Below are 72,089 nucleotides of genomic sequence, written 5' to 3' on the forward strand. Positions count from 1 at the left end.
ATGGACTGTAATCCACCATGTTCCTCTGTCCATGGAATTCTCCAGGCAAGAATACTGAAGTAGGGAGCCATTCCTTTCTCCAGGGGATCTTCCCAACCCAGAGTTTGAACCCAGTTCTCTTGCATTACGGGCAGATTCTTTACCATCTGAGCCACCAGGGAAGTCTAAAGGCTTACATGAAACATCTAATGGATAAACCATCCATTTTATGCTGATAGCACCTTAAATTTGATTGTATATGAAAGTTCTACCCTTTTACTTTATCCTTTTAATGTATTTGTTATCACAGTTTACCTCTTTGTGTTGTGTATTCATTAAGAAATTATTATGGCTATAGTTATTTTCCAATTTGGATTCCTTTTATTTCTTTTTCTGCTCTGATTGCTGTGGCCCAAACTTCCAAAACTATGTTGAATAGTAATGGTGAAAGTGGGCAGCCTTGTCTTGTTCCTGACTTTAGAGGAAATGCTTTCAATTTTTCACCATTGAGGATACTGTTTGCTGTGGGTTTGTCATATATAGCTTTTATTATGTTGAGGTATGTTCCTTCTATTCCTGCTTTCTGGAGAGTTCTTATCATAAATGGATGTTGAATTTTGTCAAAGGCTTTCTCTGCATCTATTGAGATAATCATATGGTTTTGGTTTTTCAATTTGTTAATGTGGTGTATTACATTGATTGATTTGCAGATATTGAAGAACCCTTGCATCCCTGGGATAAAGCCCACTTGGTCATGGTGTATGATCTTTTTAATGTGTTGTTGGATTCTGATTGCTAGAATTTTGTTAAGGATTTTTGCATCTATGTTCATTAGTGATATTGGCCTGTAGTTTTCTTTTTTTGTGGGATCTTTGTCAGGTTTTGGTATTAGGGTGATGGTGGCCTCATAGAATGAGTTTGGAAGTTTACCTTCCTCTGCAATTTTTTGGAAGAGTTTATTATACAGAGTGAAGTAAGCCAGAAAGAAAAACACCAATACAGTATACTAACGCATATATATGGAATTTAGAAAAATGGTAACAATAACCCTGTGTACGAGACTGCAAAAGAGACACCGATGTATAGATCAGTCTTATGGACTCTGTGGGAGAGAGAGAGGGTGGGGAGATTTGGGAGAATAGCATTGAAACATGTATAATATCATGTATGAAACGAGTCACCAGTCCAGGTTCGATGCACGGTACTGGATGCTTGGGGCTGGTGCACTGGGACGACCCAGAGGGAGGGTAGGGGAGGGAGGAGGGAGGAGGGTTCAGGATGGGGAACGTGGGTATACCTGTGGTGGATTCATTTCGATATTTGGCAAAACTAATACAATATTGTAAAGTTTAAAAATAAAATAAAATTAAAAAAAAGAAATTATTATGGCTATAGTTATTTTTAATACTGTTTTCCACCAACCTTTATACAATAATTATTTGGCTAATCCATCTTTATGTTACAGAATTAGAGTTTTCTAAATATGACTGTATATTTACTTTTACAGTTTTTGTATTTTTTTTTCTTTTTATATATTTTCATGATGCTGCTTAGCATCCTTTCATTTCTGCATGAGGGATACCTTTCAGGTTTTCTTGTAAAGCAGCTTTACTGGTGATAAACTGACTCAGTTTTTGTTTGTTTGGAAAGCCTTTCTTTCTTCTATATAAGTGAAGAATAACTTTGTAGAGTATTCTTGTTGAGCAGTTTTTTTTTTTTTCCCCAACACTTTAAATATGTCATTCTACTTTTTCCTGGCCCGTAGTGTTTCTGCTGAGAAATTTGCTCATAAACTAATGAGGATTCCTTTGTAGGTTACCACATTTTTTTCTTTTGCTGCTTTTAGAATTACATATTTGTCTTTGATTTTTAATACATTCATTCTAAGTGTCTTGGAGAAGGTCTTTCCTTTGAGATAATGTGTCGATTTGCATTGTAAGCTTGGATGTCCTAGAGTCTCCTCAGATTTGGTGCATTCTCAGCTATTAATTCTTTAAACTTTCTTCCTTCTCCAGCAACCCTTCTCCTTTCAGAATCACAATTAATCTGATATTTGCACATTTGATGATGTCCCCTGGATCATATAGAATGCACTCTTTTTCATTCTTTTTTTTATTCATCACTGACTGAGTTATTTCAAAGTATCTATTTATTCTCTGACCATTGATTCCATCTTCTATTTGGTCTAATCTGCCATAGTTGCACTGTACTGCATTTTTCATTTTGTTTACTGAATTCTTCAGATTCAGAATTCTTGTTGGTTCTTTTTAAAGATTTGTATCTCTTTATTAAGTTTTTCATTTTGTTCAGTTGTCCTTATTTCACTGAACTGTGTTTACTTCGTGCTCATTGAGTTTCTTCAGAAGAGCTATTTTGAATTCTTTATTAGCTATACTGCACTGTGTGCTTTTGAATTCAGTTATAGAGGATTATTATATTTTTGTGGGTGTGTTTACTTGACACTTTAGGTTCCCTGAAGCTTTGCATTGCTGTTTCCACATATGAACCAGCACCTGCTCAAATCTTTGTCATTTTCTGATGGGACATAATCTTCTTTGGTTCTACTTAAATCTAGGGCTTTCTCCAACCTTGTATGGATGCACTTGCTTTATCTTTTTACTTCTTTTTGTATCAGAATTCTTAATCTTTTATATCTTCTCTGGTTGTTACAAGTCACCAGTCTACTACTGGAAACCTCTTCCTCCCTCCCCAGAAGACGGTGCTGCAGCTAATGGTTATAGTTTATCTCTTGCCCATAATTCCCAGCCATTTTGGTTTTTTTTTTTTTTTGAGGGAACTTTCTGTTTACTGGACCTTGCTGTTGCAGCTGTGCTCTGAATTAAACATCAGGAGCCAGGTGCAAAGTGTGGGGAAGTTTGAGTTTGGCCCTTGGAGCATTGGGGATACCTATGCGGGAGGTGAGGTTCTCCCAGTGGCTCATGGGTGAGATTTCTACTGGAGTCATAAAAACAGTCAGCAGGAACTTCATGCATCAAATACCCTTTGATATATACATCTGCCTCCATTCTGATCTTTCTCCAGTCCTAGAGGTCCTGCCTAAGGTGCTGACATCACTCCCTAAATAAATTAAATAGGTGCTCTGTGTGAGTGTGTATGCATCTTCATATTGTAAGTTGTGCTAACTGTTATGATAGTGTTAATTGCTCAGTCGCTTCTGACTGAGTCCACCAGTCTTCAGGCAAGAATACTGCCATTTCCTTCTCCAGGAGATCTTCCCAATGCAGGGATCGAACCCAGGTCTCCTACACTGCAGGCAGATTCTTTACCATCTGAGCCACCAGGGAAGCCCTAGCATATTATTCAACAAGGTAATATTAGGCAAATTTTATATTCCTTTGGTTAAACCTGGAACAGGCAGACACACACATGTAAAAACTAAATATATACAAAACATTATGCATGTATCTGCATTTATTTTTACTATATGTATTAAATAATACATTGTTGTTGTTTTTCAGTCTCTCAGTTGTATTTGATGCTTTGCAGCCCCATGGACTGAAGCACGCCAAGCTTTCCTGTCCATCACAATCTCCCAGAGTTTGCTCAAATTCATGGCCATTGAATTGGTGATGCTATCCAACCATCTCATCCTCTGCCATCCCTTCTCCTCCTGCCTTCAGTCTTTCCCAGCATCAAGGTCTTTTCCAATGAGTCGGATCTTCGTATCAACTGGCCAAAGTGTTGGAGCTTCAGCATCAGTCCTTCCAGCAAATATTCAGGGTTTATTTTCTTTAGGATTGACTGGTTTGATCTCCTTGCAGTCCAAGGGACTCTCAAGAGTCTTCTCCAACACCACAATTTAAAAGCATCAGTGCCTTGGCACTTAGCATTCTTTACGGTCCAACTCTCACATCCATTCATGACTGCTTGGAAGAACCATAGCTTTGACTAAGACAGACCTTTGTTGGCAAAGTAATGTCTCTGCTTTTCAATATGCTATCTAGGTTGGTCATAACTTTTCTTCCAAGGAGTAAGCGTCTTTTAATTTCATGGCTGCAGTCACCATCCATAGTGACTTTGGAGCCCAATAAAATAAAGTCTGTCACTGTTTCCATTGTTTCTCCATCTATTTGCCATGACGTGATGGGTCCAGAAGTGATGATCTTAGTTTTTTGAAAGTTGAATTTTAAGCCAGCTTTTTCACTTTCTTCTTCACCTCAATCAAGAGGCTCTTTAGTTCCTCTGCAGTTTCTGCCATTAGAGTGGTCATCTGCATATCTGAGGTTATTGATATTTCTCCCTGAAATCTTGAGTCCAGCTTGTACTTCATCCAACCTGGCAATTCACATGAGGTACCCTGCTTATAAGTTAAATAAGCAGGGTGACAGTATACACCCTTGACATACTCCTTTCCCAATTTTGAACCAATTCATTGTTCCCATGTCCAGTTCTAGATGTTACTTCTTGACCTGCATACAGGTTTCTCAGGAGGTACATAATGTGGCCTGTTATTTCCATCTCTTTAAAAATTTTCCACAATTTTTTGTGATCCACATAGTTAAAGTCTTTAGCATCATCAAAGAAGCAGAAGTAGATGTTTTTCTGGAATTCTATTGTTTTTTCTATGATCTAATGGATGTTGGCAATTTGATCTCTGATTCTTCTTCCATTTCTAAATCCGGCTTGTACTTCTGGAAGTTCTCGGTTCATGTAATGTTGATGCCTAGATTGAAGGGTTTTGAGCATTGCCTTGTAATCATGTGAAATTAGTGCAATTCTGCAGGAGTTTGAGCATTCTTTGGCATTGTCCTTCTTTGGAATTGGAATGAAATCTGACCTTTTCCAGTCCCGTGGCCACTGGTGACTTTTCCAAATTTGCTGACATATTGAGTGAAGCATTTTAGCAGCAGCATCTTTTAGGATATGAAATAGCTCAGCTGAAATTCCATCACCTCCACTAGCTTTGTTTGTAGTAATGCTTCCTAAGGCCCACTGACTTCATACTCCAGGATATGTGGCTCTAGGTGAGTGATCATACCATTGTGGTTATCCAGGTCACTAAGATCTTTTTTGTATAGTTCTGTGTATTCTCGCCACCTCTTCTTAGTATCTTCTGCTTCTGTTAGTTCCATACATTTTCTGTCCTTTATTGTGCCCACTGTTGCATGAAATATTCCCTTGGTATTTCTGATTTTCTTGAAGCGGTCTCTAGTCTTCCCAATTCCATTGTTTTCCTCTGTTTCTTTGCATTGTTCACATAAGAAGGGTTTCATATCTCTCCTTGCTTTTCTTTGGAACTCTGCATTCTGATGGGTATATCTTTCCTTTTCTCCTTTGTTTCTCACTTCTCTTTTTTTCTCCACTGTTTTTAAGGCCTCCTCAGACAACCATTTTGCCTTTTTGCATTTCTTTTTCATGGGGCTGGTTCTATAATATATAATAAAATAATGTATGATAAAATGAATTCAATATCATATATGTCTATATATACACACACTTCTAGGAATTTCATTGAAAGTATCAAAACATTCATTGATTATCTTGTAAAAGGAAAGCTGGATCTACTTCACATATGGAGAAATTTGAGTCAACGTGCTCATCTTATTTCTGAATAAAATGATATTAGCTATGCTTTTTTTTAAATTTGGCTGTGCTAGGTCTCATTGTGCCCAGGTTTTCTCTAGTTTCAGTGAGTGTGGACTACTCTCGAGTTGCTCTTCATGAGCTTCTCATTGTAGTGGCTGGTTTTCTGGAGCACAGGCTCTAGTTGTAGCACGCGGGCCTAGTTGTTCCAGGGTATGTGGGGTTTTCCAGATCAGGGATCAAACCCATGTCTCCTGCACTGGCAGGCAAAGATTCTTTACCACTGAGCCACCAGGAAAGCCCCTCAATTATAGTTATAACTGGCTAAATTCCTTTCCAAAAAAGAAAATAGTGAATCATATATTTTTAAGGCTCTCTTCATGACACATTCTTCACTTTCCCATGAAATGAAACTTTTTGAGATTTCTCTGTCATTGCTCAGTCTTAAGAGGAGAACCCCAGACCTGACTATTATTACCTGTTGTTGTTGAGTGCTGAGATTAAAAAAAAAAAATATTGTTGCCATTTTATTACATGTTATTATAGAACTGGGCACAGCAAAATCACCATATTTTATGACATATCAAGTGACAAATCCTACTCTCTGAAAGTCAGAAAAAACCACTCTGAGATGGTTTTTTTCCCCATTTACTGAAAGAAAATTCAAAGGATGAGATAAAATATCCTAGTGACGGGCACAAATACGTGGGTTTGTTTGATAGCCTTAATTAGTGATCTTGTAATTGAGTATCATGTCAGTTGTCGTGTAGCTGGCAGCGCTCACTGAGAACACGTCTAAATCCCTATTTTTTTCACTGCTTCCCAAACATTGTCATTCATTTGGGTGACAATTCATGCATAATATAATAGCCCTAGGGTGCAATTAATTTTAGCAGTTGCACAACTTAGTAAGGAAAAAAAAAATTCCTGGTATCACGTGTTCTTTGAAGGTCAGATGACGCCACAATTTGCACCTTTGTTGTGAGACATGAAAATTAGCAATTAACATAAATATATTGATTAACATATGTATAGTTTAGTCTGACATATTAATGAAACTAATCATATTTTATTTACCAGATGTAAGCATTTTCTTTCTTCTACAATGAAACATCATTTTTTTTTTAAAGTTGAGATTAATTTGGGGTTAATCATAGTTGTTTTCTGAGGAATATGCTAGAGAAAATTAAGACAGATCCATGCTCTAGTAAGTTTAAACAAAAGACCTTGACAGAGTTTAATTTATTTTGTACCATATATGTTATATTAGCTATCTATTTATATCAGTTTCCATCTTCTTCACATGTCATATGTCTCTCCCATCCTTTATATAATAGCTATGCCTATATTTGGAGAAGGCAATGGCAACCCACTCCAGTGTTCTTGCCTGGAGAATCCCAGGGACGGGGGAGCCTGGTGGGCTGCCGTCTATGGGGTCGCACAGAGTCGGACACGACTGAAGTGACTTAGCAGCAGCAGCAGCAGCCTATATTTAGATCTTGAACACCTTTCCTTTTGACTCTTGGCATAATCCTGTGTTTGGATTGATTTCAGTTTTGTGTTCAAATATTGCCAGAGGGATCTTTCTGAGCCATACATTTGATTCTTAACTCTTGGTCACACCTTTAGGATACAGACACAAAGCCTGGCTCTTGGTTAGGTGATACATACATACATGCCGTCACTCAGTCGTGTCAACTCTTTGCGACCCTACTGACTGTAGCCCGCCAGGCCCCTCTGTCCATAGGGATTCTCAAGTCAATACTGGAGTGGGTTGCCATGCCCTCCTCCAGGGGATCTTCCCAACCCAGGGATTGAACCTATGTCTCCTGTATTTCAGGCATATTCTTTACTGTCTGAGCTACGAGGGAAGCCCAGATACTATTTAAATTATTGATATACACCAGTGGTTTGATAAGTTACTCTTATCATCCAGGGATATTTCTGTGATGAGTAGAGTGCATGAAGTTTGTACAGTGCTATTATTAAAAGTATTAAAACATTTCTAGAGTATTTATTGTATCCCAGCTATTCTTTAAAGAATGCTACATGAATTATCTTATTTAATCCTCTCAAAAATTATCTGTAATTGCCTTTTCCATTTTATGGATGAAGAATTTCAGGTTCAGAGAAATTAACTATCCGAAGAGTAAGCGAGTGTTAAGTAATAGAGCTGGGATTTGTGTTTATATGAATTGAATCAAAGCTTATACTTTTTCCACTCAGTATGAGGGAAGGGCGTGCAAGCAATAGAAGAATTTACACATTGCCGTTTGACATCTTGTTCTCTATAGACTTATGAAGTGTTGGACATTTGTGGACTAACTCTTGCTTCGGTGTTTGGCTAATTTGGAAAATTTAGGTTTCCCTTATTTATGAGAATGCGCTTATTTTTTGGGTATTAGTTGAAACTGAAGGGTGTTATTTGATATAAACTAACGTGAATTAGTATAGGTTACTTTGCAGTCAAAGTGAAAGGCAGCTGTAATTTAAAGGCTGATGTCAGTCACTGTTGGGTACTGTGCAAAGAAATGTTGTGCTCGTGCCCAGTTGTGTCCAGCTTTTTGCAACTGCATGGACTGTAGCCCACCAGGTTCCTCTGTCCATGGGATTCTCCAAGCAAGAACACTGGAGTGGGTTACCCTTTTCTCCTCCAGGGGATCTTCCTGACCCAGGGATTGAACCTGCATCTCCTGTATGTCCTACATTGGCAGGCAGACTCTTTAGCACTGAGCCACTGGGGAAGCCCAAAGAGATGTAATGTGCATCATTTCACTTCTCTGAGCAAAGAGTTACCACAGCTAGTTTTTATGTTTTTCAGGGTTCTCAGTAAGAATAGTATCTCTGACAATAAAGCGTGAGCTAAAATGGGTAGATTTGGAAAGCATTTGTTTTAAAAAATGGATTGTGAAATAAGATTCAGTAGTTAGCCATTTCTTTATAAGTTAGCACTACTTTCCTAATTGAAAGTCACATGATGTTCCCTAGGCCATGAATTTGGACCAAATTTATTGTTTTCAGTTGATCTGTCCAGTGGTGATGCAAGATAAAACATCTGGCTATTTAGAGGAGAGCTCATTGGAAGAGATTAAAATTGCATAACTTCTGTTGACGAGGCACAACTGCCAGGGTTGATCTGTTTCAAGGGAAATAAGACAATGTCCCAGGTATTAGCCTGTATACTTTTGTTACTTTTCTGGAAAGGAAGACCAGGGGAAGAATTGGGGACATGACAGGGAAAAGAGAATAGTAAAAGTGGAATAAAATTGTTGATTATGAGTAGAAAGTGGAGAAGTCATGATGTTGTTGTCAACTGAGCATTGTAAGTTCTATATAGTCCTCAGATCACACAGTTAGTTAAGACTGAAGCAAGAATTTAGTCTCAACAGTGAAAGCCAAGGCTTAAGGTTTTCACTGCAATGCCCCATCCAACAATTTCTAGGGTATGTTCTGGGTGTTTAACATGTTTGATTTCATTTAAGACTTATACTTGCCCTTCAGTTTTACTACCATTGTGTATATGAGAAAACTAAACATTTTTAAAAATACTGAGGATTTAAAAAATTAGATAAGTTGTCCGATTTGTTAGAACTGTGTATTTTCAAAGTTTAAAAAAAAAAACAAATACAATTTCAAAGGTTTATCAAAGTCATGTTGTTAAAACTACCATCAGCAATAATGCTCTTAGAGATGTTTATTTTAGAGAATCTTTTCTGTAGAAATCCTATCTTCAGTATGGGAATCCCTATTTCCAGGATGGGAATCACATCAACTCCTATATTCTAGGTAGTTCAACTCTGGCAATTGTTTTTGGTTAGTTGCTCAGTCATGTCTGACTCTTTGCGACCCCATGGACTGTAGCATGCCAGGCCTCCCTGTCACTCACCATCTCTCAGAGTTTGCCCAACTGGCAATTATCTTTCATAATAAATCTTTTAATGTCACCTATGTATTGCTTTGTCTCTCGATTACTAGGAAGTTTAGAAACAAAACACTGCAAAGAAAAAGGCCAACAACCAACACCTCTTATATAGCTTGGAACTATTCAGAAATTTTAGTTTGGTCATGGAGTAAGTAGCCAACCCAAATATTGGTGACAAAAACATATTATCTTTGTACTTTATTTCAGAAATAGTGGTGAATTTTATCACCTGATTGCAAACAGAAATATTTGCTCTCTTTGCTTTATTGAAAAAAACATTTCTAATGGCTTGATTGCTTCTGTCAGGAAACACAATCAGTCATATTCATTTAACCGTGTTGTAAATAGTAAGCATGTTTTATTTTAGCCTTATAGTATATATCAACAGCCAAAAGCCCCATATAGGACTTTGGTTACCTGCACTCAATGAACTGTCACTGAACCCCAGTGTCTCTGGTCTTTTTCCCACCAGCATACATGGGCCTTTGATGCTTCGGAAACAATATGCACATTGGAAGGCATTTTAAGTTACATGGAATATATATTTTTTCTAACTATCACTAGAAGTACTCAAGCAATAAATGTGCCCCAATAAAGAACACTAAAGGTGAAATATTAACAGGGGAGATTATAATTATGGAATCAAATACTTAAGTAAACACTGAGGACATTATGTGCCCACTAAAGCATTTGAATCGCATCTTTCACAGTGGTGCCTGTGGCCGTTGCTTTACAGTGATGCTGGATAAGCACAAACAGTGGGGGAATTAAAAAAATATAATATTGGTTCTGAATCAAAACTAGTTTCACCATCTCTATTTTTAGAATGTGTTCTCTCTCACTTTGAATGGGGGGCTTCCCTGATTGCTCAGTTGGTAAAGAATCCACCTGCAGTGCAGGAGACCCTGGTTCGATTCCTGGGTTGGGAAGATCCCCTGGAGGAGGGCATGGCAACCTACCCCAGTATTCTTGCCTGAAGAATCCCCATGGACAGAGGAGCCTGGCAGGCTGCAGTCCATGGGGTCGCAAAGAATCGGACATGACTGAGTGACTAAGCATAGCTCACACACTTTGAATGTGGGTGTAACTTTTGTTGTATATTTCTGTAAATGTCTTTAATAATATATTAGGGAACATGGAGTAAAATGATAATTAATGTGTTTAACTCTGGAGTCACAATGTCAGTGATGAATCTTGGTACCAGAGTAAATTCATAATAGATACGTACTCTTGGGCAGTTTATTTTGCTTTAGCGCCTCAGTTTGTGGCCCAGTCTGTAGATTAGAATAATAGTAGTTACCTAACAGGGTTGTTGTAAGGATTGCTTTAGTGTTTATAAAACATATATTGCCTTCTCTATGAACTTTAGTAATGACGATGATGACTACATAGCATAAAAAATGATGTGTTCTACTTTTCTGAGCAGTGTGGAGCCAAGAGAATAAAAACGGGGTCAAATCTGAACATTAAATATTATAAAAATATCTTGTATTCAACTTCTTAATCATACTTAATAGGAAATGCATTGTAGTTTTTGTTGTTTAGTTGCTAAGTTGTTTCTGGCTCTTTGCAACCCCACGGACTGCATCCGGCCAGCCTCCTCTGTCCACGGAATTCTCCAGGCAAGAATACTGGGGTGGGGTGCCATTGCTTTATCCAGAGGATCTTTCCTGACCCAGGGATTGAACCTGGGTCTCCTACATTTTTACCATCTGGGCCACCAGGGAAAGCACCTCAAAAGCCCAGAAAATACATTAAATATAATTTAAAATCATAAGAGCTTTCCCCATGGCACTAGTGGTAAAGAACCTGCTGGCAATGCAAGAGACCTAAGAGATGCAGGTTTGATCCCTAGGATCCCCTGGAGGAGCGCATGGCAACCTACTCCAGTATTCTTGCCTGGAGGATCCCATGGACAGAGGAGCCTAGTGGGCTATGGTGCATGGGTTGCAAAGAGTTGGACATGACTGAAGTGACTTAGCATGCAGGCAAATCATAGGAAGTTAGCATAAAGAGGGCAAAGATGGAGAGAAGGAGGAGGAAGAACAGGAACTGAGTGCCTCTATAAGTCTTGTATTAATGTTTCTCTTGTTTCTAGATCATGAAAGTATTTGCTAACCTACAAATTGCTCTGGGTGGGGGAAAATTATGTTGATCCTGGGCCAGTGATAAAATCATGCTTTTAACTACCTGCTTGGGGATCTATAGCGTAATGTCTTACACTGTATTAGGCACAGAAAAATGAAATGGTGAAACATGTCTCACAATGTATGTGTGTTTTGGGTATGGCAGGGGACGACTAAATTGATTATGACCAAATGGACACAGTTTGAAATATATGTATATCTTGAGCACTTGTAGGGTTACCTAGAAAACACATTGAAAGAAAAAGGAAATATTAACACTTGAAATTAGAAGACATAGGGTTAGTTAAATTAACATCTGTAGTTGCTATTATATTGTTTGGGTACTAGTGAAAACAATATATATCTTTTGTATGTTAATAAAAACACGCTAGATCCACAAAGATTTATGTGGATTGAGAGAATCTATGTAACTTTAAACCTAATGCTCTGTGTTATCAGGTAGCATTCTGTTTTTCTATTTGCTATGATATTAGTGTGAAAATGAAATAGTAATTTGGCATATTGCTGTTTTTCAAATCTAAATTTTTCTCTTTACTAATAAGCTTATTACTAAGGCATCACTTCATTTCAGCCAGTTAACTTAGTCCTTCCTTTCTCTGTATGGCTTCCACACTAGAATCCCCTGCCCCCCAGTTTCTCCTCTCCTGAGGGCAGAGTGCAGTCATGGGCTCCAGGCTTCATTTTTAGGCAGCCTGGATTTGAATACACTCTTCTCTACTTGCTATTTTAATAATCTTTCATGGGTTGTGTTGCTTCCCTGGTCTCAGTCAGTAAAGAATCTGCCAGCAATGCAAGAGACCCAGATTCAATCCCTGGGTCAAGAAGTTCCCCTGGAGAAGGAAATGGCAACCCATTCCAGTAGTCTTGCCTGGAAAATCCCATGGACAGAGGAGCCTGGAGGGCTATAGTCCATGGGGTCGCAAGTTGGACATAACTTAGCAACTAAATCACTCCCACCACCTCAGGTTGTGTTACTTTCTGGGATTCAGTTTCTTCAACTTCATATGGAGCTAACACTTGATCTTGCTTCACAGGTTGTCAAGGTTATGTGAGTAAATCCATGTACAGTATATAAAAGTATGCCTAGAACAGCCCAGTTAAGTGCTTAGTATGATATTTAATATATTGTTTTGTCAAACACATGTTTCTGATGCCCAGCAAAAACAATGATCCAGAGGTTTATATTGCAACCTACAGTTCCTGAACTTAGAGAATCTGAATTGTCTGCTTTTGTAGAGCTATATGCTTCTATTTGTTTGGAGAATGAATGACTTGCCCAAAAGTTTTTGGCACATAATAAAGCCTCAATAGCACTGGTGATCCCTAGTAACTGTTGTTGTAACTCCGAAGAAAGTGCCAGAAACTCTGTAAAAATCTATTCCCACCCCCCCCACCGCCCGCCCCCCGCAAGACACTTTGCCTACATCTTTGTTAGTCTTTATTTTTCTTTTCAATGTCTCTTAGATTTATGTGTCGGGAAAACTTCGGTGGTCATTTCTGTGCTTTCCATTGCCATGATCCTTCCATATGAAGCATGAATTTACAGTTGTTTACTTGACTTTGGGATTTTTAAGCTTCTGAAGGGAGAGGCAACTGTTTTAGGGATATATTACTTTTCTTCTGTAGCACTTGGGAGAGGGCTGAGTGCATACTTGGAGTTCAAGAAAGATTGGCTATCTGCACAAACACAAATCAAAATGTATATACACATCACTAAAATGTGTTCTCCCTAATAGCACTTTAGATATTCTAATTTGAACAGGAACATATCTGTTTGTACTTTTAACGTTTAATTAACATTGTCTGTTTTCTCTTACTATTCGATTTTAAAGCAAAAATCAGCTGACTTTAAAAATTAATGGTGATAACTGATTTCATGTTGAACAACATAAAAATTAATAGATGCACCTGATAGACCATTTTTGGCCTTCTCACAGCTTTATGTAAATATTGTCTACTTGTTTATTCTTCAATATGAGCATGCAACAGCAATAAAATCTTTGGAGAAAAGCCTAGGGTTTATTTATTTTTTTTTTTAGTCTTATCTAAAATTTTATTTTATTTCAGTCTGAGTATTGCCACTTGTTCAAATAGCTCACATAAACCCATTCCATCCAAAAAGGAAATATAAAATGCTTCTAACAGCATAAGCACAGTTGGCATGGCCTATCCAAAGGTCTTCCAATAGTGTCCGCACGCAAAAAAAAAAATCTAAATGGAGTTAAGCCATAAACTGGATGTTCTTATTATCTGTGCCGTAAGAAATATTCAACATCAGTTTGTTTTTAAAAACCCATCAAATATCAGTCATGGCAAGGAAGACCACTGAGCTGACTTCTGATAACTAAGTTATGTTATCACTGAACGTAACGTATCCTACATGATTGCTGCCATACGGAAGACCTTGGGGTAGGGGCTTTTCATAAGTAACACAAGCACCACTTGCACAGGAATGGCCGGGCATTCCCAGAGCAGCCGTGTGCTCCTGACTTCCTCCACTGCTTCTTCCTCACCATGGTACTCAAGCCTCCAAAGCTGAGAGGGCAATGCTTAAACTCACTGAAGGCTTTTACAAAGAAGACTAATGAAGGAGATGTTGTGAGGTACAGCTAAATACTAAAAGTGATGATGATGATGAGATCTTGAGTACTTGAGCCTATTTATATTGCCTTGGATTCACTGATTTTGCATGTTAGTCTGCTTTCTATCTCACAGGACACTGTGGAGGATTAAGTGAGATAAAGTATGTGACAGTCTAGTTTGTGTCTGCATAACCAGTATATAATATTCCCATCCTCCTCCCCATCCCCAAAGAGGCTAGTCCTTGAACTTTCAGAGTACTCTGTAAAGAAAAAATTAGTATTTCTATCTGCATCCGTGTCAGCATGATTCTAAATTTCTCCCGAGAGTCACTTCTCTTTTGTAAAATAAACTTTATACTATTTGAAATATACGTGAAGCTTCATTTTTGTTCAGGGTTTTTAACTTCTCATTGTGAAAAGTTACTTCTGAGGAACTGAAACCCCAGAAGGTAACCATAACAAAAACATGTTCAGTGTTTTTTTATATTTTAAATGATGGTTCAAAGGCAGACTTGTAGACTTGTATCTCTTCAGGAGATGGAAGGCAAATGCAGCCTCTGAAGGGAACTGTTCTAATTATTGCCTAAAAAAGTAAAATTATACAACTATATTCAAGGACATAAAACAAGGCACTACATTAAAACTAGGATGACTGAACAACAGTTAGGGGGAAACAGCTGAAAGAGTAAAGGGAGAGAGATTTAAGAATAATCTGAGTTGGGACAAGGATCCATCAGTCCTGGATGCTTCTGTTATCTGAATATCTTGAATCACATGATTTCCTGTTTTACCTTCTACAATGTCTCCACTGATATTTCAAATCAGCATTTTCACAGAACTAAATAATAGTTATCATTGTGTTGGGATTCAAAATTTCAATCCAGTAACCATCAGGATCTTGAATAAATGCCAGGCCTTTCATTTTACCATCATCAGGTTTCTTCACAAATTTGACTCCCAGTTCTTCAAATCTTTTACAAGCACCATGAACATCGGGAACAGCAATTCCAATGTGACCAAATCCTCGAGGGTCTGAATTGCCACTGTGGTAACTCTGGGTCTCATCATCTTCTGTGCCCCAATTGTGTGTCAGTTCAAGTGTAGCTTTTCTGAAGAATACCCACGCTACTTTTTCATCTTTATCTTTTGGGATGTCATTTTTATCCTCATAAGCCAAGAAATAGAGTGAAAATTTCATAGTGGGGAAATCAAGTTTCTGGGGTAGTGTCATTCCAAGAATTCTCGTATAAAAATCCAGTGACTTCTTAGGATCCTTAATTTGCAACATGGTCTGCTGCAAGAGAAAATCCTTGGTGCTGGGGTCCGGGTCGGAGCAACAGCTGAGGGCAGCCTCGTCGGTGAGGCCGGACGCGACGCTGGCTGTGGTTCTGCCATGGCCGCACTGCTGTATCACGGACGACTGTCCCGGGAATTCAAGACGTACCCCAAAGCCTAGGGTTTAGTTGATAGTTCAGTTCAGTTCAGTTCAGTGTCTCAGTCGTGTCCGACTCTTTGCGACTCCATGAATCACAGCACGCCAGGCCTCCCTGTCCATCACCAACTCCCGGAGTTCACTCAAACTCACGTCCATTGAGTCGGTGATGCCATCCAGCCATCTCATCCTCTGTCGTCCCCTTCTCCTCCTGCCCCCAATCCCTCCCAGCATCAGAGTCTTTTCCAATGAGTCAACTCTTCGCATGAGCTGGCCAGAGTACTGGATAGTGGTGTCCTAATAATGCCAATGCAGGAGACCTGGGTTTGATCCCTGTGTCAGGAAGATCCCTGGAGAAGGAAATGGCAACACACTCTCATATTCTTGCCTGGGAATTCCCATGGAACGAGGAACCTGACAAGCTTTAGTCAATGGGATCTCAAAGAGTGGAACACAACAGAATACTGCATTCTTAGTTTTGATGAATAAACCATGATGATGTAGAGTGATAACATTAAAAGAAATGGAAAGATGTGATGAGTATATGGGAGCTTTCTGTACTATCCTTGTAACTTTTCTAAAAATCTAAAATTATTCCCAAATAAATTTATAAATTATTCCTAAACATATTTACAAAGTATTAAAAATAATTTATAAATAATTTAAAAGTGAATAATTGGAAACAAGCTAAATGTTAAAAATGAGAAAAAATGATTATTATATTTCCAATGACATATTCACTTAATGGCATGTAATACACTCATTAAAAAGTTTCATTGTAAAAAATGAACTAAATACAAAATGCTTCTGGTATTAAGTAGAAAAAATGTCAAGAATACTATTTGTTCAGTCTAAGTACAACAATAAAAATAAATTAATAAAAGTAAACATATAAAAATTATCATCCTAGGACCAGGAGATTCTGACTCTTTCTTTTTGTTACAGTTTTCTAAATTTCTATAGCTTTGCAAATTTCTATAGCTTTACTCCGAATAATCATTGATGGTAAAAGATCAGCTCTAAAGAACTAAATTTACTTATCAGGGATGTGAATTAAAGCATGTTAAAAAAGGAAAAAAAAACAACAACAGTATATTTGACCATGACTTCCCCAATTTTAATTAAAAAGTTTTTATCAAACCATTTTGAAAAATTTGATTTTGGGAACTGGTCAAAATAGATGAAGACAGTCAGACAGTAGAAAATTCCAATTATAAAATAAGTCCTGAAGATGTAATGCACAGCATGGTGACTATAATTAACAATACCATATTGCATATTTGAAACTTGCTAAGAGAGTATATCCTTAAAGTTCTCATTTCAAGAAAAACAATATATTACTGTGTAGTAATGAGTGTTAACTAGTCTTATTATGGTGGTTACTTTGCTATATATACACACACACATACACAAGCATACATACATATTATCATTATCTGAAACTAGTATGATATACATTCCTTTGTATCTTAATAAAAAATCTAGTTTTAGCAAGCATTTTATCTTAAGGCTATAACTTAAGATTTATTTTGGATACTTTTCAATTGCAAACACTTTCAGCTTTCAAAGGTCAGCTCTTACAGAACTGACCTGTCATTTTACCATTTTACCTGTACACAGCTGAATACTTTAAAATCCCTCTTCAAAATTTGTTACTTGGATATGTTCACGTAGGAAGAGGTGGAGCCAGGAGTAACTGGTAGGAATTCAAAGTGCCACTGTAGTTCAAGAACCCAAAGTACATATTGCTACCAATAAAGCACAATCAAATCAAAAAGCACGCTGTGGTTCTGCAAGTGACCTTGAGAGAATATCCATAGCTTTGCTCTCTTCTTTAGCCTTCACATTCTGGCATTATTAACAGTCACACTTTGGGGTCCATCTGGAGTCTGACTTCTGTCTCCACACTTGTAAATTTCCACTTCGCTCATCCAGAGATTCCATTCCACGTTCAACTTATTACTTTGGGAGCTCAGGTATCCCCTACTTTTTGAAGTTTGCCTTATGCCACTTAACATTTACAAAATAGCTACATTAGTACCTGTTTGCATTAACTGAAAGAAATCCAAAGAGGACTCTCACTTTTACAAAAATAGGCAAAGAAAGAAAATAGTGGTCAGCATTTGCTTTGAAACACAGTATGTTTCTTGAGCAGGTAGAGTGGCGCCGCCAAGCTCCCTCCATGGGAACTACACTCAGCTTCTCAGCATCAAGCCCCCATAGCTTTTACTGGATCTGTGAGCTCCTGTGCGTTATTGTGCATCCATTAACAAGATGTGTCCTCAGATAAATGCTGTTTTACTTTACATCATTTTGGCTTAGGAAAGGTTTCATAGAAATGCTCTGTTTTTGGATATTGGGGAACCCTGTATATTATTTGATTAATTGGTGATGGACAGGGAGGCCTGGCATGCTGCAATTCATGGGGTGGCAAAGAGTCGGACACGACTGAGCGACTGAACTGAACTGAATTTCATTTAGAATAGGAAGAAATATGTAAAAACTGTTAGAAGCAAACATAAAATATATTTCATGGATTGTTGTGAATGTTCTGCTATATATAGTGAAATGCTATATTTTACCCTGTATTTTAAAATGCTTGAGAGTATTAGAAACATAAATGGTATTTCAAAAGGAAAACTATATGATTGGAATTACTTTGCAGTTAAAACTTTTTCACAACTTTAAGGCTCTTAATTGAAAATATTTCAGTAGCAAAAAGGAGATATGTCTGTAATATATGTGTATGGGAAGATTCTTGATTGAAAGAGACCTTGGAATACTTTCATTCCTTGGGGCTGAAGGAAGATATATATTTAGAAGCAAAGACAGAACCAACTGGAAAATTTCCACCACCAAATGATAGGCAGGATGTGTCCTTGGAAATCATGGTGATAGGCTCCTTCTCCCTTGGAGGTACTCCATCCTTAAAAATCAAATAGGGTATATTGAATCCTTTATCACTGCTTGGATAGAACTTGGACAAGGTTCAGAAAATGGAAATCATTCCAAAATCCTCTCTCAACTCTTTGAATGGAGGAAATCTTTGATAGGAACTCACTACTTAAAAAGGGTGTGTGTGAAGGGATCCTTGGAAGATGTTCAACTTTTGATGAGATGGCTCCTTGGATGGTTTTCAAGACCTGGAGGGGTCCATAGTGAAGAATCACGCTGCTTCATTACTGTATTTTTCCTCTTCGTGTTTGCAGACAAGGCTGAGAATCTGTCCAATTTCTTCCTTGGCTAAGGTAGTCTTTATTTTAATAGAAAGGCTAGTCAACTTGGCACATTTGCAGATGAGAAGAGCAAATGAAAGCAAGTAACATTTAGATAATTCTCTTGGCCGATGGAAGATAACTTTGTGTTTGATTGAGCTGCCCTTTTTTTTTCTCTCCACAGTAGTTTACCAATTTGGGAAATGAAAAAATCATCTCCTGTTTTATACCTGTTAACCCCCAGGTGATTTTTATTGTTTGCGTTGTGAAAAAATTTAGTTGGGGTGTTTGCATTTAAATGTAGAGTTATGCCTTTATCTAGTTCATATAACTTAATATGACACTTTTCATAGTTATGTAATTACTTTGAATTTGATAATTACTTTGAATTACTTTATAATTTGGTATATGAGTGGGTATTATTAATAGTTTTGGGAGTTTCACCAGTAATCATTGTTTTGCTTTTAATTTAAAAACCAGAGACTCTTTGTGTATCTTAATATCTATTTCATTTTCTCTTGAACTTATATAATACTTAGTAATACAACATGCACCAAGTATGTTTGCTAATAACTATTTCATTAGTTAGGGCGCTATAATACTTAACTGCAATTTGATGAGTGTTTTACCTAAACTCTGTTGTTTTATTTTGAATGAGGAACATTTTTACTCATTAACAACAATAACAATTTAAAAAATCTGTAGAAGTTGAATTAAAAAAAATCACAAATGCAAAATGTCACATTTAAGATTATGTGACTTATGATGACTGATATAGATTATAATATTTCTTGATATTCTGTGATCCCATGTGTGAAAAAGGCTTTAATTTAATTTTATTCTAAATGCTTAAATAAAAATATGTATCTTAATGACAGTGATAAGGAAATATTAGGTTGGTGAAAAAGTTCATTTGGGTTTTTCCATGTTACAAAAAACCTGAACAAACCTATGGCCAACCCACTATGTTAATTAATGACCTCTTAAAACAATTTATTGAAAATAGTTGCTTTTCATACCTAGTCAAATTTAGTACATTAGTATAGATAAATGGCATAACTTGGCTAGTAGGGAAAGCAGATACAGATATGAGAAGTGCAAATTTTAAGATAAAATTGTTTTTAAGCCTAATTTTTAAAAAGTCTGTCTGCAATGGATATTGACGCCAATCTTCCATTATCACTTTAGCTTTAGCAGCATGAGGAGAATTAAAACTCATTACACATGAATGATTTACTGATATCTATCAATGTACAAATTCTAGGGTTAGAGTTTGTTAAATAGAAGCCCATCTATCTTTGATAGGTATTACAAAGTCATAAACTCAAGAGAGATTTGTTGGTATTGTTGTTTAGTTGCTCTGACTCTTTGTGACCCCATGGATTATAGCCCTCCAGGCTCCTCTGTCCATGGAATTCTCCAGGCAAGAAAAATGGAGTAATCTGCCATTTCCTTCTCCAGGGGATCTTCCTGACCCATGGATTGAACCTGCCTCTCCTGCAATGGGAGGTGGGTTCTTTACCACTAGGAAAGCCCCAAGAGAGATAAAGTACATAGAATACAAAGGCTCAAAATTTCCATTCTTTCAGGGAACATCTCTCTTATACTCTAGTTAAAGCCAGACAATCTGTGAAGAGCCTCGTTAATACTACAGTTGGTGAACATCCTTGAACTAGGGATGAGTCTGTGCAGTGTGTTCAGTTATGGCTGTGGCTAAGACTCTGCTCAGCAGGGCAGTTCTAGAGAAACTTTTCATTCTTGATTTAAGATGGGTCTTTATAGGTTCCAAGGAGGGGAAAAAAGTACTTCTGAATAATTAAGTCAGAAAGATCTGTGGGGTTCTATTTAACAAAAAAAACGAAATACATGCTGGCTTCTACAAAATGATTTTTGTGTTTAAGTGAGCCATTCAGTTGAAAAGTGAAATGGGCCACTAACAGCATTTTTGTTGTTTGAAATTTTCATTACAATGGCTCCTGTCCTACTTTTCCCAGTGGAATGTGAATTCTTACACTGTAAAGCCAAAAACAGAAAAGAAAACAAAATACACACACACAAACTGTTTTGTGGCTTTAGAAGTTATTATTTTAAGTGATCTGGCTCTGAGGTGGGGCTGAAATGGAATATTCCTTTAGCCAGTGGCACAGACGGGCATTTCTGGATGAGATTCTGCCCCCTTGTAGTGGAACGTGATGTACATTTTGATTCCCTGGCATGCCTACACTATCACCCATCTGTTAAGATGGCATTGATCCTAACAAAAAAAAAAAAAACTGTGGTTTGCCAGGTTCCAGAAGTCCTAGGTGTCTGGCATATGTATACATTTCTAAAGGTATTTTCCAGAATTAAAAAAAAAAAAAAAAAAAAAAAAGAAGAGTTTAGCTTAGGGTGTTTTCTTCTAGAGAATAGTTCATTGGTAGGTCACTACAGGCAATTCTGACAGTAGTATATATTCATATAATTTTGTACTTATGTTTCATATACTTATATTTCATATACTTATACTTATGTTTCATATTGGGGAATTTGCATGTGGAAAAAATGTCATTGAGACTTAGAGCAATTAATCCATCTTCTACATAAACAGCCCTTATTCATTGCAGCTGATCTCTTTAATGGATACCTGTATCCGTGATTCATGTTATTTCTATCAGTTCTACCAAGTATTCCATAAGACGGTGTGTTAAAGAGTGAACCTCTGAGAGGACAGTTGTGACCAATTTTGAGGTGGAAATCCATACCCCATAAGCTTAACAAGATAGTATTGATTGCCTGAAGTTGAAAAAGTCCAGAAACGGCTTAACTTAAAGACAGGTGGTGGAAATCCTAGAGAGCGCTGCAGCTCTCAGGGGGCCATGGGATAATTTGGTTACCAAAGAGAAGACATCCTGTTGTTGCTTAGCTACAGGACTCTGGGTGGCAGCTCTTTTCCCTATCACATTTCCTGGTGTTTTGTTTTTGTAAATGTAGCTCCTTGCAAATGAGGGACGTTCATGCAGATGTCCACATTGCAGTTGTTTTGTTTTGTAAAATGAAACAGTATTAGAGGGAAAAAAAACCCTGGGAGATATAAAGTTTTGAGAGGAAGTTTCTCTTTGTGTTTCACTGTTTTAGAAGATTAAATCAAGTAATATAAAATAACATAGACACAGTTTTGATATACATTTTACAAGATTTAGCATTAAGTTTTAGCACTAGAAAAAAATCTTTTCTGTTTTTAAGAATAATGGCTATGTATTGAAAACATAAGTACCTGTTGCATATACATGTATTGAAAATCATTGATATTCAGTGTACTAAATGGATGGTTTTAAAAAAATCAATTCCAGATACTTTATTTTTGTTCATGTACATATTTGTGAATTTCCATTTTTGATGATATTTGAGTTAAAGTCTTTATTATTTTTTAGCTTTGTGTACTGTTGTTGTTGTCTTTTAGTTGCTAAGCCACGTCCAACTCTTTGACCCATGGACTGTAGCCCAGAACTCTTCTCTGTCCATGGGATTTCCCTGGTAAGAATACTGGAGTGGGTTGCCGTTTCCTTCTCCAGGGGATCTTCCCAACCCAGGGATTGAACCTGAGTTTCCTGCATTGGCAGGCAGATTCTTTTCCATTGAGCCACCGGAGAAGCCAGTGTGTACGCTAATTCCTATATTAAATTCTGAAGTACTAAAGTATAATACAACTTCCAAATAATATATTTTATAATTATCAGATCCTATTCCATAAACATCATGGCCATCTTACCTACATTTGATAATGTATTTGTTTTGCAGTGTTGAAAGGTTATTGAATTATTGGGATAAGCTAACAAGGGATTTTTAGTGTAGTTCCATGGAAAAGATAGTTATACTTAGAGACTCATTGAGAAGAAAAAGTCATTTTATCACAGATTTATAAGAGTTAAGAATAAAAGCAAAAAAAAAAAAAAAAGAATAAAAGCAAACACAATAAGGGTAGGCATGGGTCTATTTTCACCCTGCTCTTTCACAAAACAAATTAAGAGGTTTTAATCAATATGGAAAAGTTCTTTCCAAATCCAAACAGCTTGTCTGAATAATTTATTCCCATTTTAATTTAAATAATATTTCATTTTTTCCTCATGTATTGTTTCTATTCTAAAAACTAAACGCCATCTCTAGATTGAGAAACATGAACCTGATTTCCCTGGAGCATCAGGTGAAATAAGTACATATTTGTATGTTGTAAATGAGAAGATATTAAATATTATTAAACTGAAGAGTAAAATTAAGTGTCTATAGAGAATCCCAACTTCCCAGGTGGCTCAATGGTAAAGAATCTGCCTTCAATACAGGAGACAAGAGTTCCATCCCTGGGTTGGGAAGATCTCCTGCAGAAGGAAATGGCAACCCACTGTGGTATTCTTGCCTGGAAAAGTCCCATGGACAGAGGAACTTGGCGGGCTACTGTCCATGGGGTTGCAAAAGAGTTGGATACGACTTAGTGACTAACTAACAAGAGAATCCCAACAGGACTGGACTATTCAGAACACACACAGTCAAAGGACTGACTGCTGGTTTTGTGCATGTTTCAGCTCCAGGCTTTACATTTTTACTTTTCAATTTTTTTCAATAGGTCATGGTCAATGAGCAAAAAGTAGAAGACTCAGTGACACAAAGATACATGCTTTATGCTGTTTGCTCAGAAAAAAAAAAAAGTATGTAGCTATTTCCATGACAATTTAGGAAAGACTGGGATAACATGTTGAATGTAGCTGTCTGAGCATCTGTTGGTTTTCAGTCTCTGTTTGAGTAGAGTAAGAGTCTATGTTATGATAGACAAGCTACTCAAGTGAATCATTCTGCCTCCCTCATGATTACTTCAAGTGGATCATTCATTCTTTACTTTCCATTTGAAAACATTGATGTGGAGATAGACAGGCAAAGAATAGAACCAAGACTGCTTTTTAAAGAACTCAGGACTCTTTCTGTATATACAACATGGGCAGAATGGAGTAAGATCCTTTTTTTGTTGTTTGTTTGTTTTTTTTTTAATTTTTAAGGTGGATACACCAGTATAGAGTCATTTGCACTTCCAGAGCATTAGCATCCTTGCAGGAATAAGTGTAGACCTTCCTGGAGCTGATTTTGAAGGCTGTCACTCATGAAATGCTGATGAAAATATTCTCATATCTGATTTTTCTACCCTCCCCCACTACTGCCCCAAGTTTTGTTAATGTTAAAGCTAGAATGTAGCAGGGTGTACAGTCTAGCCAAGAGATAACAGAGGATCATGGTGGTATCGAACATAGACTTTAAATTAAAAGATCTTGATTTGAATCTAGGATCTAACACTTATCAGCTATGGGCTCTTGGTTGTGTTAGTTACCTTCTCTAGACCTCAGTTTCCTCTTCAATGAAATGGGATAACATCAGTACCTACTATCAGATCAGATCAGATCAGTCGCTCAGTCGTGTCCGACTCTTTGCGACCCCATGAATCGCAGCACGCCAGGCCTCCCTGTCCATCACCAACTCCGTCAAACAAAATAACAAATACGAATTGCTTAACCTTTTACCTGGCATAGAATAAACACTTAAGACATCTTATTTTACCAAGATATTTTCTGGAGGAATGCAACTTCAACTCCCACAAGGACTTTTGATATACACCTTCATAAGTAGCTTTCCCCCCAGTTTAAGATGCAAACTTATGCTGTGCTGCTCTAGACTATAAAAAATGTAATATCTTTCTTTTTTAGTCTTTCTCTCTCTGTATGTTTAGATACAAAGGCCATACACACTTGTACATATATTTAAGTATAGGCTGTGTGTATATTATGGATTTTTTGATTGCTAGAGGAAATTCTATGACTTCACACAGCTCGAATTTATGAGACTGTTAAAGGAAACATAGGAACAATCCTGGGATGATGAGAGAAAAAAAAGAATTGGTCAAAAATCAACTCCTCAATGGAGTACACTAATGAAATTTGTATATGAAACTTGTTATTCTGTCTTCTTCCTGGAAAGCCTTACTTTTTCACCAAGGAAAATATTCTTCCTGCGTCTCCCTTATTAATGTAGTCCCTTGTTGCACACATAGAGGTACAATAGTTTAATAAAACAAAGAGTGACTTGATGTTGGCCGCACGCGGTTGTTTGTGTTCACCTGTGACATTTACAAGTGAAGACGTACAGAGCCTTCTTTTGTTTCCTGGATAATCACTCAGGTGTTAAATAAGAAGTTGATTCAGTTTTAAATGGCATGATTTTCTCAAGCCTTGGAAAAGTAATTGATGGATTTTCTTCTTCTTTTTTCCATAGCTCAAATATACACACTGCAAAGTCATGTCTAACTGTTTAATTTTACAAGACTGAAAATATTGGATTTAAAGCTTAGGTTTTAGTTGAGGTTTATTCTTGGTGTCCAGCCCTGTCTAAACTTTCACAGGCAAATCGGAAATGAAACACAATTGAAACTAAACCAACCTTTTCTGCCTGCAAAGGGGCCTTAATATTTCATTTTGTGTTTTTCAGACAGAATCTAATGAAAACGTGATTTTTATGTATTTTCCTTGTGTCAATTATTCCCTGTACCCCTTCTAAACTCATCTGTGCATTCAACGTGAAGCTTCATTAAGGATCAAGCCAAGTAGTCTTTAAAAAGTACAGGGTTTTGGTGATAGACAGATGGTGGCTTTCATGATGTCAGGAAGTGTCAGATATTATGGTTGGCTGCGGAATGGTGGCTACTATCCAAACAGATTGGGAAACAGACAGAAAGAGCAAGAACACCATTTGTTTTATTTAGATACATTGTGAACAGAAGGAAGCAAGACAGAGCATACTTTTACACATCTTTTTTCCACTCCCTGTGAAAACAGTTTAAGATTTGTTATGTTATATTAGCCCTTTCATTATGCAAAAACATGTGAAAGCCAGAGATGCTGGTTAGAGAATTTGTCTCATTGTTATTTTCTATGAAGTTTGTTTATTTTTATTTTTATGGAATGTGATTCTTTGACAAAAATTCCCTCTCTTTGGGAATATCAAGTGCTTGAAATAGAGAATTGAGATGAAGTCCTTTAAAAGTGCTCTACTGTCAGGATAGTATGAAGAGAGAATTGACTTCCTGACTCTGATAAGGAACTCTCAGAAAATACTGTCAAAAATTTTTAGTTCCTAAACTGAAGCTGCTTCTCCATGAAGAACTCTAGATCTAGTTCTATAAGGATTTAATTCAAATTGGCAGCCAGAGGGCAGTATTGACTCCAAATATGTTGGGTCTAGTTACAAGGATTAATAAATTCAGGACAAGACACCATTAATGTATCTATCAGTGGGGGTCATCTTGATCTTAATATAAAAGAATATGCAAATTTTCTAGCTTATTCTAGCTTATTTGCTTATAAAGAGCAAATCCTTTAAACTTCCTTTCTTGCTATTTACCTATATCCGTTTATTAGTGTTAGGTGGTTAGAATAGGAAAAAGGAGTCCAAAATGGCAGTGGCTAAAAGAAAAAGAAAGGAAAACATCCGCAAAAATGGAAAAACAAGAAAATCTGAGAACCAGAGTGAGAATCTCAGGTTGAAAAAAAAAAAAAAACAGCCCTCTTGGCTAGCCCAATTTACATAGGGCAGGCAAGAGGGGTAGGAGACAAATGTATAAAAGGAGGAAGCCAAGATGGATTGAGGCCTCTCCTTTGGGGTCAGCCAGCCCTCACACCTCAGTTCAGTTCAGTCACTCAGTCCTGTCTGACTCTTTGTGACCGCATGGACTGGAGCATGTCAGGCTTCCCTGTCCATCACCAACTTCTGGACCTGGCTCAAACTCATGTCCAGTGAGTCGGTGATGCCATCCAACCATCTCATCCTCTGTTGTCCCCTTCTCCTCCTGCCTTCAATCGTTCCTAGCAGCAAAGTCTTTTCCAGTGAGTCAGTTCATCCCATCAGGTGGCCAAAGTATTGGAGTTTCAGCTTCAGCATCAGTCCTTCCAATGAATATTCAGGACTGATTTTCTTTAGGATGGACTGGTTGGATCTCCTTGCAGTCCAAGGGACTATCAAGAGTCTTTTCCAACACCACAGTTCAAAAGCATCAATTCATTGGTGCTCAGCATTCTTTATAGTCCAACTCTCACATCCATACATGACTACTGGAAAAACCATAGCTTTGACTAGATGGACGTTTGTTGGCAAAGTAATGTCTCTGCTTTTTAATATGCTGTCTAGATTGGTCATAGCTTTTCTTCCAAGGAGCAAGCATCTTTCTATTTCATGGCTCCAGTCACCATCTGCAGTGATTTTGGAGCCCAAGAAAATAAAGTCTGTCACTGTTTCCATTGTTTCCACATCTATTTGCCATGAAGTGATGGGACTGGATGCCATGATCTTAGTTTTTTGAATGTTGAGGTTTTTAAGCCAGCTTTTTCACTCTCCTCCTTCACTTTCATCAAGAGGCTCTTTAGTTCCTCTTCACTTCCTGCCTTAAGGGTGGTGCCATATGCATATCTGGCATATGAAATTAATATTTCTCCTGGCAATCTTGATTCCAGCTTATGCTTCATCCAGCCTGGCATTTTTGCATGATGTACTCTGCATGTAAGTTAAATAAGCAGGATGACAATATACAGCCTTGATGTACTCCTTTCCCAAATTTGAGCCAGTCCATTGTTCCATGTCCAGTTCTGTTGCTTCTTGACCTGCAAGAAGGTCATCTGGTATTCCCATCTCTTGGGAATCTGGTATTCTCATTTGGTATTCCTATCTCTTGAAGAATTTTCCACAGTTTGTTGTGATCCACACAGTCAAAAGCTTTGGCATAATCAATAAAAGCAGAAATAGATGCTATCCTTCTACTTCTAGAAGTAGAAGCAAGTACTATCCTTTGCTTGCTGAATAAAACTGAACCATAACAGAGCTGTAACACTGGTCTGCTGTTTCAAATTTTTGCTATGATGAGATAGAACCGAGGGAATTACACACTCCCCCAACATCTCTGGTGCCATTTCTCAGATTTAATCTGGCTGAAACAACCTCAGCTCAGCCCCTGCGAGGCAGAGGCCAAGCAAAGCAGAAGCCCAACTCAGCAAAAGCTCCTGCGGTGGAAGCTGAACGTGAAGAAAACCCAGTGCAGTGGAAATGATAAGAAGCTGCATGCTAGAAACTGGGACAGAAAAAATAAACTTAGCAGAAAGCTCACGTGGCCAAGTCTCAGATTCCAGAAGACCTCCAGTTGGGACTTCCTATCCAGAAGTCCCAACTGGAAGTCTATGGGAAGGACCTATGGCTGGAAGGACATATGGCTAACACAATCTTAATTCCTTTACAATCTCTTGTTTCTTGTTTCCTCAAACCCCCTGCAAACAGGTGAGCAGCAGTGGGTAAAATTGAGGGACTCTGGCAGGGGCTTCTCCTCAGTGTGTCCTGCAGTCTCCACTATGTACTGTGCCCTAGTAGCTGTTGCCCAAGCGGGTGAGGGTTTTTCTGTCCTCAATTTCCTTTGTGCCAAGGATCAGGCCAATGAAAACTATGAGTACAGGTCAGGTATTTAGCAGATTTTCCGGCAGGTTATGAAGGGGATTCCTTGGCACATTTTTCCCACTGCTTTTTCCTCCTGTCCTTCAGCTCCTCTCTCCATCTATGCCACCACTTACAAAGTATTGGGCAGGCCATAATCTTTCCATTTCTAAAAGCTGTATTTATAACTGTTCACCTAAAATTGGGTTTCAGGACCTAATGAAGCTCGGGTTCGTGATGCCCTTTTGCAAAAAATTCAGTGAGAGACACGGCAATAGTTAAGAGGGTTAAGATTTGTTTGGGTGAAGAAAGAAGCACACTTCAAGAGTGTGGGCCATCACAGAGGGTGAGTGCAGAGGCCATGGAAAGTGGTGTGGTTAGTTTTTGCGAGCTGGGTGATTTCATATGCTAATGAGTGGGAGGATCATTCCAACAATTGGGGAACCACCCCCTCCTTGGTCTTTTGATAGTGTCTTGGAACTGTCATGGCACCTCTGATTGTGTCTTTAGCTTGCAGATTGAGGATCAAGGTTTAGTTGAATTTGACTTGTCTGCCATCTTGGACCCATTTGATTTTAATTTTTTTGTGTTATGCTGCTGCTGCTAAGTCTCGTCAGTTGTGTCCGACTCTGTGTGACCCCATAGACAGCAGCTCACCTGGCTTCCCTGTCCCTGGGATTCTCCAGGCAAGAACACTGGAGTGGGTTGCCATTTCCTTCTCCAATGCATGAAAGTGAAAAGTTAAAGTGAAGTTGCTCAGTCGTGTCCTACTCCTAGCGACCCCATGGACTGCGGCCTACCAGGCTCCTCCACCATGGGATTTTCCGGGCAAGAGTGGTTTATGTTATGCCCTTGGGCTATGTCATTCTTTCAAAAGCTATGCCCTGCCACCTCAGCTCCTGTTTCATGCTCTTTTCTTGAGCCTTGTCCGGGCCTGCAATGTTGCCTTTACAATCTTCTGATGGGACAACCAGAAAATAGCTGGCCCTTGGGAGGGAAATACTGTATAATATCCAATCCCTCTAGATATTCAGGCCTTCATCTTCCATGTTTTCCACAACATGTGTGACAACAGCATCTCTCAGTGAACCAACTAGCGTGTGTGACAGGCACACAATGCCGGCTAGAAGTCCACCTGCTGGTGGCATCCCTTCAAGGGCATTTGGGCTTCCAGGGATAATGTTTGCCACTTTGGGAGTTAGTCCTGCAGGCCGTTTGGGCCCAAACCCTTACCACCCTTCTCTTAAAGTTACAAACATACACCTGAATCAAATCTCCACTCCACTTTTATGAAACATCTGATCTGTTGCCTCTTATCAATTTGTTCTTAAGCTACTTACTAACTCCTACAACCAGGACCCTGCCCTCTTGTAGGCAACATCACTCCACCCCACTTATTATTAAAATACTCTTAATGCCCCTAACAGGACCAGATAACCCACTCCTTTGTCATTACTTCTGTTATTACCTAGAGTGGGTCTGTGACAATGAAATGTTTACCGTTGGAAGCACCCTAAACTGCTCTTGTGGAGGACTAGGGGAGGAATCGGTGATTTACATTCCCTCAGAGCAATAAGAGGATAAGGCTTATGACTGTTTCATGAGCCTTATGATAGGTTCCCAGTCTCAGGGCACAGACTTGGATTGCTTTACATCATGGTATCTATTCTATTTGTCCATCTATCTGTCCATCTGCAGTGGACAAACTGGCAATGAGTTAAGATTACAACCCCTTAATCCTTCCCAGCACTAGTCACTGGGAAGCACTAGTCACGCTGGAGACCTTGGGATGCCCAACTCCAGCTTGGGGATTTTAGGAGGTCACCCAGCCTTGACCTGCCTAGGGATCTGGTCCCAAGGCAGTTGTCAGGCCTCAGCCTTCTCAGGGATCCACCAGCCTGGGGTCCAAGGAAGTCAACCTGCCTCGACCTGCATAGGGATCTGGTCCTCGGAAGGTTGTCATGCCTCAACCTGCTCGGGGATCTGCCAGTCCAGGGGTCCCAGGAGATCGACATGCCTCGACCTTCCCAGGGACCCAATTCTTGGGAGGCTAACATGTCTCAACCTGCCTGGGAATTAAATCTCCAGGAGGTTGTCATGCCTCAGCCTGCCAGGGGATCTGCACTCTGATCCAGGGACACCTGGCTCTCAGGTTGCAACAGGATAAGCTTCAGAAGGACTCACCTCTAAGGAAGTCCACCCATGGAAATAGAAGGAAGCCTATTAATTGTGGGACTGTGCCCAGTCTCAGCAGTAACTCAAGAGCCCAATGAGAACCCCATTGCCTTTCTGGAAAGGCTAAAAGAGGCCCTCCAAAAGTTTACTAATCTGGACTTTAGACTCTTTCAAGGGATAGGTGATTTTAAAGGGCGAATTCCTGTCCCAATATGCATCAGACATCAGGATAAAGTTACAACAGCTGCAGCAGAAGGACCCTGCTGCCTTGTTAGATGAGATTGTCCAGACAGCCACCGATACACTTTATAACAGAGAACAGGAGAGGAAAGTCAAGGCTCAGCAAAGGGAGAAAAGGAAAGAGATAGGACATGCCCAGATGCTGGCCACCCTGTAGGGAACCCTTATGGCAAACCCCGAATCCTTAAAGGACAAGGCACAAGGCAAATGCCTAATCTATAGAAAGGCAGGACATTGGGCTACAGAGTGTCTAAACTGTGACAAGTCCCTACAATGGCTTGCTACAAATGCCATCAGCTGGGACATCGGGCCACACTCTGCCCTCAGGATCCAAGAGCCTCAAGGTCAAGTGCCAAGCCTTCCCTTACGATGGCTCAGCAGGATGGAAGCAACCTGCTTCAGCCAGCCCGGCTATCAACCATCATGGGGCTGGAGCCAAGGGTGCAACTAGATATGGCAGGTAGGTCCAAGAATTTATTGGATGACACAGGGGCTACATACTCTGTCCTGACCTCCTATTCTGGAGCCTTCTCCTCCCAGACCTGTACCATTTTGGGTGCTACAGGAAAAACAGTTACAAAAAGATTCATCTGACCACTTTGTTGCTGGGATGGACAGATATTCTCCCACCAGTTTCTGGTGGTCCCTAAGTGTCTTACTTCCTTATTGGGAAGATGTCTCTCCCTGCCTTCAAAACCTTGTAGCTATTGTAGTCCTGATAGAAGATGCTTTAAAACTCTCTTTTGGGGGCAAACTAGCTATTTTTACCACCCACAAAGTGGAACAACTCCTGAATGGGAGAGGCCATTTATGGATGTCTGACCAAAGGATCCTCAGATATCAAGTAGTGCTGATGGAAAATCCAGGCCTGACTATGTTCCCTTGTGAGGTTCCTAGCCCAGCTACCCTCCTGCCTACCCCTGAGGGCTCTCTCCCCTTTCACTCTTGCCTAGAAACAATCCCCGAGAGGGATTGTCAGAAGATCCTCTGAGGCAATCTGGTACACTGATGGAAGCAGCTTTGTCTTGGATGGAAAAAGAAGAGCTGGGTATGCAGTAGTCTCCAATTTCAAGACCATAGAGGCTAAATCTTTGCCACCAGGTACTTCAGCCTATTTGGCTGAGCTCATAGTCCTGACTCAAGCTTTAAAATTGGGAAAAGGAAAGAGTAGCCATTTGCACTGACTCCAAGTATGCCTTTCTGGCGCTACATGCACAAGCTGCTATTTGAAAAGAAAGAGGCCACTTGATCACCTGAGGGTCCCCAATCAAATATGGTGATCAAATCCTTAGGCTCTTAGAGGCAGTCCATCTGCCCACTGAGGTTTCAGTCTCCCACTGTAAAGGCCACCAAAAAGGGAGCACGAAAGTGGCACGAGGGAACCAAGTAGCTGATCAGGCAGCTAAGAGAGCAGCATTACAGAACGATGACCTAATAGGGGTTGCCACCTTAGTTCCACAGACTAATTTGCCAGAAATGCCTTCATATACTGAAGGTGAGACTCTTAAAGCTGAGAGTGAGGGCTTTCAAGAAGATCATATGGGTTGATACCAAAAGAAGGGACTCCTTTTTCTGCCTGGGAACCGCCAATGGAAGTTGGTTAACTCATTACATGCCGCCACTCATTTAGGGGAGAAGGCCCTCCAAAGATTACTAGAAAGGTCCTTCAGAGGAACAGGCTTTCAAATGACTACAAGGCAAGGGGTCTCCTCTCATTCCACTTGCCAATTAAACAACCCCCAAGGAACTCAAAGACCTCAGCTGACACAGCCCATCCAATGACATGGGACCTACCCAGGAGAGGACTGGCAGATGGACTTCACCCAGATGCCAGTTTCTCAAGGGTATCAATACTTATTAATCATGATAGATACATTCACAGGGTGGTTTGGAGGCTTTCCCACCCAGACTGAGAAGGCTGAGGAGGTGGTTAAAAAAAACTGCTCCATGAAATCATTCTGAGATTTGGTCTGCTCTGGTCATTACAAAGTGACAATGGGGCATCATTTACTTCTATGGTCACCCAAGGGGTCTCGAAAGCATTGGGCATTACTTATTATCTCCATTGTGCCTGGAGGCCTCAGTCTTCAGGAAAAGTAGAAAGAGCCAACCAATTCTTGAAATCAGTGATAAAAATGATAACCCAGGAGACCTTCCTGGGAAGGAAGGAGGCTTTACCAATAGCTCTCCTCCACACTCATATTGCCTCTAAGGAACAGGTTGGTCTTAGTCCTTATGAGATGCTGTATGGGAAACCTTTTGTTTATCTCAATGACCTCTTCCTAGATCCATAGGCTTAGACCCTCCAGTCTTACACCATGGCCACTGAACAATTCCAACAGGATATACGCTTGTGGGGTATCAACCAGGACCCAAAAGATTCTAAAGAGCCACCACTATATGTGCAAGGGACTCAAGTCCTAATTAAAGTGTGGAAAGATGGGTCCCCAAAGGCTCAACTCCAGCCCACGTGGAAGGGCCCCTATCCTGTAATACTTTCTACCCCCACAGCAGTCTAGGTACCAGGACATGACTCCTGAATTCACTCCTCACAAGTCAAGCTATGGAAGAAAACAGAAGAGGACATTCAATATACTTGTGAGCCCCTGGAGATCTCAGATACCTATTCAGGACTACAATGAGTGCCATTCTAACAAACACCCCCAAAGTCAAGTTTCTGGGGATAAGATTTCTCAGGATAGCTCTAAAGAGCTGACACAGCTTGGCAGGAGTTGTATACCAAAATAGGCAGGAGACAGATCTCCTGATCCCTGAGCAAGGAGGAACTTGAGCCATCTTGAATGAGACATGTTGTTTCTGGGTAAATACCTCCTGCTAAGTTAAATAAAAAAGTTGCACAGTCCTCAAGAACAACATTCAGATCCTACTGGATTTCAAAGAATGAACTGGAGAGTTCTCAGGGTGGCTATAGTCTCTCTTTGGGGTTCCTTCTCTTGGCGAGGGGGGATTTAGAGTTGGCTTATGCCCCTACTAATCCCTGTTATCATCATATTAATGCTGCTTATGATTGCTCCATGTATTATCAACTGCCTAACACATTTTGTCTCTGCCCAGGTCAACAAGCTACAACATGCAGTGACAGTTCAACAAAGATATATAAAACTACACTGGACCATGAAAAATATCACTCACCCTTAGATAGACACCACTATAAGGACTCTGAGGCTTGAGACTAGCAAGAGGGGGAGGCCCAATACCCCTCACCATCCCAGTTCAGCAGGATGTAACCAGAGAGACCTGGGCCACCCCTATTCCCAAAGAATTGGGCCTCCGATCTCTTGAAGGGGAAATGTTAGGTAGTTAGAATAGGAAAAAGGAGCCCAAAATGGTGGTGGCTAAAAGACAAAGAAAGGAAAAAGCCCACAAAAATGGAACAAGAGAAAATCTGAGGACCAGAGTGAGAACCTCAGGAGAAACAAACAGCCCTCCTGGCTAGCCCAATTTACATAGGGCAGGCTGGGGCGGGGGTGGGTGGGGGTGGGGGTGGGGGAAGGAGACTAACATATAAAAGGAGGAAGCCAAGATGGATTTAGGCCTCTTTTGGGGTCGGCCCACCCTCCTGCCTTGAGGGTAATACTATCCTTTTGCTTGCCAAATAAAACTGAGCTATAACACCAAGATACAATACTGGCCCATCCGTCACTTCAAATAATTGCTATGGCCAGAGAGAACCGAGGAAATTACAAACTCCCCCAACGTTAGCATAGTAGTTTTATCTCCCATCCCTTGGGAGATAACCCAAATCTCAGCATTCTTGACCGATGAGAGAACCAATGTCACTGCTCCACAGCTGTGTCCCCAAATCATGGTAGGTGTATTGGACACTTGGTCCCTAATGTAACCACTCACAGTTGAATATGAGGAGCCACATTGAAATCCTAAATAAGGAAGGACATATGTTACCTAAAGAAACTGACTATCTCAGGTTATGTTGAATTCAAGGATTTGGGACCTGGAAGGACTCTGAAAGACCATCCTACGCAAGTGATTTTTCACTCTGTGCTTCATGTAGCCCCAAAATTTCACAGAGGTGCTTTGGGGGCTCCTGTAGAAGCTAAATGAGAGGTCAGGCCTCCAGCCTCCTATCTCTGCTTAATCTAAACAGCTGGGTAAATGAGGAGCCTTTCCAGCCTAGGGGCAAACAGGCTGGAATCTTGGCTTAAGAGACAAACATTCCTTTAATAGAAAAGTGTAAAGCATTTAACTCAGGCTGAGAGTTGGGCCTTTTAGTTGCTCCCTAAGTTAGAACAGGAGTCAAATTCTGGAAAGAGTTATGGGATAGCTATCATAAGGTTAAAGGAACTCATGGGCATCCCCCTTCCCTTTCACTCCCCTCACCCCCACCATGATTTGAGTCCTGATGTGACTTTTTAAAGTCCTCTTAAAGTCCTCTTTAAGAGGTAGGAGGTCCTAAAAATAAGAAATCTTAGCCATTTTCCCCAGGATCCCTCATTCCTATCTCCTCCCCACCCCCACCCCCCAAAAAAACACATTGCACATATACTTCAGCCAACAATGTCTAAAGCAGTGGAGGCATATCTTTTGAAAATGAACTAATCCACAGCAGTATAAGACATACTGTGATTTTTTAATTGGGAAGTTTTGAAATCACAATATACATGCTGAATAATATTAATAGTTAATGGTTGTAGGTCATCTTTTCATAAAAAAGCAAAGCAAAACTCTCAAATGCTTTATCTGTTGAAGCTAACACACATATCACATTAAAGAGAGGAAATATTAAAATACCTCGTGAGTGGAAAGACCATCCATAGGTTGTAGGGAAGGACTGGAGCAGACAGAGAAGGAAGTTTATATAGACCCTTATGATAAGGGCATCTCTGACTCTAGAGTAAGAGAGTGAATCTCATATAATTTCTATGAAGTTTTGGTTGATGCTGTAAATTTTATTGCCTTAAATGAAATTAATCCTTGTTCTACCTTGGTAAGTATCTGAGCCACTTGACAGGTTTAAATTATGTTTCTCCAGAGCATGATTTTAATATCAGCCATGGTTAGGACTCATCGACTGTTGAAAGAACTCTTGTAAGGAGAAATGTAACATTAGAATATTTGCTGAAGCCATTAATTTATATCATGGAATTAAAATATCTGGGAGTCATCTTAAATCTCACTTGGACTTTCAGAGGTAGCACACATTGAATCTATATTAAAGTGTGACCTATCAGAAGTGAAAGCATTTGATATATTATTTATTGCTCAAATGTTATTTTGTTATTAAGTTCCAGAGAACTACATGAGAGTTGTGTGTAAATTAAGATGCCACTTCTTAGCGTACAACTTCTTACTTGTAAAGAAATGGGTTTTCTAAATGTAATTTTTAAATGAATTTTAAAATTATTTTTATAGAAGGTTATTTGCTAACTACACCCCCACCCCCACTGCCAGGATATATTGAGTGCTTGAAACACACTGAGCTCATTTTAAGTTGATTTTGACAAGAGGGAAAATTCATTACTTTACAAAAGTGGACAAAATCACTTGCCCATATTGGTTGGTGTTAGATTGCTGGTTAAACCCAGAGCTGCAAACTCCTGCCCCAGGATGATTTTGTCAAGATTGTATGGTTAATTTTGTATGTTAACATTCAAACTTTAATAAATATAATCATACTTACTAGTTTAAAACAACATTTTAAAACATGTGCTCTGGAATTATATATAACCTTTGTCAGTTCAGTTCAGTTATTCAGTCTGTCTGACCCTTTGCAACCTCAGGGATTGCAACATGCCAGGGCTCCCTGTCAATCACCAACTCCCGGAATTTACTCAAACTCATGTGTATAGAGTCAGTGATGCCATCCAACCATCTCATCCTCTGTCATCCATTTCTCCTTCCTCCTTCAAACTTTCTGAGCATCAAGGTCTTTTCAAATGAGTAAGTTCTTTGCATCGTTGGCCAAAGTATTGGAGTTTCAGCTTCAGCATCAGTCCTTCCAATAAATATTCAGGCCTGATTTCCTTTAGGATGGACTGGTTGGATCTCCTTGCTGTCCAGGGAACTCTCAAGAGTCTTCTCCAACACCATAGTTCAAAAGCATCAATTCTTCAGCACTCAGCTTTCTTTATAGTCCAACTCTCACATCCATACATGACTACTGGAAAAACCATAGCTTTGACTAGATGGACGTTTGTTGGCAAAGTAATGTCTCTGCTTTTTAATAAGCAATCTAGGTTGGTCATAACTTTTCTTCCAAGGAGCAAGTGTCTTTTAACTTCCTGACTGCAGTCACCATCTGCAGTGATTTTGGAGCCCCCCCAAAATAAAGTCTTTCACTGTTTCCACTCTTTCCCTATCTATTTGCCATGAAATGATGGGACTGGATGCCATGAACTTAGTTTTCTGAATGTTGACTTTTAAGCCAGTTTTTTCACTTTCCTCTTTCACTTTCATCAAGAGGCTCTTTAGTTCTTCTTCACTTTCTGCCATAAGGGTGTTGTCATCTTCATATCTGAGGTTATTGATATTTCTCCCAGCAATCTTGATTTCAGCTTGTGCTTCATCCAGTCCAGCATTTCTCATAATGTACTCTGCATATAAGTTAAATAAGCAGGGTGACAATATACAGCCTTGACATACTCCTTTTCCTATTTGGAACCAGTCTGTTGTTCCATGTCCAGTTCTAACTGTTGCTTCTTGACCTGCATTTAGGTTTTTCAAGAGGCAGGTCAGGTGGTCTGGTATTCCCATCTCTTTTAGAATTTTCCACAGTTTATGGTGATCCACAAAGTCAAAGGTTTTAGCATAGTCAATAAAGAAGAAATAGATATTTTTCTGAAACTCTCTTGCTTTTTTGATGATCCAGTGGATGTTGGCAATTTGATCTCTGGTTCCTCTGCCTTTTCTAAATCCAGTGTGAATATCTGGAAGTTCATGGTTCACGTACTGTTGAAGCCTGGCTTGGAGAATTTTGAGCATTACTTTACTAGCGTGTGAGATGAGTGCAGTTGTGCGGTAGTTTGAGCATTCTTTGGCATTGCCTTTCTTTGGGCTTGGAATGAAAACTGACCTTTTCCAGTCCTGTGGCCACTGCTGAGTTTTCCAAATTTGCTGGCATATTGAGTACAGCACTTTCACAGCATCATCTTTTAGGATTTGAAATAGCTCAACTGGAATTCCATCACCTCCACTAATTTTGTTTGTAGCGATGCTTCCTAAGGCTCACTTGACTTCACATTACAGGATGTCTGGCTCTAGGTGAATGATCACACCATCGTGATTATCTGGCTCATGAAGATCTTTTTTTGTACAGTTCTTCTGTGTATTCTTGCCACCTCTTCTTAATATCTTCTGCTTCTGTTAGATCCATACTATTTTTCTCTTTTTTTGTGCCCATCTTTGCATGAAAGTTTCCCTTAGTATCTCTAATTTCTTGAAGAGATCTCTAGACTTTCCCCTTCTATTATTTTCCTCTATTTCTTCGCACTGATCACTGAAGAAAGCTTTCTTATCTCTCCTTGCTATTCTTTGAAACTCTGCATTCAAATGGGTGTATCTTTCCTTTCTCCTTTGATTTCGCTTCTCTTCTTTTCATAGCTCTTTTTTAAGGCCTCTTCAGACAGCCATTTTGCTTTTTCGCATTTCTTTTTCTTAGGGGTGGTCTTGCTCACTGTCTCTTGTACAATGTCACAAACCTCTGTCCATAGTTCATCAGGCACTCTATCAGTCTAGTCCCTTAAATCTATTTCTCACTTCCACTGTATAATCATAAGGGATTTGATATTGGTCATACCTGAATGGTTTAGTGGTTTTCCCCACTTTCTTCAATTTAAGTCTGAATTTGGCAATAAGGAGTTCATGATCTGAGCCACAGTCAGCTCCCAGTCTTGTTTTTGCTGACTGTATAGAGCTTCTTCCTCTTTGGCTGCGAAGAGTATAATCAATCTGATTTCAGTGTTGACTGTCTGGTGATGTCCATGTGTAGAGTCTCCTTTTGTGTTGTTGGACGAGGGTGTTTGCTATGACCGGTCCATTCTCTTGGCAAAACTATTAGCCTTTGCCCTACTTCATTCTGTACTCCAAGGCCAAATTTGCCTGTTACTCCAGTTGTTTCTTGACTTCCTACTTTTGCATTCCAGTCCCCTATAATGAAAAGGACATCTTTTCTGGGTGTTAGTTCTAAAAGGTTTTGTACGTATTCATAGAACTGTTCAACTTCAGCTTCTTCAGCATTACTGGTTGGGGCATAGACTTGGATTACTGTGATACTGAATGAATTGCCTTAGAAGCAAACAGAGATCATACTGCCGTTTTTGAGATTGCATCCAAGTCCTGCATTTTGACTCTTTTGTTGACTATGATGGCTACTCCATTTCTTCTAAGGGATTCCTACCCACAGTAGTCAATGTAATGGTCATCTGAGTTATATATAGTGTTCTTGTTTTATTTTTATGACACCCACCTCTTCTTGAAGGGCTTGTAATCAATCACAGAATTTTTATCTATTCAGGGAGAAAGGGAGAATTATAAATGCTGACTGTCTCAATTCTGGATCCCCCAGTTCATGGTGGGGAGAGCTGAACCACTGTCAGTTGGGAAGAAGGGGGAAAAAATCTGTGAATGTCCTTTACATAAAGATAGTGTACAGAGATGCCATATTAATTCTCACAGGGAGAAGAAGAAATTCTTCATTCTTGCATATTCAAAATATCCTGAATTGATATTTTAACACATTCCCTTACAGTCTTTTTTCTTTTTTTGACAGTTTTTCTTTAATTATATCATATACAATCTCTATGTTGAAATTTAAACAGTTGGTATCCTTGAGTAGTATGATTAGTGCTAATTTTTATGATCTTCATTGTAATTTCTCCATTTCTCCATATGCACTTTTCTCATGACTTTAAATTTCTTTTATAATCAGAAGAAACTGCTTTAAAAAAACAAAAATAAGAAAGTTAACATGGCAGAAGTTTCTAGGTAATTTTGAGTACAAGAAAGGAGAAAACATGGGACTATTTGGGATATAGAGACTCTTGGTAGGAAGATGGGGAAGATGAACTTCAAACTGTAACCTGCTTCTGATTGAGAGCTCCTGTGATGTTAGTAGAATCCATCTTCCTTGCCTATCTTTGGGTTGGCTCCCTTCTCAGACTCTATGGAGAAAAGTTATAGATTCAACTTCATAGAATCACAATACCTATTCAACAGAAGAATCTTTTTCCTAAGTAACTCAGCATGCAATCACGATATCTATTGACACTGACTGACTTGATTAGAGGTGTGTGCCCTGCCCTTTCCATGAAACAATCATTGTAGACAGGAAGGGACTAAGTAGGCTAACTGGTTTTGTTTATTTTATGTATTCACCTCCTGGAACCTAGGGGTGAAGTCTTGCATCTGAAGAAATGGTTGAGACGGAATGAAGAGTCGACCCTTCGATCTTAATCAAAGTTAAGATAGCCTTCCCATAAGAAGAGGGAATGGATACTGGAAATAAAATTACACAATTGCTATTAGAGCCTTTGTGACAACACACTCATATAATGTTTTCCCATCTCATCTGCATACTTTGTTGTGCCTTCACGTACCTTCTGTCACTTCTCATCACTCATAAGGTTTCAAACACTTAGCTGACTTCTTGGTTCATTTCTCTTATCTCTTCTCTTCTCACTATACCCCTTAGGGAATTTGATCCCCTTTGAGTGCTTTAATCAGCATATGTGTTCAGATATTTACTAAGACTTTATTTCTATCCCAGCCTTTTCTCCTCAGCATGAAGCCTCTGCATCCACATATCTAACAGACATTTCTACTTGGATGTCCCCTAAAACTTCACTCTCTCCACAGGGAAAGAGAGAGTTTTTGAAGTTTTCCTTTTCACCTTCTCTTAGGGAATGTCACCTCCTACTTCCTCATTATTTTGTAATAATCTCAATGCTTCCCCTTTCCCCCTGCCACTGTCATCTCTTGACTGCATTGGAAGACTGGTTTTCCAGACAACAGTGCTGAGGCTGAGCTCCACCATGATCCACCATTCCCTCTGCTCACATTTAGTTTTCTAAAATCTGACCATGTCAGCTCTTCACTTTAAACTCAGATAACCCTGCCATTTAGTTTAGGGTAAGCCCTGCTAATGTTTACATCAGATGACTAAGCTCTTGTTTTTATTCACTCTTTGCAACCTCATGGACTGCAGCATGCCAGGCTTTCCTGTGCTTCACTTCATTATGTCCTGGAGTTGATTTAAACTGATGTCCATTAGGTTGATAATGCCATCCAACAATCTCATCCTCTGTTTTCCCCTTCTCCTCTTGCCCTCAATCTTTCCCAGCATCAGGGTCTTTTCCAATGAGTCAGCTCTTCACATCAGGTGCCCAAAGTATTGGAGCTTCAGTATAAGTCCTTCCAATGAATATTCAAGGTTGATTTCCTTTAGGATTGACTGGTTCCTTCTTGCTATCCAAGGGATGTTCAGAGTCTTCTCCAGCACCAGAGTTCAAAAGCATCAATTTTTGGTGCTCAGCCTTCTTTATGGTCCAAATCTCACATCCATACATAACTACCGGAAAAGCCATAGATTTGACTATACAGACCTTTGTTGGCAAAGTAATGTCTCTGTTTTTAACATGCTGTCTAGGTTTGTCATAGTTTTTCTTCCAAGGAACAAACATCTTTTAATTCAGTGGCTGCCATCACCATCTGCAGTGATTTTGGAGCCCAAGAAAATGAAATCTGTCACTGTTTCCACTTTTCCCCATCTACTTGCCATGAAACGATGGGACCAGATGCCATGATCTTTGTTTTTTGAATGCTGAGTTTTAAGGCAGGTTTTTCAGTCTCCTCTTTCACCTTCATCAACAGGCTCTTTAGTTCCATTTCACTTTCTGCCATCAAAGTCGTATCATTTGCCTATCTGAGGTTGCTGGTATTTCTCCTGGCAATCTTGATTCCAGCTTGTGCTTCTTCTAGTCCTAGTCAGGCATTTCGTATGATGTACTCTGCATATGTTAAATAAGCAGGTGACAATATACAGCCTTGATGTACTTCTTTCCTGATTTTGAATCAGTTTGTTGTTCCATGTTCAGTTCTAACTGTTGCTTCTTGTCCAGCATACAGGTTTCTCAAGAGGCCAGTAAGGTGGTCTGGTATTCCCATCTCTTTAAGAATATTCCATAGTTTGTTGTGATCCACACAGTCAAAGGCTTCATTGTAGTCAATGAAGCAGAAGTAGATGTTTTTTTTTTTAGGAATTCCCTTGCTTTTTCTATGATCCAGTATATGTTGGCAGTTTGATCTCTTATTTCTCTGCCTTTTCTAAATTCAGCTGTACATCTGGAAGTTCTCAATTCACATACTGCTGAAGCCTAGCTTGAAGGATTTTGAGCATAATCTTGCTAGCATGTGAAATGAGTGCAATTGTACAGTAATTTGAGCATTCTTTGGCATTGTATTTCTTTGGGATTGAAACAAAAACTGACCTTTTCTAGTCCTGTGGCCACTGCTGAATTTTCAAACTTTGCTGACATATTGAGTGCAACACTTAACAGCATCATCTGTTATGATTTGAAACGGCTCAGCTGGAATTCCATCACTTCCACTAGCTTTGTTCATAGTGATGCTTCCTAAGGCCCACTTGACTTCACATTCCAGGATGTCTGGCTCTAGGTGAGTGATGACACCATCATGGTTATCACTTCCTCCTGTGCAATGTTATGAACTTCCATCCACAGTTCTTCAGGCACTCTTTCTATCAGATCTAATCCCTTGAATCTATTTGTTATTTCCACTGTATAATTATAAGGGATTTGATTTAGGTCATACCTGAATGGTCTAGTGGTTTTCCCTACTTTCTTCAATTTGAGTCTGAATTTGGCAATAAGGAGCTGATGGTCTGAGCCACAGTCAGCTGCAGGTCTATGTTTTCACTGACTGTATAGAGCTTCTCCATCTTCCCTTGCAAAGAATAGAATCAATCTGATTTGGGTATTGGCCATCTTGTGATGTCCATGTATAGAGTTGTCGCTTGTGTTTTTCGAAGAGGGTGTTTGCTATGACCAGTGTGTTCTCTTGGCAAAACACTGTTAGCCTTTGCCCTGCTTCATGTTGTACTCCAAGGCCAAATTTGCCTGTTACTCCAGGTATCTCTTGACTTCCTACTTTTGCATTCCAGTCCCCTATGATGAAAAGGGCATCTTGTTTTGGTGTTAGTTCTAGGAGGTCTTGTAGCTCTTCACAGAATCATTCAACTTCATCTTCTCCATCATTAGCGACTGGAGCATAGTCTTGGATTATTTTGATATGGTTTGCCTTGGGTACAAACAAAGATCATTCTGTCATTTTTGAGACTGCAACCAAGTACTGCATTTTTGACCCTTTTGTTGGCTATGAGGGCTACTCCATTCCTTCTAAGTGATTCTTATCCACAATAGATATAATGGTCATCTGAATTAAATTCACCCATTCCTGAACACTTTAGTTCACTGATTTCTAAAATGTTGATGTTCACTCTTGCCATCTCCTGTTTGACCACTTCCAATTTACCTTGATTCATGGACCTAACATTCCAGGTTCCTATGCAATATTGTTCATTATAGCATCGGATTTTACTTTTCACCACCAGATACAACCACACCTGGACGTTGTTTCCACTTCAGCTCAGCCTCCTCATTCTTTCTGTAACTATTTCTCAACTTTTCCCCAGTAGTATATTGGACACCTACCAACATGGGGGCTCATCTTTCAGTGTCATATCTTTTTTTGCTCTTTCATACTGTTCATGGGTTTCTTAAGACAAGAATGCTGAAGTGGTTTGCCATTCCCTTCTCCAGTGGACCACATTTTGTCAGGCCTTAACTAGCAGGGACATGCCCTTCAGCTGCTCCATGTGGCTGGATGACATGCTTGGAGCCCTAATGGTCCCACTGCTGGTCCTTGTTGAGTGTGTTATCCATCACAGGCCATAGGGTGTCAGTCAACATGTGGCCTGGGGTTGAGGCAAAGGCCCTGCTGGAGTGGCTGGGATGGGGGTCTGAGGAAGGCTGGAACCAATGTTGTAGGATGCCCAGGAGTGAAAGGCACCCGACTCCCTGCTGGTTCTGGTCGCCTTGGGGCCATTCCACTGCCATTGCCAAGCTTTGGCCCCAGCCTTTCCTCTCCTCTGACTCTGCACTGGGAATTGGGGGTGCTGGTCACTACACTGCTCCCGCCTCCATCTTCATTGTGATCTCTGCAAGGCTGCTTCCCAGGCCACCAATGCCTCTTCAGGTTGCTGCTGCCATATTACTTTCTTGGAGCCCAAGAAAATAAGCTGTTAGCTACTCTTAATTCTCTAGCCACATCTCTCATCACCCAGGCCCTGAATTATTCGGTCAAACTGTGACAGCTTACAGTGGCTTGAATGTGTTGCTTTTTTCTTTAATTGTCTCTAGGCATTTGCATATTTTATAACCACTCCGTGCAGATCCACTTTTTAGCCCAATTATTTGCTGTTTGAAGGTCATTTTATGTGGATAAACTTTTCTAATGCCCTCCTATTGTTGTTGTTGTTCAGTTGCTCAGTTGTGACCAACTCTTTGTGACCCCATGGGCTGCAGCACACCAGGCTTCCCTGTCCTTCACCATCTCCCAGAACTTGCTCAAGCTCATGTCCATTGAGTCATTAATGCTATACAAACATCTCATCCTCTGTTGTCTCCTTCTCCTCCTGCCTACAATCTTTCCCAGCATCGGGGTCTTTCCATGAGTTGGCTCTTCACACCAGGTGGCCAAAGTATTGCAGCTTCAGCCTCAGCATCAGTTCCTCCAATGAATATTCAGTGTTAATTTCCTTTAGAATTGACTAGTTTGATCTCCTTGCTGTCCAAGGGACTCTCAAGTGTCTTCTCCAACACCACAATTCAAAAGCATCAATTCTTCAGCGCTCAGACTTCTTTATGGTCCAACTCTCACCTCTATACATACCTACTGGAAAAACCGTAACTTTGACTAAATGGACTTTTGTTGACAAAGTAATGTCTCTGGTTTTTAATATGCTGTGTACGTTGGTCATAGCTTTTCTTCCAAGGAGCAAGGATCTTTTAATTTAATGGCTGCAGTCACCATCTGCAGTGATTTTGGAGCCCCCAAAATAAAGCCTGTCACTGTTTCAATTGTTTCCCCATCTATTTGCCATGAAGTGATGGGACTGAATGCCATGGTCTTCATTTTTTGCTTTTTGATCCTCTTTCACCTTCATCAAGAGGCTCCTCCTGTCAAACCCCCTCCTATGGAGAACTGCATTACATATTTCTACCACTGGATACCAGCCATAGTAGAGTTTTGCAGTTTATTTTGAAATTCCTTTATCACTTAACTATTTTCCCCAGCAGACTAAAAATCTCTTAAAGGCAGGAGCTATATATGCCTTATTAGTCATATATTTATATATCTAGCCCCTGTGACAGTGACTGCTACTTATTGTCTCCCCAAATAAAGTTTATTTAGTGAGTGAAAGGTCTTCTTACACATGTTACAAATGACTCTCATAGCTACAGAGAAGTTGTGGCTTCAAGTTCAATCAGTGACTTACTATGAATGTGGCTATAGGCAAGTGTTATATTATATTATATATTTTATTTATTTTTGGTTTAACACCCTTTGTGTGGTAAGTCACTTTAGTCAAGTCTTACTTTCTGTGACTCTATGAACCATGGCCCACCAGGGTCCTCTGTCTGTGGGATTCTCCAGGCAAGAATACTGGAGTGGGTTGCTATGGCCTCCTCCGGGGGATTTTCCCAACCCAGGGATTGAACCGCAGTCTCCTACATCTCCTGCATTCGCAGGTGGGTTCTTTACCACTAGCACCACCTGAGAAGCTCTACTCAGTTCTTTCTTTTTAAGAGAAGCACTTGTTAACATTTAATGAATTTTCTACCATATGGCTTCAGTCTACCAGGACTCAAGCCCTTCCCACACCCTTAATCTTCTCCTCAGCTCTTCTGCTGAAGAAGTTGGCCTTCGGGATGACAGGCTGCTTTGGAATCTTGAATACTGGAGTGGGTTGTCATTTCCTACTCCACCTTTCCCCAGAAATTTGTAGTAACCCAATCCACTACCTCTTGGAGCCAGGGAAGGCATGTTTCTGACCTGGGCACTTCTGGGGGCTGATTGCCCTCGCCAGTGCATCAAGACCAGCAGATTCTTTGTGGGGACTCTAGCACACCCGGACAAGAGCTGTCAGGATGTGACTCTACTGTCGGGTGTGTGCATGCGTGCTCAGTCGCTTCCGTCATGTCCAACTTTTTGCAACCCCATGAACTGAAGCCCAGCATGCTTCTCTGTCCATGGGATTCTCCAGGCAGGAATACTAGAGTGGGTTGCCATGCCCTCCTCCAGGGGAATCTTCCTGACCCAGGGATCAAATCCATGTCTCTTGTGTCTCCTGCATTGGCAGGCAGGTTCTTGATCACTAGCTTGGGAAGTCCTAGTCTTGGGTAGGCAAGTATTTTAGTTTTCTAGTTAGACTATTAAATTTCTCTGCATATTTTTGGAACAAAATCAATCAGAATGGTCCTGCTAAAGAAGGCTATGTTCCTTTATCTTCAGGAGTTTATTGGCATCAAATGAGATAGTTTTTTTTTTTTTTTTAAGTACCTATATAACATCAGCTCAATAATGACAGATTGATTAGGTTTCATCTCTGAAGGGAGTTGATGGCCTAACATGAGGGCAGGAATTATTACCTTCAGGTGGTCATTAATCCCCATGAAATATCCATCCCTACAGTAATTGCTCTTATAAATTGAAAAGTGGAAATATATTTATGCAAGGCTGAAGATTTCTGTTTTCTGCCATTTCAGTTGTATGTGTAAGACATTTCTAGAGACTTAATGTTCTGTACTTAGGCTTCTCAGATTGCTTAATATAGGTTTCTGCACTCAGCTTATGTGGTGGATAAGATTTCCTACTTCATCATTTCTAATCCTATGATCAAAGCAACAATCAAAATCCATTTCATGTGAATGTTATTCTGAAGGACATTTGTACATTTTCTGGGAGCCAATCTTTCTTATTACAGTATGGTTCGGTTTAAATTTCTGGTTGCCTGTTTGTAAATCATAGTTTGTTTGTTTGCTTGTTTTTTAAGATTCTTTTTTCTTCAGAAGACAAAGCTATATACTGAGATCAAAAAACACTCATATTCCAAACTGAGCATCTACTTGCAAGTTTGAAGAGCAGTTTGTTTTAAAATTACTACTTTTATTTGCTATGAAGGCAAATGTGATTTATTTATATGTGTGTATATATATATATATATATATATGGAAATGAACAGGTACATGTTTGATAACTTAAATTATCAGAGTTTCTACAGAGTTGTTATCAGGTTTGCTTTCTCATGTAATGGGAGATAACCGAAGATTGCATGTTTTAACTTATTTTTTAGCCAATTAGATTCTTATATCTGATCCCACTCGTGATCAGTAGCAAACTTTGGTGACATAGGTGGCCATGTGATGTGGTGCATAAGAGAAAACTCACTCTATGGCTGAATGATTGGGTAATTAGCTTGGTCACATTTGAGGTAAGTTCTAACCAACTCAGCCAACATTCTTTGATCATGGAATGTGAGGAATGTGATGACCTGTGGAAAAGACAGTCTGTCTTTGGAAGTGACCTCCATTTGACAGGAAAGCACATTTCCTACAGGTATCTTTCTTAGCCTTTATACTTGAGTAGAAGTGTGAATAGAGTTAGTGAATCTGGTATGCAGTTGATTATCGTCTCTTAGGAAATGAACATAAACCAAGTTGATCCACCTTTATTTCATATCTGATAGGCTTTTTAAAATTGGAGTATAGTTTTACAATGTTGGGTTATATATTATATATATTCCCTCCCTCTTGGACCTCCTTCCTACCCCACCCCCCACCATCCCACCCATCTAGGTCACCACAGAGTACCAAACAGCTCCCTATGTTATATAGCAGTTTCTCATTAGTTATCTTTTTTACAGATGGTAGTATATATATCGGAGAAGGCAATGGCACCCCACTCCAGTACTCTTGCCTGGAAAATCCCATGGATGGAGGAGCCTGGTGGGCTGCAGTCCATGGGGTCTCGAAGAGTCGGACATGACTGAGTGACTTGACTTTCACTTTTCACTTTCATGCACTGGAGAAGGAAATGGCAGCCCACTCCAGTGTTCTTGCCTGGAGAATCCCAGGGATGGGGGAGCCTGGTGGGCTGCTGTCTATGGGGTCGCACAGAGTCGGACACGACTGAAGCGACTTAGCAGCAGCAGCAGCAGCAGTATATATATGCCAATCTGAATCTCCCAATTCATTCCACCCTCCCCTTCCCCTATTACGTCCATACATCCACTCTATGTCTGCGTCTCTATTTTTGCTTTGCAAATAAGTTCACCTATAGCTTTTTCTAGATTCCACCTATATGCGTTGATACATGATATTTCTTTTTCTTTTTCTGACTTCACTCTGTATATTCGTCTCTAGGTCCATCCAAATCTCTGTAAATGACACAATTTCATTGCCTTTTATGGCTGAATAATATTCTGCTGCATATATGTACCACATCTTCTTTATCCATTCATCTGTCAATGGACATTTAGGTTGCTTCCATATCCTGGCTGTTGTAAACTGTGCTGCGATGAACATTGGAGTACATGTGTCTTTCTGAAGTATGGTTTTCTCAGAATATGTGCCTGGTAGTGGACTCCTGGGTCATATGATAGTTCTATTTTTAGTTTTGTAAGGCACCTCCATACTGTTCTCCATAGTGATTATATCCATTTACATTCCAACCAACAGTGCAAGAAGGTTCCCTTGTTGCCACACCCTCTCCAGCTCTCCAGTAATTATTGTTTGTAGATTTTTTTGATGGCCATTTTGACTGGTGTGAAGTGATACATAATTGTTGTCTTGATTTTCCTTTCTCTAATAATTAGCCACACCTTTTAGGAACACCTTTTCATGTTCCTCTTGGCCATCTAAATGTCTTCTTTGGAGAAATGTCTATTTAGGTCTTGGGAGGAATATGAAGGTTTCTAGATTTTCCTGATTTAAAAATTATTAAAATGTGTATTTTAATTATACAGCCTTGCCTTTGCCCATGCTATTACCACCGAGGCAACTCAACTGACTTATGAACAGGATGAATTATTGCCCCTTTGCCATCAAGCCAGCCACGATGACATGGGATTATCATTCATTATTTCTTACTGTGCACCAAAATCACTTATGTGAAAACCATTCTCCTTTATATTTTGCTTTTATATAGGTTTCAATTTGTTTAGTGAATGTACTGAAAGTGTTTTACGTTTCAGCTTTTGAAGTCTATTATATAGATTTTTATATTCTTAAAAGCTACTAGAGAAACTATATACATATTTTAAAATATCAGTGATGACGGTAGGAAGAAAATTTGGAATAGTTCTGGGTATGGAGTCAGTCAGCTTGTGTTTGAATTTTGACTCTGCCAGAGTTCAGCTACTTGATCTACTTGATTTCATATAGATCACACATTTTTCTAGGATTCAGGTTCTCAGAAATAACAGTAGTCTCAGAGATGTCAATGAGTATGAACTCTTTGTAAAAATCCTTAGTGTAGTGTCTGGCTCCTGGTAGGTGGGCAAGAAACAAATCTTTTAAAATTAATAAAATAAAAATAGTAATTGACTCACAAATTAAATAGATGTTATTTGAAAAGAACAAAGCAAGAAAACACATATATTGAAGACTGATCTACAGATGAAGTTAATGTTAGTTAATCACAAATAATGGAGTTCTAAAGAGTCTAATTTCAAATTAAGATCAGCTACAACCTAGATAGCATATTCAAAAGCAGAGACATTACTTTGCCAACAAAGGTCCGTCTAGTCAAGGCTATAGTTTTTCCAGTGGTCATGTATGGATGTGAGAGTTGGACTGTGAAGAAAGCTGAGAACGGAAGAATTGATGCTTTTGAACTGTGGTGTTGGAGAAGACTCTTGAGAGTCCCTTGGACTGCAAGGAGATCCAACCAGTCCATTCTAAAGGAGATCAGTCCTGGGTGTTCTTTGGAAGGACTGATGCTAAAGCTGAAACTCCAATACTTTGGCCACCTCATGCGAAGAGTTGACTCATTGGAAAAGACTCTGATGCTGGGAGGGATTGGGGGCAGGAGGAGAAGGGGACGACAGAGGATGAGATGCCTGGATGGCATCACTGGCTTGATGGACGTGAGTCTGAGTGAACTCTGGGAGTTGGTGATGGACAGGGAGGCCTGGCGTGCAGCAATTCATGGGGTCGCAAAGAGTCAGACACGACTGAGTGACTGAACTGAACTGAACTGAACACTGAATTCCAGAGATTTTTATCCCATCCTTCTTCCTAAGTTAGTGATTGCCTTTAAATACATTTTTGTATCACAGTAAGGAAAGGATTAAAACTTTAAATACCCTCGATGAGTTGGAAAAATAAACTGCCTGATGATAAGCTGAATTTTTTGACAACAGACTTCTTTGTACAGCAAATACTCTATAGGGAAGATGCATATAATGGTAAGATTTATAAATAACAAAGAGTATAGTATTCTTCCTATTAGTTAACATAATGGTTTTGAAATGTTATGAAGGGCATTGCAGAATGATACAAAGTAAACAAACAACTGATGAGAATTTGTAATTCTAAATCATCAGTTCTTGTATCACTTCTATGCATTAATTCATTTAATAAATATTGAGAACATACAGAATGTCAGACACTTAGCTAGGTTCAGTTCAGTTCAGCCACTCAGTCATGTCTGACTCTGCAACCCCATGGACTGCAGCACACCAGGCCTCCTTGTCCACCAACTCCCAGAGTTTACCCAAACTCATGTCCATTGAGTCAGTGATGCCATCCAACCATTTCATCGTCGGTCATCCCCTTCTCCTCCTGCTTTCAATCTTTCAAAACATCAAGGTATTTTCAAATGAGTCAGCTTTTCACATCAGGTGGCCAAAGTGTTGGAGTTTCAGCTTCAACATCAGTCCTTCCAATGAACACTCAGGACTGATCTTTAGAATGGACTGGTTGGATCTCCTTGCAGTTCAAGGGACTCTCAAGAGTCTTCTCCAACACCACAGTTCAATAGGAATGCAAAAGCCTAGACAGAAATCAGTTTCCTGCCTTTACAGAGCCATGATCCAATGAAAAACATAGCTATTAAATACATTTTACATATGTAGTCGGTTTTATGGAAGGAAAATCGAAAGAACTAACAGAAAGAAGCCAAGGACTCAGGAGTATAGTGTGACATCTAAAGAAAGAGGAATTAACAATGCTAGTGATGTGCATAGGTGTACACAAATGTGCATGTGTATTGGTGTGTGAGGGGAAGGGATTTAGAGAGAGAGAGGGAGAGAGGGTGAGAGAAGGGTGACATAGAGAGGGTAAACATAACTGGAGGTCTGGCAATGAGAGCATGTGTCTGTGATCTGCTTGGAGGGGAAGAGAATGGGGACTAGAGAGGAGATTAGCCTGTGATTACTAAAAAGTAATCACAGGCCAATCTTGGAGCATATTTTAAGCCTTCGAAAGCATTAAAGATATGTGTTTCATATCTTCAGAGAAGTCATTGAAGCATTTGAAGCAGGAAAGTAATGTGATCAGATTGCTTGTTGTTAAACTCAGTTTTGACAACTCTGTGGCTTCTTAAAGTAGTATCTGCTTTGCATCCACATAAATAACAACTGGAATGTGCACCCAGAGAGGATTAAACAACGAAGTAGTACAAGTTATTTAATAAGTTAAAATACTTGCTTTTGTTCTTTTTGCTTTCTAAGAAACTGCAAGGAGGAAAGATCATAATATTCTAGGAGAGTGCTTCTCAAGCTATCCGTGGTTTGAGAAGTTTCTAGTTCTCAAACTAACTAGTTTCTTTTCCCAATTTGATGAAATGCAATAAAGATGCATTACTTATAAAATAAACTTAATATGTACACAATGCAAGCCTAAATTTTATTTATTTTTATTTGAAGGGTAATTTTCTTTACAGAATTTTGTTGTTTTCTGCCAAGTATAATCAGAACAGACATAAGAGAGAGAGACAACAAAGAGTCACAGAACTGGTATACATATGAGGGCAATTAAAATTTCTGTACTTATCTCACACAGATTAATTAAAAAGCAGGACAGAAACCCTGAGAGAGTTCTGCTTCAGAAATACTTTATATACTGATCCTGAGGTCAAAAATTTGTTCTCCAAATTTTTTAGGGGTAAGAAAAATGGAACAAAATTGAGTTCAGCAAGAAGGATATGGATACCATATAGAGAGGTATGGAACTAAAAAAAAAAAAAAAAACTAAACTCTTTGCCTTTGTTGTTTTGTGTGTGTGTGTGTGTTTAAATTTATTTATTTTAATTGGAGGCCAATTACTTTACAATATTGTATTGGTTTTTCCATACATCAACATGAATCCACCACGGGTGTACACGTGTTCCCCATCCTGAACCCCCCTCCCACCTCCCTCCCCGTACCATCCCTCTGGGTCATCCCAGTGCACCAGCCCCAAGCATCCTGTATCCTGCATCGAACCTGGACTGGTGATTTGTTTCTTATATGATATTGTACCTGTTTCAATGCCATTCTCCCAAATCATCCCCCCCTCCCTCTCCCACAGAGTCCAAAAGACTGTTCTATACATCTGTGTCTCTTTTGCTGTCTCGCATACAGGGTTATCATTACCATCTTTCTAAATTCCGTATATATGCATTAGTATACTGTATTGGTGTTTTTCTTTCTGGCTTACTTCACTCTGTATAATCGGCTCCAGTTTCATCCACCTCATTAGTAAGTTTCTTATTATCAAGGAATATTAAATTCCTTTCTATGGATACAAAATGACTTTGGTGTCATTTTGCCTGTCACACAACCCACACAACCCACTCAATCCAGGAGCATTACATTGATATTTTTGCAGACAATAAGAACCAGTAAGTTTGACTTTTCTAATTTTCAGAACATTATGTTATAGTGATCATGTTGAAAAGTCTAGTATTACTCAATTTATGCCTGTGTTCTGCATCCTGAGAAACACAGCGTGAAAAATGTGTGATTGACTTGTTCAATTTATTAATATATTTTCTTTTAATGTTATATAATAGACAAAGTAGGGAGGAGCTTTTCAAACACGCAGCTAAATAGATATATGTATGAGTTTATAAAGTTAATTAAATGGACATATGGATACCAATGGATACTGGGCTGTGCTGTCACTCAGTTGTATCTGACTCTTTGCGACCCCATGGATTGTAGCCCCCTAGGCTTTGGGAGGAATGATGCTGAAGCTGAAACTCCAGTACTTTGGCCACCTCATGCGAAGACTTGACTCGTTGGAAAAGACTCTGATGCTGGGAGGGATTGGGGGCAGGAGGAGAAGGGGACGACAGAGGATGAGATGCCTGGATGGCATCACTGGCTTGATGAACGTGAGTCTGAGTGAACTCCGGGAGTTTGTGATGGACGGGGAGGCCTGGCGTGCTGAGATTCATGGGGTCGCAAAGAGTTGGACACGACTGAGTGACTGAACCGACTGGCCGACCAAGGCTCTTCTGTCCATGAGGTTTCCCAGGCAAGATTACTGGAGTGGGTTGCCATGCCCTCCTCCAGGGGAGCTTCCCAACCCAGGGATCGAATCCAGATCTCTTGCGTTGCAGGCAGATTCCTTTGTCTGAGCCACCAGATGGTAGCCCAAGAATACTGGAGTGGGTAACCTATCCCTTCTCCAGGGGATCTTCCCGACCCAGGAATCAAACTGGGGTCTCCTGAAGTGCAGGTAGATTCTTTGCCAGCTGAGCTATCAGGGAAGCCCATAATAATGGATGTACAATAGCTCAATATAGACCAGCAATGTTTCATTAATTGGAAAATTTTCTGTTTTTCTTTAGGCATATGTTAAATTTCTTATTAGTTTAACCCATCTTTACTGAGCAGCTATTAAAAACTTATAATTATGTTGGGAGCCAAGATCATAGAAAATATGACCCACTGTTTGAGAACTGCTTGTAATTTATGGAAAAGTGGACAAAAGCATAAGTAATTGTATTGAGATGGGCTACCCAGTGAAGAAGCAATATTTATAATGAAAGTTCAATTTCAGGAAAGACTCAGACTCTTCTATTTATTTTCCCAGGACCAGGCAGATGGCATTGTATAATATAAAATGATCAGCATATATATTTTAGAAATTAATACAATTTCCCAAGTTCATATCAGTTCCATCAAGGCAGTATTCTTAAACTGGCCTTCCCAGGTTTGCTTTATTTCTTCTTTTGTTGAAACTGTTTGCTATCATTAGAATCTAATGATAATCAACTGGTTGTAATCAACTAGTGTTAATTATAGTAATAACATTAATGAAAATAACTGATTTATTATCTATTATGGGCTGTTCACTTTATAATTTTTATTTAATTAATTTAGCAACTGAGAGGTATGCCCATTTTTCAGATGATAAAATGAGGGTAACTTGCCTAAACTTACATAGCATTTATGTGTCAATGTAAGAACTCAAGCCCAGACACTTCTGCTGCAGTATTCTCTAGTATTAGACCATCACTGTGAGTTTTCTTAGACTTCTGCCTTGATGTCCAAATCTTATATTGGTGCCTACCTGTAAAGAACAGAAAAATACATAACTTCTCCTCCATAACCTTCTCCGCTTTATTTCTCTGTGTTGTCTGCTTTCCACAAAGAATCAGTCTATTACATTATGTTATAGAACTGATGAACTAGGCTTCTTTAAATCTGAGAGTGTATTTTTAAGGTTGTAGCCCAATTCAGATCTATTTTTGAAAGAAGGTGAGATAAATCTTAAGTATATCAATTTTATTTTATCATTGAAAGAACACAGTATAAATAAAATTGATGTGTTCTGGTTGGTCTATAGCAAAGTATTAGAGACAAGTACTTTAAAAAATTGTTGGTTAAATCCTATTTTTCTTAATATCATAAATTTGCATGAATACTTGCATTCTCTACCTTGTGTTTGGTGAGCTTTGGGCGTTTTAAATTAATGAATTTCTCAACCACTTAGAGGGGAGATTTAAAACCAAGTTTACTCTCAAGATGTAACTTGAGACTGAGTTATACCACTGTTTTATTATTCTTAATGGCACTGAGTCAATCCACAGATATTTCATCCTGCAATTTTCTAGTGTTATGAAAATGCATAATGTTAATCATTGTAGTACTTTATAATCTGACCATAAACCAATGTTTATAGTCAGTTAATCATTGTATTACTTTGCTTTAGGTAATTTAGTACATTACCATAATGTAGCAGTCTACTTAATATAAATTTTAAAGTGAAGACAATAAAGTTGTATAGGATTAATATATTATGCATCCTAACCTGAAATTTTAAAATGCAGCTGAACTTTGGACAGAGTTCAGATGTTCTGTGACTTTGGTTTCTTCCACCTTGGCTGGGGAAAGGGTGAAAACTTAATGAAGAGCACAGAAGTAAATGATTTTCTACCTCTAATTATTTATGCATCCCTTTCACAGCCTTCTTCATTTGGCAAGAATAGGTTTGGATATACTCAGGCCAGGAATCAACAACTACTCATTTTGAAAAAGTGAACTCCGATTAAGGGAAACATATCCCAAGCTTAAAAAGAAAATCAGAAAGTTTGGTAGTAGTTGGTATTAATTTCATTGAAGTGAGACCATGCTTGTCTTATAAAAGATCTTAAGGAATATTTTATGAACACTTTAAATTAACTCAATCATTTTTGGAATTGGATACTATCTTTGTTTTGAAAACAAACATTTATTGAGTGGCTCCTATAGCCCAGGTACAATGTTAAGTGCTTTCTTTTACATCATCATTGGCCTGATGGAGAGACTGCATTCTTGGGACACAAAACTTGCAAATTTTATATTAATGCCAATTTGTTGTGTTAGATGGGATTTTGTTGTTGTTGTTATTGGAGTATAGTTGCTTTACAATGTTGTGTGAATTTCTGCTAAACAGCAAATTGATCAGCAATATTTATACATAAATGCCTCCCTTTTTCGGAGAAGGCAACGGCACCCCACTCCAGTACTCTTGCCTGGAAAATCCCACGGATGGAGGAGCCTGGTAGGCTGCAGTCCATGGGGTCGCTAAGAGTCGGACACGACTGAGCGACTTCACTTTAACTTTTCACTTTCATGCATTGGAGAAGGAAATGGCAACGCACTGTAGTGTTCTTGCCTGGAGAATCCCAGGGACGGGGGAGCCTGATGGGCTGCCGTCTATGGGGTCGCACAGAGTCGGACACAACTGAAGCGACTTAGCAGCAGCAGCAGCAGCCTCCCTTTTTGGATTTCCTTCTAACTTAGGTCACCACCGAGCACTGAACAGAGTTTCCTGTGCTATACAGTAGGTTCTCACTAGTTCAGTTCAGTTCAGTTGCTCAGTCGTGTCCAACTTGTTGTGACCCCATCGACTGCAGCACACCAGGCCTCCCTGTCCATCACCAACTCCCGGAGCTTGCTCAAACTCATGCCTATCGAGTCGGTGATGTGATTCAACCATCTCATCCTCTGTCATCACCTTCTCTTCCTACCTTCAATCTTTCCCAGAATCAGGGTCTTTTCCAGTGAGTCAGTTCTTTGCATCAGGTGGCCAAAATGTTGGAGTTTCTTCTTCAGCATCAGTCCTTCCAATGAATATCTGGGACTGGTTTCCTTTAGGATTGACTGGTTTCATCTCCTTGCTGTCCAAGGGACTCTCAAGTGTCTTCTCCAACAGTAGGTTCTCATTAGTTATCTATTTTATGCATAGTTGTGTATATATGTCAGTGCCGATCGCCCAGTCCCTACTCCCCCCATGCCCCATTGGTATCCATTTGTTCTCTGTATCTGTGTCTCTATTTCTGCTTCACAAATAAGTTCATCTATAGCATCTTCCTAGATTCCATATATGTATTTTAATATACAAATCTGTTTTTCTCTTTCTGACTTCACTCTGTATGATAGTCTCTAGGTCCAGTCACATCTCTTGAAATGTCAGAATTTCATTTCTTTTTATGGCTGAGTAATATTCCACGGTGTAATGTACCATATCTTCTTTATTCATTCCTCTACTGATATACATTTAGGTTGCTTCTATGTCCTGAAGCAGTGAGCATAGTGCTGCAGTGAACATTTTGAATTATGGTTTTCTCCAGTCAAATGCCCAGGAGTGAGATTACTAGATCATATGGTAGTTCTATTTTTAGTTTTTAAGGCACCTTTATACTATTCTACTTTTTTGATGAGTTCCAGAAAATACCTATTTCTGTTTTATTGACTATGCCAAAGCCTTTGATTGTGTGGATCACAATAAACTGTGGAAAATTCTGAAAGAGATGGGAATACCAGACCTCCTGTCCTGTCTTTTGAGAAACCTGTATGCAGGCCAGTAAGTAACGGTTAGAAATGGACATGGAACAACAGACAGGTTCCAAATAGGAAAAGGAGTACGTCAAGGCTGTATATTGTCACCCTGCTTATTTAACTTATATGCAGAGTCCATCATGAGAAACGCTGGGCTGGATGAAGCACAAGCTGGAATCAAGATTGCTGGGAGAAATATCAGTAATCTCAGATATGCAGATGACAACACTCTTATGGCAGAAAGTGAATAAGAACTAAAGAGCCTGTTGATGAAAGTGAAAGAGGAGAGTGAAAAAGTTGGCTTAAAGCTCAACATTCAGAAAACTAAGATCATGGCATCCATGATGGAATCAAGATCATTCCATCTTGGCAAATAGATGGGGAAACAGTGGAAACGGTGACATACTTTATTTTTTTGGGCTCCAAAATCACTGCAGATGGTGACTACAGCAATGAAAGTAAAAGATGCTTACTCCTTGGAAGGAAAGTTATGACCAACCTAGATAGCGTATTCAAAAGCAGAGACATTACTTTGCCAACAAAGGTCCATCTAGTCAAAGGTATGGTTTTTCCAGTGGTCATGTATGGATGTGAGAGTTGGACTATAAAGAAAGCTGAGTGCTGAAGAACTGTTGCTTTTGAGCTGTGGTGTTGGAGAAGACTCTTGAGAGTCCCTTGGACTGCAAGGAGATCCAACCAGTCCATCCTAAAGGAGATTAGTCCCTGGTGTTCATTGGAAGGACTGATGCTGAAGCTGAAACTCCAATACTTTGGCCACCTGATGTGAAGAGCTGACTCATTTGAAAAGACCCTGATGCTGGGAAAGATTGAGGGCAGGAGGAGAAGGGGACGACGGAGGATGAGATGGTTGGATGGCATCACCAACTCAATGGACATGAGTTTGGGTAAACTCTGGGAGTTGGTGGTGGACAGAGAGGCCTAGTGTACTGCAGTCCATGGGGTCGCAAAGAGTCAGACATGACTGAGCAAATGAACTGAACTGAACTGATACTATTCTACTTACAGTAACTACTTAGTAGTTATATTAATTTACATCCCACCAGCAGTGTAAGAGGGTTCCCTTTTCTCCACACCTGCTCCAGTGTTTATTGTTTGTAGATTTTTTGATGATGGCCATTCTGATCAGTGTGAGATGATGACTAAGTGTAGTTTTGATTTCTCTAATAATTAGTGATGCTGAGTATCTTTTCATGTGTTTGTTGACCATCTGTATGTCTTCTTTGGAGAAATGTCTATTTAGGGCTATTGCCCATTTTTATTTTTTTTTCATATTGAGCTGTATGAGCTGTTTGTATATTTTGGAGATTAATCCTTTGTCAGTTGCTTTATTAGCAAATATTTTCTCCTCTTCTGAGGGTTGTTTTTTCATTTTGTCTGTGGTTTCCTTTGTTGTGCAAAAGCGTTTTAAGTTTAGTTAATTCCCATTCTCACTAATCTAGGAGGTGGGTCAAAAATGATCTTGTGATTTATGTCAAAGATTATGCTGCCTGTGTTTTCCTCTAAGAGTTTTATAGTGCCTGGCCTTACTTTTTGGTCTTTAATCCACTTTAAATTTATTTTTGAGTATGGTGTTAGTGAGTGTTCTAATTTCATTCTTTTATATGTAGCTGTCTAGTTTTCCCAGCACCATTCACTGAAGAGACTGTCATTTCTCCTCTTTTGTCGTAGATTGGATGCCCATATGTGTATGGGTTTATCTCTGGGTTTTTAAAATCCGGTTCCATTGATACGTATTTCTATATTTGTGCCAGTACAATACTGTCTTGATTACTGTAGCCCTGTAGTACAGTCTGAAGTCAAGGAGCCCAATTTCTCCAGTTCTGATTTTTTTTTTTTTTCCTCAAAATTGCTTTGCTGTTTCAGGTCATTTGTGTTTCCATACAAATGGTAAAAGTTTTTGTTCTAGTTCTGTGAAAAATGCTATTGGTAATTTAATAGGAATTGCAATGAATCTGTAGATTGCTTTGGGTAGTATAGTCATTTTCATAATATTGACTTTTCAAATCCAAGTACATGGTATATCTCTCCATCTGTTTATGTTGTCTTACATTTCTTTCATCAGTATCTTATAGTGTTCCAATTACGGGTGTTTTGCCTCCATCAGTTCAGCTCAGTTCAGCCGCTCAGTCGTGTCCGACTCTTCAAAACCCCATGAATTGCAGCACGCCAGGCCTCCCTGTCCATCATCATCTCCTGGAGTTCACTCAAACTCATGTCCATCGAGTCAGTGATGCCATCAAGCCATCTCATCCTCTGTCGTCCAGTCTTCCTCCTGCCCCCAATCCCTCCCAGAACCAGAGTCTTTTCCAATGAGTCAACTCTTCGCATGAGGTGGCCAAAGTACTGGAGTTTCAGCTTTAGCATCATTCCTTCCAAAGAACACCCAGGGCTGATCTCCTTCAGAATGGACTGGTTGGAACTCCTTGCAGTCAAAGGGACTCTCAAGAGTCTTCTCCAACACCACAGTTCAAAAGCATCAATTCTTCAGCGCTCAGCTTTCTTCACAGTCCAACTCTCACATCCATACATGACCACTGGAAAAACCATACCTTTGACTAGATGGACCTTTGTTGGCAAAGTAATGTCTCTGCTTTTTAATATGCTATCTAGGTTGGTCATAACTTTCCTTCCAAGGAGTAAGCATCTTTTAATTTCATGGCTGCAATCACCATCTGCAGTGATTTTGGAGCCCCAAAAAATAAAGTCTGATACTGTTTCCACTGTTTCCCCATCTATTTCCCATGAAGTGATGGGACCAGATGCCATGATCTTAGTTTTCTGAATGTTGAGCTTTAAGCCAACTTTTTCACTCTCCTCTTTCACCTTCATCAAGAGGCTTTTTAGTTCTTCTTCACTTTCTGCCATAAGGGTGGTGTCATCTGCATATCTGAGGTTATTGATATTTCTCCCGGCAATCTTGACTCCAGCTTGTGCTTCTTCCAGCCCAGTGTTTCTCTCGATGTACTCTGCATATAAGTTAAATAAGCAGGGTGACCGTATACAGCCTTGATGTACTCCTTTTCCTATTTGGAACCAGTATGTTGCCTCCTGAGGTAGGTTTATTCCTAAGTATTTTATTCTTTTTGTTACAGTGGTAAATGGGATAGTTTCCTTAATTTCTCTTTTGATATTTCATTGTTAGTATATAGAAATGCAAGAGATTTCTGTGTGTTAATTTTGTATCCTATTACTAAATTCATTGATTAGCTTTCTGGTGGTATTTTTAGGATTTTCTATGTTTAGTATCATGTCATCTATAAACAGTGACAAAGTTTTATTTCTTCTTTGCCAGTTTGGATTCCTTTTTTTTTTTTCCTTCCCTGATTGCTTTGGCTAGGACTTTCAAAACTATTTTGAGTAATAGTAGTGAGAGTGGGCACCTGTGTCTTATTCCTGATTTTAGAGTAAATGCTTTCAAATTTTCACCTTTGAGAATAATGTGTTGTAGGTTTTTAATATATGGCCTTTATTATGTTGATGCAGGTTCCCTCTTTGCCCACTTTATAGACAGCTTTTATCATAAATGGGTGTTGAATTTTGTCAGAAGCTTTTTCTATATCTATTGAGATGATCATATGGTTTTTATTCTTCACTTTCTTAATAGAGTATATCACATCAATTGATTTCCATATATTGGAGAATCCTTGCATCCCTAGGATCAATCCCACTTGGTCAGGGTATATGATCCCTTTACTGTGTTGTTGGATTCAGTTTACTAGTATTATGTTGAGGATTTTTGCATCTCTGTTCATCAGTGATATTGGCCTGTAATTTTTGTATTGTGTGTATTATATTTCAGATGGTTTTGGTATAAGGGCAGTGGTAGCCTCATAGTATGAACTTGTGAGTGATCCCTCTGTGATTTTTCTAAGAGTTTGAAAAAGGTAGGTGTTAGCTCTTCTGTTGGAGAAGGCAATGGCACCCCACTCCAGTACTCTTGCCTGGAAAATCCCATGGATGGAGGAGCCTGTTGGGCTAGAGTCCATGGGGTCGCTAAGAGTCAGACACGTCTGAGTGACTTCACTTTCACTTTTTACTTTCATGCATTGGAGAAGGAAATGGCCACCCACTCCAGTGTTCTTGCCTGGAGAATCCCAGGGATGGGGGAGCCTGGTGGGCTGCCATCTCTGGGGTTGCACAGAGTCGGACACGACTGAAGCAACTTAGCAGCAGCAGCAACTCTTCTTTAAATGTTTGATAGAATTTACCTGTGAAGTCATTTGGTCCTGGACTTTTGTTTGTTGGAAGATTTTGAATCACAGTTTCAATTTCATTACTTGTTATTTGTCTGTTCATATTGTCTATTTCTTTCTGATTCAGTCTTGGAAGGTTGTACCTTTCTAAGTAGTTGTCCATTTCTTCCAGGTTGTTCATTTTATTGGCATGTAGTTGCTTGCAGTAGTCTACTTCCCTGGTGGCTCAGATGGTAAAGAATCTGCCTGCAGTGCCAGAGACCCAGGTACAATCTCTGGGTTGGGAAGATCCCCTGGAGAAAGAAATGGCAGCTTACTCCAGTATTCTTTCCTGGAGAATCGCATGGACAGAGGAGCCGGATGGGCTACAGTCCATGGGGTCACAAAGAGTTAGGCATGACTGACTGACCACTTTCATGATTCTTTGTATTTCTGTGGTGTCAGTTATAAATCCTTTTTCATTTCTACTTTTATTGATTTGAATCCTTTTCTTTTTTTTTCTTGAGTCTGGCTAAAGATTTATCAATTTTGTTTATCTTCTCACATAACCAAGAAGCTTCTAGATATCAGACTTAATTTTAACAAAAAAGGTGTATAAGGAAAATTAGGGCTTCCCTGGTGACTCAGTGGTAAAGAATCTGCTTGCCAATGCAGAGGTCACAGATTCCATCTCTGGGTTGGGAAGATCTGCTGGAAAAGGAGATGGCAACCCACTTCAGTATTCTTGCCTGGGGAATCCCATGGACAGAGAAGCCTGGTGGGCTGCAGTCCATAGGGTCACATAGACAACAACATGAGGAAGATTATCTGGGAATTCCTCTATGATGGCTGGCATTAAGTACTTCACTTAGATTTTTTAAAAATGTTTTCACTGTCTTTAAGTGATTAATTCCTTTCAGGATTATTATTCTTGAAGAGACATTTAGAATCTTAATATTTTATGTGTATTTGTTTTATTATGTGAACTATATTGTAAACATTTTATGAAAGAATCTGTATCTTGTATCTTTTTCCTTACTCTTTAGTCCCTACCAGAGTATATTGACTATTGGAGATTGAAACATTAATTCAAAAATCTAGTTTTTAAGAGTTTTTTTCCTGTGAAAGTTCTTATAATGAATGGTTGGACTTAGAGGAAAATAAATGAAACAAAAACTTTTTAAGCAATGATGAGAATAGCATGGAAGCTAATCCAGTGTTTCCTAAATTTGCTGCATATTAGAATCACTATGGAGAAGGCAATGGCACCCCATTCCAGTACTCTTGCCTGGAGAATCCCAGGGATGGCGGAGCCTGGTGGGCTGCAGTCTATGGGGTCGCATGGAGTCGGACACGACTGAAGCGACTTGGCAGCAGCAGCAGCAGAATCACTATGTGATCTTTTACATATTGCAAAGCTAAGATCACACCCCAGACAATTAAATGATATATCTAGCAGGTGGATGGGAAGTGAAACTCAGTACTTTTTCAAATTTCCCAGGGATTGCAAAGAGCAAAAAGGTTTGGGAACCAACTGAGCTCTTTTATCATATATAATGGACATCACTTTAAAGCTTGGCTTTACTCTGCTTAAAATAAATCCTTCTCAGTTTAAATATTTTCATATAATAATTCTGTCCAAGTATATACCTAACAACTATTGAGTAGAGGTTATATAAGTACTGTGTGTCTTATGAGTGAGTGTAATGGGGCTGGTTTATAAGACACAAATAGCTCTCACAGTAGTTTAGAAAACAAAAGGCAAATAAAAATAGTATTAGGAAAAAGATGAAAAGAATCTCTGAAAAAAATCACAATATTTAATGTTTGCAGTAATGGCATACTTCACCATTACATTTTCAACTATTAGTTTTGACTGCTAGTGCCTTTAGAAGAAGCTTATTGTGAATATTCAGAAAAATAAAATTAGTAAATAAGTTTAGCTTTTTTCTTTGTCGTATGTTTTTTCTAGTGTTTTAGTTAACAGAAGTATATGCAGACTTAATAACAGTTTTATTAATTAAAAGCTATAATGACAGCAACACCTGCCATATAACTGATCAATTGTTTTAGTTTATTTTCATAGATTATCCCCATTCTTGGAATTGACTATGGTATTCCTATTTTGTATTGAAAAGGAAATGAGGATTCAGGGAGACTAAGCAATTTCTATAAGTGATAAGTGCAAAGCTGGGACAACTTGAAAGCATATGTTATTGGACTTATTTCATTCTGTTTCTTATCACAATAACTAAGTTTGTTATGACTTCCTCCAAATTTATACTATTTTTTCCAATATGTCTACCACTTATCAGCAGAGTAAGATGATGGAATTCAAAGAGGAATTACTTCTTGGCCTGAATGTGGTCCTGTTAAAAGCAGGTAAGTGTGTGTGTATTTGTGTGCTTCCTTAAGTGTGCAAATTTTGTCCAGTTTTACACATATAAGGGTGAGATAAAAACAAAAATTGCTTGCTGGTGGGGATTAAAGCTGCTGAGCTTTTGTAAATTGGCTCATTCCTGTGTTTGCTGCAACCAGTCTGGTGCTTTGTGTCACACTTCCCTGCCATATGCAGGCACATTGGCTCTTTTCCTAGGGAAATTGTTTATTTTAAAACACACTCAGAAGACACTATTGGCTAAACAGTGGTTGTCCCTGTTTTTTTGCCATAAGGAACTTAATATTTTGTAATCGTTGTACAGGTCTAATGGCTTCTTGTGTTCAAGTGACAAAAATCCAACTCACACTAGCTCAAGCCAAAATAGCAACAGTAAAAACAAAACTCAACAACCAGTACGGGTTTCTTAGAAGGTTGCTGAAATAGATCAGACAGTGAAGGAAAGCCTGTAGGAATGGCACTGGGTTGGGGATTTTAGGAATAGATAAGCAGGCTGCATCTACTCTTGGATTTCTGCTTTTTGTGTCTGTTTCTTTGTGTGTTCACCTCATTCTTTTCTATTCCTTCAAGTACAGAAGTGTGTGTATTCCATTTTTTTTCCCAGTCCAAATGGAAAAATATTCCAGGGAATGTCTCTGCTTGTCATAGGGAATCCAAGTTCCCTACTCTCTCCAGAATGTGTCACTGTGGCCAACCCTCAGTTACTTGTCTAATTTCCAGAGTTCTGGCATTGCTACCCTCCCCTCAACTCCACAGATGGAGCAGAAAGACAGCTGAGCCTGAGTGGAAAGGAAGGAGTTTATTCTAGACCAGGGAGAAGAAAAAGTGCCTGATGGACTAAAGCAACAGGTGACAATCACACAGGTATTCCTTGATTCCTTGGTTTTAACTTACTTTCTGCATTACTTGGTAGATAAGTAGCAGATTTAGTTAAAGGTAGGTGACTTACCTACTACTTAAAAGCTGATTGAATTCATAGTTATATTATTAAAAACGTAGTAAAACTGCAAGTAATTAGGGTGTCTACCTGTCATTTTGGTTTGGAGTGATAGATAAAAGTATATTTTGAATTAGAATTGAGGTTAAGACAAAGCCACTCACTCTTATTGAAACTAATTCTCTGAGTGTCATATGTCTCATTAGTTAAATGGGAGAATATAGTATCTATGAGGTAGCGTTTTGCGTGGATTCAATAAAATAGTTTATAAAAGCTTTTAGTCAAGAATTGCCACACAGTAAATACTCCATGAATGTTAATAGTGGAGCCAGCTAATCAAGTATAATGAGAACAACAAAAAGAACTCTGTAGTTAGTCATAAGTTGGCAGAGTGAAATCATGTATTAACATACTCACACGAGGCCTCATTTTATAATGTATACGTGTGCATATATATTTATGTAATATATGTGTATATGTTTGTATATATATTCAGTATACCAGTTTCAAAGATGAACAGATTATTTTAATTCTGTATGAACAAGGCATGGAGAATTTCATTATTATTAATGTCAGCTCTGTTTTGATGTTTTCCATGTCACTGGCAAGAACTTGAACCTTTATAGTTTTTATGTTTTAATCTTGCCTTTTAAAATTCTATTCCACATCTGTACATATTCATGGAAATCCTGAACCTATGTTTCTAAACTAGCCCTTCATAAAGCATATTCTGTAAAAAAAATGTATGGCAAAAACCCCTACAATATTGTAAAGTAATTAGCCTCCAATTAAAATAAATAAAATAATTTTAAAAATAAAACAAGTTTTATTTTTTAAAAACTACTTAAAACCTAAATATTATAAAACTTTTTAACAATATATTTATATTTTCTCAGATTCTTGCATAATTTAAAGCACTTTTGTAAATGCATGAAATACATGGAAAATAGTATGGAAATATATGGAAAAGTAAAAAATGGCATGTCCAGTGAAAAAGGAGTATTTGAAAAATTAGTTTCACTGTTCAGAATCCATTTAACTAGGTGTATGGGAGTGAACATTTAGTGCCTTTGTTAAAATGTTTCTACTTAAGAGAACAAAAGCTTACATATTTTAAAATAGAATGACACTTTATTTTACAATACACAAAATTGTTTTTATTTTTAAGAAAAATAATATAATTGTTGACCACCAGATGGCTCCCATATTTTTAAAAATTCAGCAGAAAGAGTGGAAATTCTATTCAAAATATAGAAACATAGATTTAAAAGGAATGAAGTTAAAGACAGTGAGATAACCTGTGAACATCATAAGCATACAAAAATAATTGACGTTCCATAACTTGGAAATTTCTTTCTCCCTTAAAAAAAAAAGTATGATGTCTACGTGAACAGCATGACACCATGTATTCATACCTTTCAGGTGTTTACTCCACTTGTGGAAAATAACCATGCTCTTAGCAGCAGCAGTAGTTTATGTAGGATAAAAATTCGGAGAAGGCGATGGCACCCCACTCCAGTACTCTTGCCTGGAAAATCCCATGGACAGAGGAGCCTGGTAGGCTGCAGTCCATGGGGTCGAGAAGAGTGGGACACGACTGAGCGACTTCACTTTCACTTTCCTGCATTGGAGAAGGAAATGGCAACCACTCCAGTGTTCTTGCCTGGAGAATCCCAGGGACAGGGGAGCCTGATGGGCTGCCGTCTATGGGGTCGCACAGAGTCCGACACGACTGAAGCGACTTAGCAGCAGCAGCAGCAGGATAAAAATTTCTCAAAATGTCAATGCTAGAATGGCTTTAGTATTTTCCTACTATGTTTTAAGTAACACAAATGGTATGTCTTGCAGTTAATATAAGGACAAATCCTAACGCTTTTGTGCTCACAGATTTTTGTCCTGAGACTATATATTATTGACAGGGCATCTTTAATGATACCTCCTCTTTATATAAGTATCATTCTACAAGATATTTAACACTAATGTCACATTACAAATCACAGTCTCCATAAAAGCGAAATTATTTTGACCCATGTCAAAAATGGAGCCAATAGGTGATGAGAGATGTATTACGCATCACAGCTCAACTGAGGACATTGCTGTTCCCACAGTGTTTTATACTAGTCTTAATATGTAAGCTATTAAGATAAAAGACTGTGTACTTGTCACTCTGACAGCTTTTATAAAGGCTAAGCTGTCTAATCTGTCTTTCATTAAAAGCTTTGGGTAGTTTTGTGATTTGCAGTCACTGAGCTGTTGTGCTTTCAGAGCATACAATTCTATTTTGAGAATTTTTTTTTTTTGTCAATAAAAAAGGCATATGCTTCAGTGAGTCATCCTCACAGAGCAGACTCATAAGAAGGAGTTGACCTGCGCTTCTGCCCCACTCCTGAATTTTCCCTACCTTGTCTTGCTAACACAAAGCTTGCCCCTGTGCCGCTCATCATGGAAAAACCAGAAATGTAGCTACAAGGTCTCCTTAGCCCATATGGTTTTATTTGTGTTCTGCTGGCACAGTTATAGTCATACAGTAACCAACATAAATTTTTAGTTTTATTATCACCTCTAAAAAGAGACAGAAATGTGAAAATTGAAGCCAGAAGGTTTGTATCACAGGATTAATTAGGCAGGGCCAACTGGAGTCTCACTCCTCCTGGCAGTGAGTGCCTCAAGAAGGTGCCTGCCTTCAATTACAGAGCGCACAAAGCAATTAAAAACCCTGTTTCTTTTTCCTGAGGTGTTACTTGTTACTTGATAAATCTCTTTTTTAAAATTCTCTGGGGAGCTGAACTGGCTTGAGGTGCAATCTACCAGGGTAGATATTCATGAAAAATTGATTTAGCTCTAGCCTAACTGCAATAGGTTTAAAATAAACCTGAAAGGAATGAACAGTGTGTTTCTTGGCTGACATTTTATTGGCCATTTTTTTAAAATGCACAAAAGACTAGATAATTAAGAATTGAGACATTATGGATCTCCACCAGCAGATATGAATCGAATTGGTCAGCCATCCCAGGCATTTTCTCCTAAGTCACGCTATACATTGGATGAACCTTTTTTCACGGGGTGATTTGTACAGGTCTGTGGGCCAAAATGTGGTGTGCATAAGTCAGAATTAAGTGCCTGCCTCCCAGAACCCACATCCCCTTTCTAATAGAGAATCAGCTCTGTATGAAATTATATCTTTCTACCTGATTTATGTCCCAGTCCACTGGGACTGGAAACTTGAGTCTGCTGTTCTCTTTTTCCAAAAGGAACTTCTCTTGCATTTTCAATGTTAGGTGCAGAATTAGGATAATAATGTAATTCTCAAAAATAGCTATAAATATTCAGAAGTAAGCTTCAGTTGTCTTCTGTACAGCTCATTTTGTGGACTGGGATTTTACCACTGGTACATAAATCACCTAGCTAACCCTTTCGTCTGAAATATAAATAATTTAAAATATGCAATAAGTACAGGGTATAACTGGTTGAGAGAACATTGCTCTATCAAGACATATGGGCTTAAGCTTTATCAGTGATCTCATACTTCCTGTTGAAAGAGAAGCAAAATATTTTTTAAATCAATAGGCTAAAAATCATGATTGTAAATACAGGCATAAGACTCTACTTTCACTTAAAAAGCATGTTATGTATAGTTTAATAAAACAACAAAGACAGACTTCAGTTTATGCCTTTTTTATACTTTGTGTTTCTAAATTAAAAATGTGATTTATTTGAGAAAGATGATAAAAATATTTTATCTTCTCACTTTTTCTGGTGTTTTCTTTCTTCCTCTTATGTTTGAATATAATGTAAAGTTTAGGTAAATCTTTAAAAAGGCTTATTTAATGTCAAGATAGTAAAAATATGTTATAAGTGATTATAATCAGAAAGAAATTTTCATTCTTTTAGTGAAGATAAACTGACAAAATATGACTTTTGAAATCTAGATTCCAGTCACTAGAAATTAATTCTGACAAATTCTATTGAGCTTGTATCATAGCTTATCTATCCATTGATCTGTCTTTCCATTTCTTATGAAAACCTTGGTAATTTTTTTCACTACTTGCCAGATTTGACACAGTATGTTTTTCCTACTTTGTCTTCTGACTTAGTGGGTCTAAATATTTATTAGGGTTTCCCAGCTGATACATCTATAAAGAATCTGCCTGCCAATGCAGAAGACACAGGAGATGTGGGTTCGATCCCTGGGTTGGGAAGATTCCCTGGAGTAGGAAATGGCAGCCCACTCCAGTATTGTTGCCTGGGAAATTCCCAGGACAGAGGAGTGAGTGAGCTATAGTCCATGGGATCACAAACAGTCAGACATAATAGAGTGACTCAATATGCACACAGGTAAATGTTTATTCAAAGAAAACACCAGAACATTTTAGAAAATTCAAAAACATTTGGAAAAAAATCTAAAATTTCAAATTTTAAAAAGTTTGAAAAGGTGCTAGAAAACATTTGCTATTTCCTTGTATTTTTATTTTAGGACTGGCTTAAAACTTTCCACAATAGATACCTGAATAGAAACATGATCTGTTTTGCTATTTGTCTTAGGAAAACTACTTTGTCTTTTAAGTGAGGCAGTCTGAAGAATGCAGTCTGTGACATGGTAATAATGTTTCTGTTGGAACATTGGCCACGTGTATGCCTTTGGTAAATTGGCTAATCGTGGGTCTAAGATTCTTTTACAACCTTTTGTCTTCTCCTTTGGCTATCTACTATGTTTATAGCTTTTCTTAAAGTTTCCCAGTGTAGTAGGCTGGATTCTCAAAAGGATCCATGATTCCTGTCTTCTGGAATCCAAGTGCTTGTATAACCCATGCTTGAATGTAGGTGGGACCTCTTAATATGAGGAATCGCTCCCATGATTAGACTATGTATTAAGGCAAAAATAAAGGGATTTTGTAGATGCAATTAAGGTTCACAAACAATTGATTTAAATTCATCAAAAGGGAGATGATCCTGGATGGGCCTGATCTAATCAGGTGAATACTTTAAAGGGGGGACTAGAGGCCAGAGACTTGAAGCACCACAGACTCTCCCCTCTTGCCACCCTGAAGATGCAAGGCACTATGAATCCATTAGCTACAAGGAAATGAATTATGTCAACTACATTTAAACTTGAAAGAGGCTCTTGAGCTTCAGATATGATTCAGGCCCTAGTCTACTCTTGTTTTCAGTCTTATGAAACCCTGAACAATAAACCCAGTTAAATTGTTCCTTGACCCGTTCCCCCCTTGACCCCTAGTGGAAACCAGGATAAAATAAATTTTGTTACATAGAATTGATAGTTAATACACCCAACATCCAACATTTACAATTCATGTCTTAGATACCTATTTCCTAAATTTTACTCAGAAAATTAACTCCTTAACACCTTAATTGGTGTTAACACCACACTGAGTAACCGAGCAAAACAACTGATAATTTGTAACTGGCTAGAAACAGTTAACTAGGTTTCTCAAAGGCTCTTCTAATACATACTTCTCAAGGCTTCTTTAATCTCAAAGAAGAATTAATATAAGTATGTTCCAAACCTCCAAGGTATCATAATTTTCCATGTGGCAACTTAAGAAAATAATGTTCTAAGGATTCTCCTTGAGAAAAGAAATTTTTGGGTTAATTCATCATCCTAGTTTAAAAATCATTACCCTTTGCTTTTCTAAGTTAGGAATCTGTTACTAGCACTTACTGAATAATTCAAGTTATGGTTTTAATAGCTATTGGAAGTATACAGCATTGAAAACAATAATGTTTTGACCAGAAGAAATGCATTTCTCTCAATGGAGATTTTAATGTATTTCAAAACATTGAGTCCATCTACTCGAGTTGTTAAAATTAAAAAATATAAAGATAATTGAAATTTTGTATTCTGGTTACACTCTTGCTAAAGCTAAATACAGATGAACCCTTGGCCTGTCATTTGGATTCCTAAAGTAGGTGTCTACATATGGTGAAACATATAGGTTATAGACTTTGTTCCCCAAATTTTAATCATGGCATTTCTTTTAAATAAAATGTTTAGAAAGGAAAAGCAAATGTTGCTAGGGAAGATTTTTCTTCTTTTCAGCACAGGGCTATTTTTTAAGCCTGTCTGCCTCTTACCTAATAAAGTTCCCAGAGAGTCATTTTGCTTCCCTCACCTCCTTAAATTTGCTGTTCCCACTGGGCCATTTGACATCACTGCCCCAGAATCTATGTGAAAACTTTCTATATCCTTTTCTTCATTTTTACTGCTTCTGAAAACTAGCGTATAAGCCTGACTGGTTGGAAAAATAAAATAAGTGAAAGTGGGTACTGATTAATAATGTTTAACTGAATTAATTTAAATAGTATGCTTTTAATTAAACCTTGTTAGTTTTCTTCATAACTTTAAGTAACCATTGTAATGTTAGAGTCACTTATAGAAATCTAAGGCCGCTTTGCTTCTCAGTACCTTCATTGTTGTATGGCATTTGTATGAGAAAAATAAATGCTTAAAACCTTCTAGAAAGTTTCTTGTAAACTCAAAATACTTGAGAGTTTATTCATATTTTAAAGCATTGCTGAACTTTATCTGAAAGATAAATTTGTACAACAATTCCAGTCTGCTGGATACTCTTTTTCTTAAATACTTAATGATCTGGTATTGTGTTCAGATATAGCAACAGTCATTTCCCTCTGCATTCCCTGAAAGCCATAATGAACTGAAACCTATATTTCTTCTTACATGCCTGTGTTATGATTTTATTGTCATAAAGCAGATGGGACTTCTTAAATAAAGAAGGTGAAATTGAACTTTATGATAACCCTAATTCAGGATTTCTCAAATCTGGCACCAACCTGCCAGTTGAGAATTATTGCTCTAATTATATACCTTCTACAATTTGGAAGTTGGACGGCTTCAGTTGTAAAATTTTTTTGTTCTATAGTTGACCTACAATACTGCATTAGTTTCAGATATACAGCAAAGCGAATCAGTTATACATACACATACACACTTTTTTAGATTCTTTTTCCATATAGGCCATTACAGAGTATTGACCTATAAAGCAGATCCTTATTAGTTATTTATTTTATATATAGTAGTGATACAGATCAATCCCAATCTCCCAAGTATCCCCCCACTTCCCATACTGTAAACCATAGTTGTGTTTTCTACATACGTGACTCTATTTCTGTTTTGTAAATAAGTTCATTTGTACCGTTTTTCTTAGATTCCGCTTAGCGTAAGTGGTATCTTGTGATACTTGGTTTCTCTGTCTGACTCACGTCACTCAGTGTAACAATCTATAGGTCCATCCATACTGCTACAAATGGTCTTATTTCATTCCTTTTTATGGCTGAGTAATGTTCCGTTGTATATATGTATGACTTCTTCTTTATCTGATCTAATGGACATTTAATGGTTGCATCCATGTCTTGGCTATTGTAAATAATGCCACAGTGAACATTGGCTTGCGTGTATTTTTCCAAATTATGGTTTTCTCCAGATACATGCCCA

General features: G+C 38.8%; 1 non-coding gene and 1 pseudogene across 1 annotated transcript; both read right to left on the minus strand.

The window, feature by feature from the left end:
• Positions 1–14,641: 14,641 nt before the first annotated feature.
• LOC102267025 (lactoylglutathione lyase pseudogene) lies at positions 14,642–15,572 on the minus strand (annotated as a pseudogene).
• Positions 15,573–45,814: 30,242 nt separating this feature from the next.
• On the minus strand, positions 45,815–45,935 carry LOC138987667 (small nucleolar RNA SNORA3/SNORA45 family). Its single transcript, XR_011464051.1, has one exon. It is a non-coding gene; the product is annotated as a small nucleolar RNA SNORA3/SNORA45 family (small nucleolar RNA).
• Between the last annotated feature and the right edge of the window lie 26,154 nt (positions 45,936–72,089).

This window comes from Bos mutus, chromosome 4, assembly GCF_027580195.1.
Source record: "Bos mutus isolate GX-2022 chromosome 4, NWIPB_WYAK_1.1, whole genome shotgun sequence".
Classification (NCBI taxonomy): Eukaryota; Metazoa; Chordata; class Mammalia; order Artiodactyla; family Bovidae; genus Bos; species Bos mutus.